Raw genomic sequence first — 60,948 nt, forward strand, 5'->3', positions numbered from 1 at the left:
CTTTCCTCTCGAGGAGTTCCTCCATGTACAGCTTCCAGTTCTTGTATGATTCCCAAGCCCGCTTCGCCCTCTTCACTGGCGCGATTTCTACGACTGTCAGTTATAACTACTCCGATGGACATGGGTCACTTACTCAAAAGCCACCTCGGCGTCAACATTAGAATGAATATGTCATCCAGAACAGTAGATAGTGCCTTCTCAAAGCTCATCGTATGCTCCCCCAAAGGCTTATCACCCATATGAATTAGCCCCGAGTCCTTGTCTCCGGTGCTGAATGCATCTCCCGGCCACAGCAACCTAACACCAAACCCCATAGCGCTGATAATGTGCAACGCCACGCGCATACAATCAGCCGGGATATCGTTCAGCGTACGACTACTCTTTTCGTTGCCGTCCATCCATTTCCTGATCATGCCCTGTGCCTGCGCCACCGACTCCGTGAAGACAAGCGAGTTGTTCTTTTCGTTGAACCCGGGCGCCGTGGCCTTGCGGTGCATGCGCCACTCTGGGCCCTCGGTGGTGACGACGTTGCGGCCGTAGATGTCAAGGACCTTATAGCTCTTGATGGGCTTGGGGAAGGCGGCCTGGCGTGTAGTTATCTGGTGGATGACATCGGAATCGGCGGACCAGAGCATGTTGTTGACGGGCGAGACAGTGATGAAGGTGTCCGCGCCCAGCTCACGAGGGTCCTCGTACAGTTCATTCCACGACCAGTCTGGGGAAAGGAATCTACGCCGGTGGTCAGCTACCGAGAGCGTTTCTCATAACGTGGGCAGTAGCATACTTGGACCAGCTCTTGTGCCACTTGTCTGGCCATGTCTTGTTGATCAGTTTTAACCATAATTTACCACTTATTATCCAAAACAGAGTGATAGGGTAGATGGCTGGACCGCACCATTGTCAGCTTGGCTCAGTTGGTGAGAAGGGACTAGACATACGTTGAATGACATATGGCAGACCGGTGCTCTTTGCGTCCTTCAGATTACGGCAGAAGCGTGTGAATTTTGAGAAGGCCCAGTAAAGGGGCAGCGCAGCTAGCATCACCAGGAGGGAGACCATGGCGGCGTTCTTCGGCCACACAGCCGTTTGTTCAGTCTGATCTGGAGGCACGGGTCCTGGCGGGACTGGTGAGCTTTAGTTGTAGTCGCTCGGGAAGTGGGGCGCGCCGTTCAGTCGGTGAGTGTGGATCAAAGTAAATTCCCCGAGATTCTTAGGAGGGGATTTATGCAGAGAGACTCGGACGGAGAGGGAAAGGGGATGATAGATAGTCAAGATGAAGATGAAACCTCTGCGTCCACTATGGATCGAGGAATTGGGAATGTGAGCTTGGACAGCGCATAATGACGGGGGCATATCTCTCCATTTCCATTGATCAAGAATAGCTAGACACGGGATCTAGGGCCGGGAGGTAGGGTAGTAAGCAGGGTGAGAGGGGAGTTGGTCGAGGTGCGTTCGCACTAGGAGTTGGGTATCCCACACCGCATCGGCAACAGGTCGTTCCGAAGCAATTTTTGGTGGAAGCGAGGCGCGAGGTCTCATTGTGGCTGGGGGGTTGTTGGCCATAAAAGAAGAACGAAAAAACGGAGTAAGTCATGGGTACCATGAAACGTGTCGATCTCAACATGGTTTTTGAATGTTCTGTATGTACCTAGTACCTGTGTTAGCATGTTTTAACAGAGATCGTTGACTTCTAAGATTACTGCGTAGAGTAGAAGAGTAACAAGTACTCTAAGATGCTCCTAGCCCGTCCGCAATATTGTATGTCTGGAGCATCTACTGCTGTAGTCGTATGCAGCATCCCTACAGGTTCCCCCCCCAATGCCTCAAAGAGTTCCTTCCTTGCCAGCGATTTCTGATATATACATCCTAAATCGTCAACTAATAACTCTGTGTTATAGTCAGCATTTGTAGGTCGACATAGGCTTAAATCCTTCGTATGTCAGGGCAAACGCCCATATTCTTCTGCCGCTGATGCCAAGACACATATACCATGCCTTATATGTAAGGTATAATACTCCAATGCACGTGATCACAATAAATTACAAATTACATTACTCACACTATCGCTTGACCCGATCTCGTTAGACCCGATATTAGCTAATCCCACACAAATCGACAATTCGCGATATTCCTCGTCGAAATTGCTCACAGCGACGGCACGATACTCAGCAACTTCACGACAACCTTGAAATCGCCAAGATGGTACGTGATAAATTTGCCCTGCTCATACCGGTGTATCTCTCCTCTGGATGCTCTGTCCGACGGCTCTGATGGCTTCGATACGCATGTTGCGCGGGACGAGAGAAATGGTACTGGTTCGAGACGAATTGACTAGATGAACCACACGACGCCCACGGGCATTCGGCTTGCATGACAGAGAAACAAGGACACTGCGAATCCTTCACCAGACTCTCGTTCCCTCCATCCCCGAAGCCCTCGAGCCACGACGACTGCGAGCATCTAGAGCACGAGATACAACGAGCGAGAAATCCCCGCCGACCACAAACTAACATTCCCTCCCAGGTCAACATCCCAAAGACCAGACGCACCTACTGCAAGGGTAAGGAGTGCAAGAAGCACACCCAGCACAAGGTTACCCAATACAAGGCAGGAAAGGTAATTCACGACCCCATCCATCCCGCACCTGCGGCGAAAACCTCCCACCACTAACACCCCATTCTCCCAGGCCTCGCTCTTCGCACAGGGAAAGCGTCGTTACGACAGGAAGCAGTCCGGTTACGGAGGACAGACCAAGCCCGTTTTCCACAAGAAGGCTAAGACCACTAAGAAGGTTGTGCTTCGTCTCGAGTGCACGAGCTGCAAGACCAAGGCGCAATTGTCGTTGAAGCGCTGCAAGCACTTCGAGCTGGGGTACGGCTCCCTCCCCCCGTTGATGGCGACGAACAATGCTGACAATACGATAGTGGTGACAAGAAGACTAAGGGCCAGGCTTTGGTGTTCTAAATGCTTATTGCTTTTGTGGGCATGGAAGCGTGTCAGTGTTCTTGCATAGGCGGGCGATGGGACAACTGGACGGAAATGTCGCAAGCTGGGTCGGACCGCGGCACTTTGAGGCATTGCAAAATCTACTGATTCGCTAATGACTGATGATGATGCTGATGCGATTGTGTGATGTCTCTGGACGTGTGTGCATGCATGGCTCTGTGAGGCGTGATGAGGGGTGGAAGGCCCAGGATGGCCGGTTCGAAATATCAGCAACAGTCATGTTTTCGGATCTTAACACCTGTGTCGACATGTCATATATATACCACTATCCGAATTTGCGAAAAGGTATTTTTACAAGTCTCAATATCTCTCTCTCTCTGCCCTTCTCTACTCAATCTTCATCTTCCCGATCACCTCCCCACATACCCTTCCCAAGATTTCAGATGATGAACAAATTGGTCCGTGTTACTGAGAGGCCTCAAGAACCTCGTTATGGCGACAACACCAGCACTTCGTGCACCTCTGATTGAAATCACCCCTCTCCCATTTTTCTCCCGTCAACCTCATATCTCATTTCACTCGATCTTCTCTCTCCACCATCTCACTCTCCTCACCCACCTTCCCAGTACGAACCCGCCGATCCAAAAACCTCGCATGAACACTCAATTCCTCCTACCCAAACACAACCCATCCTCCTCATACACCTCCACCGGCTCCGGCGTCCTCTCGCGGCTCTTCTCCATACAATTCATCCAGCGGGACGATGTAATGAGTTCGCCAGCAGCACTTTTTCTCTCCGACTCATCCATTATACCGAGGAATTCGCAGAATGACGCAGAGTGGATGAGTTGGCGAGCTCAATGACGACAGTCGGCCAGCATGTGCCTATATACATGAACTGGGAGTCGGGGTTGTGATGGATGACCACGCGTTCATAGCTTGGGGGTTCGATGAGTAAATTCGCAGATCCACAGGCGGCTATGTCTTGGACAAACAGCCTCGATTGAGCATCTCTGTCCGCTATGGCGTCTAATCTGTCTTTTATCCAGGAGTCTACCCGGATTTTGAATGCTTGATGCACAGTTACGGGCCTCCGTAGGACGAAGGTGCTTGTTCTGGAATCGTAGCTGAATCTAAGATAGTAAGTAAGCATGTGAACCACTGATGACAGCGTCACCAGTGCCATATACGAACGTCAACTTGTCATACACCCATCCCCAAAGAGTTTCATTTTTCTCAATACGGACAATCAGATCGTCGTACTCGTGAAGCTGCAGTGGCAGTACGATCTAGGGATCATCCAAGTTGTGTCGGCGTCGTTGAAGACTTCGGAGGAGGAGTAGGATCCTCGCCACGTTGGCCGTTAGTGGTAGTGTCTTGGTCTCCATGGTGGATTTGGAAGGCGGGGTAGTTGGGGGAAGCCGGGGATGGCGAGGGGTCGGAGGGGGTGGTTGTGGACATGATGTGGGGTTGGATGGGGATTGGAAATGCCTTGAGGGTATGGGAGGCTGATTTGGGATGATGGTTCTGTGTTGTTCGCTATGGCCGGGGGGTCAGTCAGTGTTGCCAATAGTGCGTCTTGGCAATATATTGGAATGAATTCCCATATTGTATTACAATCATATGGCAGAAGACCATATTGCATTACAATCATATAACGCTAATAAAGCTTGGCAATATCATATATTGCAGTCATATATTGAAGAAAAACAATATAAATCAAGTGATTAGTTCCATATATAATATCACATGTTATTGTACTGTATTCTTAAAGCAGGAGATAATAGTACCATATGTGATAGCCCAACTGACATATTGAAATGACAGTACTACTCGTCGCTCCATGGAATGTTTGTAACATGAAGCCATGACTTCGAACACTCTAAATACTCAATAGTATCAACTCCTAATCGATTCCTTCGATCTGTGATTGAATCTTTGCCCCTAAGAATAGAAGTTCAGGCTCAGCACTCATTGCAGGTATCGATAACATGTTGAGTGCCATCCTTTGAAGATTTGGATATGCTGTCCGCTAAGCTCCTTCCATCCACCAATCCCGAGCGTTACACTCTAGGGTAATTGCTGCTTGGTAATACTTCATATACTCATCTTGAATTAGGGGTTGGTGTAATGGTGGGTGCATGTAATGGTGGGTGCATGTAATGGTGGGTGCATGTAATGGTGGGTGCATGTAATGGTGGGTGCATGTAATGGTGGGTGCATGTAATGGTGGGTGCATGTAATGGTGGGTGCATGTAATGGTGGGTGCATGTAATGGTGGGTGCATGTAATGGTGGGTGCATGTAATGGTGGGTGCATGTAATGGTGGGTGCATGTAATGGTGGGTGCATGTAATGGTGGGTGCACCAGATATGAGAATCTAGCCACCCAAGGAAGGGATGAATTTACTAAGACAACACACTGTCTTAGGAAACAGAGCCAAAGGGTTGTAGCTTAGACTATTCCACAACGCAGCAATCAGGTGTATGATGTGGTGAAGTGGTTTAGACAAGTTGCAACAAATGTTGAGTCTGAGAACTCAGGGGTAAGTCAGAGGTTAGCACCTCACTGACTTTTCAAAAACAGAGAATAACAAGATCAATGCTTGGAAGCTTGTAAAAGACGTGGAAGTATGTGCTAGTCGATTTACTGTATTGCCTGCTTGCCCTTTCTTAAGGAAAGGGCAATCCTATTTATGCCAAAGGAGTGTAGTTCTCTCATTTTCCATGACTTTCCATGACTAACCAGGCTTGGTAAATGTATTAGAAATCAAGTGCGACCCACAACTAGCTTGCTAATCATGTAGTGAACGTAAGAGAATCCCATAGAACCATCTCTTGGGTTCCTAGCCTATAGGAAGTGAAAAGGAGGTCCAAGGTCAGAGTACCTATAGACAAATTATGTCATAACTTAACCAATCTTGTGGGTAACTAAGGAGCGATGACGTGTAATGAATCATAGAGGGTTGTAGAAGCTTCTAGAGCTATCGTTCATGTTCCTAGGCCTCTAGTTGGTAGATATATGCCATGTGGTAGTATTGGCCCACCCCCTTAAGGAGGAGATTTTCTTAATAACTTGTTCAATGAGTGTTCAAATGATATGCCGTGATGTATGTAGCATAAACAGATGTAGTAGAAGAGTTTGCAGCAATCGTTGAGTAGTATTGCTTCTGTTGTTGGTGTGATAAGCCAAGATATGTATGGTGACTTGTAGGTTTGAGGAGGAGATTTCTAAGTTTGCTCTTGAGTTTGATAGCAAACTGAGTGCAACGAATGTCAGTATGACACTTGGAGGGTGGAAGCTTGACGATGAAGTCCAAAGCTATTGATTTCCACGCTCCTTTTGGTACTGGTGTCGACTTGAGTTGTCCGTATGGCAGATGCCTATTGGATTTTGACTTGCTGCAAATGTCGCACTCTCTTACCACTGTCTCTACCTGCTTCCTCATACCTGGGAAGTAGTAGTGTCGGGTGATTCGTTCGAAGGTTCGTGTTACTCCCTGATGACCGTGTGCTGGTAACGAGTGTTGTTCTTGCACCAGCGGGCGTCTCATTTGACTTGGGACATACACTAACCCTTTGTATCGAATCAATCCTTGTTCGTCGATGGCGAAGTCGCCTTCGACTTTGGACAAGACTCGCTTGGCGCATTCATCTGTTGCGTAAGCTTTCTTGAGTCTTTCCTCGAGTTCTGTATCTTCGATGACTGAGATCGTCGCTAGTAACTCGTTGTACTGTATTCCTGCATCTGTTTTCTTCAGAATTGCTCTAGGTCTTTCTTCCTTTGGGCCGGCGTAGTCGGTCCGTCTGCTGAGAGCGTCTGCTCTTGCATTCTCGGAGCCCTTGCGATAGGTTATCGTGAAGTTGTAGGCTGCGAGGGTTTCTGCCCAGCGGACTTGTCTGCGGTTTAAAACCTTGGTCGTGGTGAAATATATGAGGTTCTTGTGATCCGTCCATACCTGCACAGGGTAGGTGGATCCCTCAAGATATACTCGCCACTGCTCAAAGGCAACGACAATAGCCAGTAGCTCTTTGTCGTGGATGTCGTAATTAAGTTCCGCGGGTGACAGTTTCCTAGAGTAGTACGCAATTGGTTTGAACTTACCGTTCTCGTCTGGTTGATTCAGACATGCTCCAATTGCGAAGTCAGAAGAGTCCGTTTCGAGGATGATCTTCTTTGCAGGGTCAAATGTAGCAAGGATAGGTGCTTCCGTGAACTTCGTCTTAAGTTCCTGGAAAGCAGCCTCTGCCTTGTCCGTCCATTTGAATTCGAGATCCTTTCTGGTAAGCTCCGTGAGTGGTTGAGCTACCTTGGAATATCCCGAGATGAATCTTCGGTAGAAGTTGGCGAAGCCTAGGAAGGCTTGCACTTCCTTGACCATGGTCGGTGTTGGCCATTCCAACACTGCCGTTACTTTTGCTTGGTCCATCTTGATGCCGTGCGTTCCAATAATGTAACCCAAGAATTCGACTTGGTTTTTATGGAACTCGCACTTCTCTGGTTTGAGGAGTAAGCTGTACTCCTTTAGTTTCTTCAGGACGAGTTTGACATGCTTGACATGCTCCTCCTTGGTTGCTGAATACACCAGGACGTCATCTAGGTAGACAATGGTAAAGATGTCTAAGTATTCATGCAAAGCATCATTCATCAGTCGTTGCATGGATGCGGGTGCGTTTGTTAGCCCAAAGGGCATGACTTGATACTCGAATAGGCCATAGCGGGTGCGGAATGTTGTTTTCCACTCTTCCCCAGCCTTGATTCGGATCAGGTTGTATGCTCCTCGCAGATCTAGCTTACTGAAGATCTTTGCTCCTTGAAATCTATCGTGTAGTTCATTGATTAACGGCAGGGCATACCTGTCCTTGATTGTGATGTTGTTCAACGCTCGATAGTCCACACATAACCATAGGGAGCCGTCTTTCTTTGGTACGAAAAGCACCGGACTTCCTGCTGGTGATGTGGATGGTCTGATGAATCCTTTCGCTAGGTTATCATCGATGTACTCCTTAAGTACCTTCAGCTCCTTTTCCGATAGCTGATATATTGGTCCGAACGGTGGACTCTTGTCTTTCTCCAAAGGTATCTCGTGATCCCATGGTTGGTGCTTAGGAAGCGCCTCGTTCTTAGGGCCTTCCTGGAATAATTGCTCGTATTCCTTGTACTCCACCGGTATACTCGTCGGTGAGGATGCCTGGGCTAGGTCATCGAGCTCGGAGGTTGCACATAACTCCTTCCGGCCCTGGGAGGGTTTCTCCCGTTGTCGCGTGTCCGTCCGTTGTTCACACGCGCACTGGCTCATCACAACTTTCTCGTTCCACCAGTCGATCTGGGGGTTGTGTTTCTTGAGCCATGGCACACCAAGGATGCACGCATGGTTGTCCATGTGCACGATGTCAAACTGAATCGTTTCCTTGTGCCCGTGTAGCATGACCATTTCCAATGGGACCGTTTCGTGGGTCACCATTCCTTCATTAGTCGAGATGGGCTCTCCATCTACGACCATTAACGGGTATGGTTCGGTTTTCAATTGCGTCTTGAAACCTTGCGTGTCTGCTACTTTCTTTGTCATAAAGTTGCCCGTCGCTCCGGAGTCAATCATTGCTCGGAGGTGTCGCTGTTGTATTTTAGCGACCACATATAGTTGCATGCTGCCCGTCGTGGCGCATAGCTGGTCTGTACTAGGCCTCTTCGTGTCGCTCGCCGGTGGCCTACCGTCGAGGACTCCTAGTTTTTTGACTCGTCCGAGGAAGGATAGTATTCATCCGCTTCCAATGGTGGTCCTTGGGGAGATCGTTTCCCTCGCTCTTCTGCTTCATCTAGCAGATGTGGGTATTTCTCGTATACCTGTTCACTTTTGATAGGCAAGTCCCCTTCAGACTGGCTTCGCCTGAGGGCGTGAACTTGCTCTGCGTCTCTGAAGTGTATCCTGGGCGAGGATCGGGGAAACAACTGATTCTGGTGTTTCTTTTTCCAGTGGAGCTTGCAGTCATCTTCGCTGCAATACTCCCAGTAGACATACGCGTGCCAGGGATGATCAGTCTCTGTTGCGTCTGTCGTTGATAGTTCCCGCTGTCCTCTCACCCATGCACTATCTTCCCTCGGAGGCGTGGAGAACGTGTCTAGTTGCTCCATGGCTCTCCTTTCGATGCGTGGAGTGGGTCTCGCATTTTCCCGTCGGAGCATATCTCTGGCTTTCTCGTCGTACTTCTTCAGGGCTCTCCTGCGGTCCTGGTAGTAAAGTTTGACGCTTTTCATATACTTCAGTTTAGCCATATGCTCGACATCCTTCTCCAGTTCTTCCGCTTCTTGGGCTTCCAACTTAGCTACGTCTTGGGACGTGCCAAGCAGCCTGCGGGTATTCGTTAGTTGGTCGTAGTATCTCCAGAGGTCATCCTTGCAGTCGTCCACCTTGCACTTTAACGGAAGTTCCTGTAACAGGTTCCCGTAGAGGTCTTTAAGCATGGGGATTCTCCTCTGGCCATTGGGCTTGTCTCGTTCGGCCCTAATCTTCGCGTGGGCGTGTTTTGCCATGCGTCTTACTACGTTCTTGCACCGTGGACTCATTGGTTCCGTAGGTGCGAGTTCATCGAAGGTCTCCTGTTCCGAGACGGTAAACGATTCCGCCTCCGACCCTTCATCTGAGCTCTCGTCTTCTGGGGTGCTTTCGCCGTTTATTCCCCAGTCCTGTTTGCTCACAAACGTTGCGTTCAACTGTCCTGTCCAGGTGGCATTGAGTTGTTTGCCGACTTTGCGTCCGCCGTTCCCTTTCTTTGGCTGTCTGCAGTCTCGGGCCATGTGGCCTGGCTTGTCGCAGTTAAAACAGAGTCGTTCCTTGAATTGTCTGTCTTTCTTAGGGTCACGGGGTCGTCCAGGTTTGAACGTGGCATCGAGTTCCATTGGGTCCGACCAACGGTTGTCTCGCGGGTGTTGATCCCGTCGTCTGCCCTCGTTTCCCCGGTAGGGGTAACTTTTCTTGGGCTTGTCATAGGTCCGACGTTCCTTCTGGAATTCGTATAGTCGATTGTCGATTCGGACCGTATGTTCGATTAGCGCTACCATGTCCGTTGGTTGTTGTTCCAAACGGGCAAGTTCCATACGTATATGGCTCTTCAGCCCACGTCGGTAGTGGCTGATGAGTGCGCTGGCGTCCCATCCTGTCTGATTGCCGTATCTCTGGAATTCTGTGGAGTATGTGAGGGCGCTGCCAGTCTGCTTAAGTGCAAACAGATGGTCTTCTGCGGTCTTAATCTCATCGATGTCTCCGAACATGCGTCGGATTTCCTTACAGAATCCATTCCAGCTGCCAAACATAGTCTGCGTAGTTGTCATGCTTCCATTGGTACTTTCATATTTGAAATAGTCCTTGAGGAATGGTTCGATCCATCGCAGGGCTTCCCCCCTAAGGTAGGACGCAGTCCACAGGGCATAGCTCTCCTGGGTGGGAAACTTCTCATCATTGAAGTGCTGGTACAGTTCGACCTGTAGCAAAAACACCTCAAGTTCCTTTCGGTTGCCGGAGTAAGTGTCGGGCAACTTGACGCGTAGAGTTTCCTTGAGTTCGTTGACGGTGGGTGCATCGGGCATCTCTTCATTCTCAGGCTTAGACCTCTGAGACGAAGTTGGCGTGGTGGGGGTTTTCCCCTTCGAACTGACGACAGACATGTTGCTTTGTGTGTAAGCCGGTACCTCGTAGAAGTGGTGCTCAAAGTGTAACGCTGACTTCTAAACGATAGAAGACACAGAGGTTCTCTTGCGTAAAGGTTTACTTATCAGAGGAGGCAGGGGATCAGACACAAAGGCTTCAAGTAACACGTTACTAGTATATAACAAATACTGTATTGAGTTGAGCACGAAGCTCCTATCTAAGGAAATACTATCTACTTATATAGTGGCGTCGTGCCTAGTGGACTCTTGGGAACTCACTCGAGTCCTCGGAGTCCTGGACTCTTAGGACTCTTCTCATCATCCTGCGAGTCCATCACGTGCCTAGTGGACTCCTGGGAACTCACTCGAGTCCTCGGAGTCCTGGACTCTTAGGACTCTTCTCATCATCCTGCGAGTCCGTCACGTGATACTTTCAGAACTACTATTCCCCGCTGCCCCTCCAGGTACCAGGGCCGGTCTCATGCGACCTCCCTCCTTCCTGTCCTGTAGTTGGCCAGCCTTCTTGTTCCGTCGTAACACACCCCCTTTTGGGATAGAAGGAGGCAACTTGACTATAAAGTCAATGGATATGGAGTCCCATGGGCGTTCTGGTATAGGTAGAGGCTGCAAGAGGCCATAGGGCTTTTGCCGTGTAGGTTTGTTCAAGTTGCAAGTAGTGCAAGAAGATATATAGTCTTGAAGAGTAGTCCTTAGACTAGGCCAGTAGAACTTTCTTGTTAGAAGTTCATAAGTTTTTGCAAAGCCAAAGTGCCCTGCAGCTGGAGCATCATGGAACTGCTGTAGGAGGTGTAGCTGTAATCGTTTATCCCTTGGGACATAGATATAGTTCTTGAATAAGAGAAGTCCATGCTGATTTTTTGAGAAATTCTGTAGTCCAACTTTCTCAAGAGAGGAACCTTTCTTCTGGAGGTATTCCAAAGTTCTTTTCGCAAAGGGATCATGGTTGTAAGCATCTTTGAATGCTTTAAGAAGTGTTGCTGAGGGTGTATAGTCTTTAAAGGTCTCTGGTTTCTGAGAAGAGGTAATGGGGGCAACTTGGTTTTGAGGGGATAAGTTTCCCTCTAAGTCCTCTGTAGTGCGAGGGTTGCTTAAAGATGCTGCTATAAGCTTTGTAGAGTCTAGCAGGGCCTTTGTATTGCTTGTTTTAGCAGAATCTTGGTAGTCATGTCTTCTTGAGAGGAGATCTGCTCTTTGATTCTTGGCCCCTGAGACATGTTTTATAACAAAGTCAAAACCTCCTAGTTGTTCAGACCACCTTGCTTGTCGTCGATTGAGCTGTTTAGTGGTTGTAAAGGTCAAGAGATTTGAATGGTCACTGTAAATAGTGATAGGATAGTTTGCCCCTTCAAGGTAGCATCTCCAATGCTTTAGAGAACATACTATGGCAAGCAGTTCCTTGTCTGTAATGGGATAGTTTTGTTCAGCTGCTGATAGCTTTCTTGAGTAAAATGCCACAGGCTGTAGCTCTTCTTGTTTGTCTTTTGGAGCTTGGTATAAGATTCCAGAAATGGCAAAATCTGAGGCATCTGTCTCAAGAGTGGCAGGTTTCAAGGGGTTAAAGTGTAGTAACATTTTCCCTTCTTTAAATTCTCCTTTAAGAGCATCGAAAGCATCTTGCTGTGTCTTATCCCAGTGATACAAAGTGTCCTTGTGAAGTAATTGAGTAAGGGGTAAAGCCAAGGATGTATATCTTGGTATAAACCTCCTGTAATAGTTGGCAAACCCAAGGAAAGACTGAACCTCTTTAATGCTGGAAGGAATAGGCCACGTTTGTACTGCTTTTGTCTTTTCAGGGTCCATCTGAATGCCTTCTGTTGAAATTCTATGTCCTAAGAAATCAACTTGAGACATATGGAAAAGACATTTCTCAAGTTTGCAAAAGAGTTGTGCTTGAGATAGCTTCTCTAAGACTTGTCTAACATGTAGAACATGCTCTTGAGTGTCTAAAGAGTATATAAGAATGTCGTCTAAGTAGACAACAACAAAGATATCCAAGTAAGGTCTTAGAATATCATTCATGAGAGCTTGGAAAGAAGCAGGTGCATTGGCAAGCCCAAAAGGCATTACCTGGTATTCAAAATGACCATAGCGTGTTCTGAATGCTGTCTTCCACTCATCACCTTCCTTGATGCGTATCAGGTTATAAGCTCCCCTGAGATCTAACTTGGTAAAGATCCTTGCTGAAGAGAGCCTATCTATGAGCTCAGGGATAAGGGGTAAAGCATATCTGTTTTTAACAGTGACTGCATTAAGGCCCCTATAATCAACACAGAGACGCAAGGAGCCATCTTTCTTCTTGACAAAGAGAATGGGAGCTCCTGCTGGTGAGGAAGAAGGTCTGATAAAGCCAGAACTAAGGTTCTCATCTAGGTATTCTCTGAGAGTTTTCAGCTCTAATTCAGATAGAGAGTAGATAGGGCCGTAGGGAGGCATTGAGCCTTCTGCGAGTGGTATCTCATGGTCATAAGGCTGGTGCTTTGGCAGAATTGATGCCTTTGCCTTGTCAAAAAGATGTTGGTAGTCTTGGTATGCTAAAGGCAAAATGACCTCCTGAGATGATTTCTCCAAATATGAAGTAGCTGCTATCTCCAGGACAGGTTGGAAAGGTTTAACCCATATCAGAGATGATATATCGTCCATAGTTTGGTCAAAATCCTTGATCTGGGACAAGTCTGAGTCTTGGACCTGAATAGGGGTAACTGAGGCTTGAAGGGTTTTTTCAGTATTGAGCTCAGGATTTGAGCTAAACCCAAGCGATAAATGCTTCCAATTGATAGTTGGATCATGCCTTTGAAGCCATGGAAGACCTAGGATGACTGGGTACTTCATTGGTATAACATCTAAAGAGATGGTGTCTGAAAATGTTGATTTTCCTAGGGGAATCTCAAGTTTGAGTACTGGGGTGTTGCAGGTAATGGAACCTGAACTGATAGGAGTTCCATCAATGACTCGGAGCAACTCTGGAGTGCGTTTGGGAATTGTAGGTAACTGGTGTGTCAAGATGAGGTCTTGAGATATAAAGTTGCCTGTTGCCCCTGAGTCTATCATAGCCCTTGTAGATAACACCTGTTGTTTGAAATGGAGTTGAATAGGGATTAACAGGTGTGTGAAACTCTGAGAAAGCACCATCGACACATCTTTGTTGTCTAGGGGAGAAGTTGTAGTCTTAGTTGAAGTTGTGCCTGGTGGGGATTTTTCAAGTTTTTCAGGAATAGCAGCTGTGACTGTGTCTGAGGCTGCTATATGTTTTGAATCAGCACTCCCCCGTGCTGAATAGCACTCCTGAATTCTGTGCCCCCCTTTGCCACAGTATAAACAAAGGTTGTTGTCCATTCTGTGTTTTCTTTCTTGAGGAGTAAGTTTACCCCTTTTCAGTTTTTGAGGGCTTCTTGTAGGCTGAGGTGCTGGATTTGCTGTAGATCTCTTTATAGAGGCGTCTAAGTCCATAGGTTCAGGTGCTGAGTCCTTAGCAGTTGGTGTAGAGGTGTAATTGTTGACATTTCTTGTTGGATGCCAGTCTTGGTTCTTCTCCTTTCTTCTTTCAAAAAGCCTATCATCAAGTCTGACAGCTTTCTCTATAAGCGTTTGAAGTGTTGTAGGGCGTTCTTCTTTGCTGAGTTCATCCTTAATAGAGCTCTTGAGCCCTTGGTAGTAAGTGAAGACTAAGGCTTCTTCATTCCAAGTCAAGTGAGAAGTGATTCTCCTAAATTCTGTTGTATACTGAGCAGCAGAGGTCTTTTGACATAGCTTCTGTAGCTCTCTTTCTGCTGTAGCAGTTTCGTTGATGTCTCCAAAGGTCCTGGTAAGTTCCTCTTGAAACTGGTCATAAGAGGTAATCAAAGGTGTAGTGGTATTTTGGTTGTTGCCACTAAGTCTTCTAAGATATGGCTCAAAGAAGTTGAATGCAGATCCACGGAGGTAGCTGGCGGCAAAATAGATCTTCTGAATGTCTGAGGTGAACTGATGAGGCCTGAGGGTGAAGTAGATGTCCAGTTGCATAAGAAATCCCTTCAACTTCCTCCTGTCTCCATGGTATAAATCTGGTGTTTGCACTTTAGGAAGTGCACCTGGGGTACCCGACATAGCCAGAGGAGCTGTGGGAAGCTCTGTATGATGTGTCTGAGTTGAGGATTGTGTTGCTGAAGTGTTGGCTTGAAAGGTGTTTTCCAAATTCTCAAGTTTGTTTGCTATATTTTGTATAAAGGCAAACAGTTGTTGCATCTGCTGTTCAGCAGTAGTTGTAGGAGCTTGGTCGTCCTCCATTGTAGTATCGAAGTGCTGCTATAGAAATAGTTGAAGCTTGGAAGCAGACAAGGTGTAATGGTGGGTGCACCAGATGTGAGAATCTAGCCACCCAAGGAAGGGATGAATTTACTAAGACAACACACTGTCTTAGAAAACAGAGCCAAAGGGTCGTAGCTTAGACTATTCCACAACACAGCAATCAGGTGTGTGATGTAGTGAAGTGGTTCAGACAAGTTGCAACAAATGTTGAGTCTGGGAACTCAGTGTTACCACGGAACAAGAAGGCTGGCCAACTACAGGACAGGAAGGAGGGAGGTCGCATGAGACCGGCCCTGGTACCTGGAGGGGCAGCGGGGAATAGTAGTTCTGAAAGTATCACGTGACGGACTCGCAGGATGATGAGAAGAGTCCTAAGAGTCCAGGACTCCGAGGACTCGAGTGAGTTCCCAGGAGTCCACTAGGCACGTGATGGACTCGCAGGATGATGAGAAGAGTCCTAAGAGTCCAGGACTCCGAGGACTCGAGTGAGTTCCCAAGAGTCCACTAGGCACGACGCCACTATATAAGTAGATAGTATTTCCTTAGATAGGAGCTTCGTGCTCAACTCAATACAGTATTTGTTATATACTAGTAACGTGTTACTTGAAGCCTTTGTGTCTGATCCCCTGCCTCCTCTGATAAGTAAACCTTTACGCAAGAGAACCTCTGTGTCTTCTATCGTTTAGAAGTCAGCGTTACACTTTGAGCACCACTTCTACGAGGTACCGGCTTACACACAAAGCAACATGTCTGTCGTCAGTTCGAAGGGGAAAACCCCCACCACGCCAACTTCGTCTCAGAGGTCTAAGCCTGAGAATGAAGAGATGCCCGATGCACCCACCGTCAACGAACTCAAGGAAACTCTACGCGTCAAGTTGCCCGACACTTACTCCGGCAACCGAAAGGAACTTGAGGTGTTTTTGCTACAGGTCGAACTGTACCAGCACTTCAATGATGAGAAGTTTCCCACCCAGGAGAGCTATGCCCTGTGGACTGCGTCCTACCTTAGGGGGGAAGCCCTGCGATGGATCGAACCATTCCTCAAGGACTATTTCAAATATGAAAGTACCAATGGAAGCATGACAACTACGCAGACTATGTTTGGCAGCTGGAATGGATTCTGTAAGGAAATCCGACGCATGTTCGGAGACATCGATGAGATTAAGACCGCAGAAGACCATCTGTTTGCACTTAAGCAGACTGGCAGCGCCCTCACATACTCCACAGAATTCCAGAGATACGGCAATCAGACAGGATGGGACGCCAGCGCACTCATCAGCCACTACCGACGTGGGCTGAAGAGCCATATACGTATGGAACTTGCCCGTTTGGAACAACAACCAACGGACATGGTAGCGCTAATCGAACATACGGTCCGAATCGACAATCGACTATACGAATTCCAGAAGGAACGTCGGACCTATGACAAGCCCAAGAAAAGTTACCCCTACCGGGGAAACGAGGGCAGACGACGGGATCAACACCCGCGAGACAACCGTTGGTCGGACCCAATGGAACTCGATGCCACGTTCAAACCTGGACGACCCCGTGACCCTAAGAAAGACAGACAATTCAAGGAACGACTCTGTTTTAACTGCGACAAGCCAGGCCACATGGCCCGAGACTGCAGACAGCCAAAGAAAGGGAACGGCGGACGCAAAGTCGGCAAACAACTCAATGCCACCTGGACAGGACAGTTGAACGCAACGTTTGTGAGCAAACAGGACTGGGGAATAAACGGCGAAAGCACCCCAGAAGACGAGAGCTCAGATGAAGGGTCGGAGGCGGAATCGTTTACCGTCTCGGAACAGGAGACCTTCGATGAACTCGCACCTACGGAACCAATGAGTCCACGGTGCAAGAACGTAGTAAGACGCATGGCAAAACACGCCCACGCGAAGATTAGGGCCGAACGAGACAAGCCCAATGGCCAGAGGAGAATCCCCATGCTTAAAGACCTCTACGGGAACCTGTTACAGGAACTTCCGTTAAAGTGCAAGGTGGACGACTGCAAGGATGACCTCTGGAGATACTACGACCAACTAACGAATACCCGCAGGCTGCTTGGCACGTCCCAAGACGTAGCTAAGTTGGAAGCCCAAGAAGCGGAAGAACTGGAGAAGGATGTCGAGCATATGGCTAAACTGAAGTATATGAAAAGCGTCAAACTTTACTACCAGGACCGCAGGAGAGCCCTGAAGAAGTACGACGAGAAAGCCAGAGATATGCTCCGACGGGAAAATGCGAGACCCACTCCACGCATCGAAAGGAGAGCCATGGAGCAACTAGACACGTTCTCCACGCCTCCGAGGGAAGATAGTGCATGGGTGAGAGGACAGCGGGAACTATCAACGACAGACGCAACAGAGACTGATCATCCCTGGCACGCGTATGTCTACTGGGAGTATTGCAGCGAAGATGACTGCAAGCTCCACTGGAAAAAGAAACACCAGAATCAGTTGTTTCCCCGATCCTCGCCCAGGATACACTTCAGAGACGCAGAGCAAGTTCACGCCCTCAGGCGAAGCCAGTCTGAAGGGGACTTGCCTATCAAAAGTGAACAGGTATACGAGAAATACCCACATCTGCTAGATGAAGCAGAAGAGCGAGGGAAACGATCTCCCCAAGGACCACCATTGGAAGCGGATGAATACTATCCTTCCTCGGACGAGTCAAAAAACTAGGAGTCCTCGACGGTAGGCCACCGGCGAGCGACACGAAGAGGCCTAGTACAGACCAGCTATGCGCCACGACGGGCAGCATGCAACTATATGTGGTCGCTAAAATACAACAGCGACACCTCCGAGCAATGATTGACTCCGGAGTGACGGGCAACTTTATGACAAAGAAAGTAGCAGACACGCAAGGTTTCAAGACGCAATTGAAAACCGAACCATACCCGTTAATGGTCGTAGATGGAGAGCCCATCTCGACTAATGAAGGAATGGTGACCCACGAAACGGTCCCATTGGAAATGGTCATGCTACACGGGCACAAGGAAACGATTCAGTTTGACATCGTGCACATGGACAACCATGCGTGCATCCTTGGTGTGCCATGGCTCAAGAAACACAACCCCCAGATCGACTGGTGGAACGAGAAAGTTGTGATGAGCCAGTGCGCGTGTGAACAACGGACGGACACGCGACAACTGTAAGGATGCCTCCTTACTCGGGGTAGTTACGGCCGTCACGTGGCGTCATCGAGACTCGGGGCCGTTACGGGTCAGTCGCGACTGACAGCCTTAGGCACATAACGTAAGGAAGCCTTAGGCAAACAGGGAGCTAGCTGAGTCGGAGCGGTTTCAGGTATTTTAAGGGAACAGTCATACAGGGTTACACCTTCATCTTTTTTGTATCCTTCGTAGTAGACCTATAGGATTGCACCGACTCATATCCGACTCGCACTCCCATATGCCACTTCTCGTGATACGGTGCCCTGCGTCCTTACATTATACAAAAAAGATCACGCCTGCCGGGGACGGCCGTACTCAAAGAATATCCCACACTGGAACGACTCAGGAGAACTACCGTTACACCACCGACCGCGACTCGGAAACTGCGACGGAGCTGAGACCTGACGACTTCAAATAGCCGTGACCCCAGAGAACTCACGGACGACCAGTGGATCAGGGTTTGATCCTGCAGAGCAAGCTGGTAAAGTCGTCGACGCGTTGGCGCCGAATAGGATACGAGATCCTTAAGAACCCCCTCAAGCACAGAGGTAATTGTGAACAAGAGTGTTGATAGCTACGAGCTACCGGAAGTCAAACTCTTTCGTATCGACACCGATACACCCCCGAACCAACATGAGGAAAATGACCTCAAACATTCCCCAAGACAATGATTGTCAACCGTCACGAATGTCAACGAGACAAACCACTGCTGCAGCTGGGACTGCTGCACCCACCGAAGACATACCGGATCGAATGGCAAACCTCGAGATCCAGATGCAGGAGATCAAGGAAATGATAGCCAACCTAGCGGCAACCCAGACCAGGATCCCGTCCACGCCACCGGTGGACACCGTCGAAGTTGAGAAGCGACGAACTTCCCCTATGCGAAACACCCCCGAGACAGTTCAGTTGCCGCCTCTTCGAAACACTCGTTCTCCATCGATTCCGAGGATGTATTCCGAAGACCCTCCGAATCGCTACAAGAAATCCACCATCTCTGAGAAGATTACGCCGCTCAGCGATGGGATAGAACATACCTTTATGCAATGGAGCGCGTCCATTCGGGACCGCCTCGTAGTCAATGAGGATCACTACCCTACCGACGTCTCGAGAAGAGCGTTGATATGGGGGACTACGACTGGCCTGGCAAAGAAATACCTCGAACCCCAATACCTATCCGCGACACACGGGTTTCGGAGTGCCGACGAGATGATGGACCTGTTGGGTTCATATTACCTCACTGGCAACGAAACGGAACAGGCCCGGAACCTCTTCGACGACCTCCAAATGGGAGAGAAAGGACATACAAATGAGACTTTCTCAGAGTTCAAAGCTCGCTTCCAAAGTGCAGCTATTACAGGACAGGTCACCGAGTCAGAATGGTTTCGGTACATGTGGAACAAGTTGACCCCTCAATTCCGTAGCCGCGTGGCGGTTATCAAAAGTCAATGGAAGGGAGACTACCACACCATGGTCCGAGAACTCACCGCCTTCGATCAGGAGCGGCGCCGGAACAACGAGTTGAGCTTCCCGTCCAAGAGCGGCGAGTCGAGCTCCCGAGGACCCGCCCGCCTGAGCTCATCCAGGTTCACGCCCGTGGACCCCGGAAAGGCCCAGCCACCGAGGCAGACAAGAAGCCCTCTGGTTTTCTTCCAGAGGACTCCTTTCACAGCCACCGCCCCCAAGCCGGACATTACAGGCCGCGTGCGGACCGCCGTGCCGGCTACGTCCGGAAACTGTTTCAAGTGCGGCAAGCCGGGCCATTTCCAAGACAAATGCCCGCTCAACCCCACCGTCAAGGAGATTGACCGCGAAGCCCCTGAGGACGAAGATAATTGGGAGGAAGCAGTCGCCCACCAGTCGGATGCGTCCCTGGAGGAAAACGACGAGGCCTAGGGAAAGGCTCCTTCCTAGGTCTACGCAAATGTGATCTGCAAAGACTGGATTTACGAGAGCTCTTGGGAGGCTCCCAATTTCTCGTTGATACAACCCTGAGTATGAACGGACTCGGGGTGCAAACGAAGTCACTCGCAGACACAGGAGCAAATGGCTACCTCGTCATTAATAAGCCTTTCGCGCAACGGTTGTCGAAAGCGCTTCAGAGCCCTATACGGAAACTGCCCTACTCTGTACCCATACGTGGATTTCAGCGAAATATCCAAAGCTACGTATCGGAGTATATTCGGTTACACTTGACAGTCGAAGGACGCCGAATATATAACTGCCCCTTTGTGCTCCTAAATCTCGGAGCGCAAGATGTGATAATTGGGAAGAAGCTTTTTAGCCGCTTCCGAATCCTACTCGACTCTGCAAAGAGCCGGCTAGTATGGCCAAAGGAGTACCCGCCTACTCCTAGCTGGAGCAAAGAGATCACCTTGCCCTACCACTCGCGTGAACTGTCTATACGTCACCCCGCCCATCAATCGGATGCGAACCGGCGGGACGATGCCATCGACCATGACGACAGACGACGTGAGGGCGGACGCTCGATACCAATGAAAGTGATAACGGCCCATCGTGACGCTATTATGATCACCCCACCGAGCTCGGTGCGAGACACTGGAACGACCCACCCGCACCCCAAAACCCCAAGGACACGAGCCTCGCCCGTGGAAACCTATAAAGACAGACCCTTAGGGCAAGTGGAGGCGAAACCTCCAAGAAATGGACCATCCGCATATGAGAGAAAGAATCATGGGAGGAGCGGAGTCTTCTCTCTTTCCCGACGCCAGACCCTGGTACGCAGCTTCACGCCGGTCCAAATTTGCGAGATTGGCGCAAACGCTTTCCACTATGAGATGATGCGAAGCGACTCCGAGTTCTTTACGACAAGCATCTACGAGATCGACCAGATCATCCGAGAGAGGGAAGCGGCCGAGGACGAGGAAACGCTCCGCCTCATTCGGGACAAGCTTCCGCATATGCACCGCAACTATTCCGATGTCTTCTCGAAGTCGGAATCTGATCAGCTTCCCCCGCATCGCATATACGATCACAAGATACAACTAGAAGCCCCTTTACCAAATGCCTTTTCGCCACTATACCGACAAAGCACCGAAGAGCTTAAGGCGACTAAGCAATACCTATTAGAGAACCTCGAGAAGGGCTTTATAGTCAATAGCAATAGCCCGTTTGCCTCCCCTATACTGTTCGTGAAGAAGGCAGATGGCAAACTGAGATTTTGTATCGACTACCGGAAGTTGAACGGACTTACCCGTAACGACCCCTACCCTATCCCGCGTATCGACGAACTACTAGGACGGGTGTCGAAAGCAAAAATCTTCACGAAGCTAGACATTAGGCAAGCCTTCCATCGTATACGAATGGACCCCGACTCCGAGGAGTACACGACCTTCCGGACTCGGTATGGATCCTACAAATGCAAAGTGCTGCCGTTTGGCCTAATGAACGGCCCCGCAACCTATCAGAGGTATATGAACGACGTTCTTATGCAATACTTGGACGACTTCTGTACTGCCTACCTAGACGACATCCTAATCTACTCCGAGGACCCCGCGGAACACATGGACCACGTACATAAGGTCCTCCAACGGCTTCGAGAAGCAGGACTACAAGCCGACATTAAGAAATGCGAGTTCAACGTAACCCGGACAAAGTATTTAGGCTATATCCTGACTACTACCGGTGTCGAAGCGGATCCCGAGAAGATCGAACCCCTCCGGAATTGGATCCGGCCAACAACTGTCACAGGCGTGAAGTCTTACCTTGGATTCTGCGGCTTCTACCGCCAATTTATCAGAAATTTCGGGAAAATAGCCAAGCCTCTCACCACTATCACCAGCCCCTCAGAACCGTTCCTGTGGACTGACGAATGTGAGAACGCTTTTGAAGAAATGCGCCGACAGCTTTTAGCCGTGCAGGCGCTCCACCACTTCAACCCCGAATTGCCTACGAAGCTGGAAACAGACTCTTCTGATGGAGTCGTAGCCGGTGTCCTTTCTCAGGAACACCCCGACAAGCGATGGTATCCTGTAAGCTTCTACAGTCACATCCTATCTGGGCATGAGATCAATTGGGAGATCCACGACAAGGAACTGTTCGCCATCGTCAAAGCGTTCGCAAAATGGAGGCCAGAATTAGCATCGGTACGCCACCGAATCGACGTCTATACAGATCACCGATCGCTGGAATACTTCATGTCAACGAAGGTTCTCACGGCGAAGCAGGTTCGGTGGATGGAGCTACTCTCCGACTTCAATTTTTCTATTGCGTATACTGCTGGCAAGAACAATCAGAAGGCAGATATACTGAGCCGAAGAGAGCAAGACCTGATTACGCAACAGAAGGTCAAACTCGACAGCCGTGCGAGGGTGCTGTTAGGCCCAGCCCGACTACACTCCCGAATCAGTGCCGAATTAGCACAAACGTACGTGGCCTCGATCAATGCGATGGACGCCCCGAACACCCAGGTCCCCTTTGACCTGATAGAAGCGCTCTGCACGGATAATAGGAGGTCGTTCACCGACACTCGCGCGAAAGACCCCCTACCTAACGGGTTTACAATGAAGGACCAACTCTTGCTATACAAAGGTCGACTGTGCGTAAACCGGCACACCGAGTTATGTACGAAACTCATACGGGAAGCACACGATCAAGTATCAGTAGCCCACCCTAGTGGCAGGAAAACTTATCAGTTACTCGCCCCGAAGTATCATTGGGTCGGAATGGAAGCGGATTGCCTCCGATATGTGCGCAACTGCATGACGTGCCGACTTTCTCACACTAGCGTGACGAAGCAGCAAGGCTTCTTACACCCCCTACCGGTACCCGAATACCCCATGCAACACCTAACGATGGACTTTAAGGAATTCCCAAAGGATAAACACGGATTCGACAGCATCCTTGTGTTCATGGACCGACTCGGTAAGGGTTCGGTGTCCATACCGTGTCATAAGACCACCGATGCCCGCCAAATGGCGCAGCTATTCATCGAATGGATATATCGATTCGGACACACCCCGGAGTCGATCATTAGTGATCGCGGACCCCAATTCATATCAGCTTTCTGGCGAGAGTTCTGCCGAATCATAGGGGTCAAGATTAAGCTGTCGACAGCCTATCACAAGCAGACCGACGGGCAGACGGAAATCATGAATCGGTATATCGATCAGAGACTGAGGCCCTTCGTATCACATTACCAGGATAACTGGAGCGAGCTCATTCCCATCATGGATCGGGTGCAAATGACCCTTCCCCATGCCTCGATCGGAATGACCCCCTACCGACTCAAGTACGGAACTGATCCGCGCACCAGTTGGGACTGGGAAACCCCGAAAGCCACGACCCCTAGGGAAGTCATGAACCAGAAGGAAGCCAAAGCAGTAGCAAACCGCATGCACTCCGCATGGATTTACGCAAAGGAGAACATGGCCAAAGCACAAGAGGATATGTCTAAATACGCGAATCGACGCCGACGAGCCATTGACTGGGACGTAGGAGACAAGGTTTACCTATCGACCAAGAATTTGAAAAATCACCGCCCTAGCCGTAAGCTGGGGCAACAATGGGTCGGACCCTATACGGTACTGGAACAAATCGGACACGCCTTCCGACTAGACCTACCGAAGGGTTCCCAAATACACAATGTCTTCTCTCCAGACGTACTCATCAAGGCTCCGAATAACCCGCTGCCCGGTCAAGCAGCGCCTGAGCCAAGCAGCAAAGTCGTAGACGGCCTAGAGGAGTGGGAGGTCGAAAAGATCCTCGCCGTAAGGATCCGGCGAAAACAACTTCAATACCAGGTATCCTGGGTCGGATACGATCCGGACCCGGAATGGTACCCCGCCTCAAACTTTAAGAACTCCCCCTACAAAATCCGGGAGTTCCACGCGGAGTACCCAAACCTGCCAGGACCGCCGCAGGACCTACCCGGCTGGATCACGGAATGGGAGACAGGCAAACCAAGCTACGATCACGAGAGGCACGGCAAAGCAGAGGAAAACAGCGTCGTTGCTACCTACGACACTAAACTAAACACCCTCTAAGCCAGGGCACCCTCAGAGCCGTAGCCCTTGCGGAAGCCACCCTTCCCAAACGTCTCACCGGCGTCGCAACAAGCGGCTACCACCATGAGAGACGAAGGGTCGAAGTGACCCCACGCGAAAGACCACGCCCGAGTTCCCTCCGACACAGGGCCTATCACCCAAGGTCGACGGTCACCCCCTCCTCCGCCACCTCCTCCGCCCCCCTCTTCCTCTTCTTCCCCCCACCACTGCCCACCTTCGCCGCCGCGGCGAGGACGTCGGGGATCCTCTCCACCAACTCCCCCACCGCATCCACCGCAGAAGCCACCCCATCAAGGGCAGCGATCTCCTTCTCCTGGTTCACCAGGATCAGGGCCGATTTCTGGCCCACGACGGCCACGGCCTGGCGGACCCGCTACGGTCGTCAGCGCGAGAACCAAAAACACACAAGGGAAACGGAAAACTTACCTCCAGGCCGTCCTCGACGGCGGCGCGGAGGGCGCAACTCTCCATATAGGCCGAAAGCTCGGCCGGGGAGCGGAACTTCGGCATATTGGCGGTGGCCAATGTGACCACACGCCCAATCTCCGCCGCAGCGGCCTTGATGGCGGCGGGGACGGGAGGGGTTGCTGCCTCGGCAGCCAGGAGCTTCTGGTACTCCGGGCCAGCAAACCAGGAGATCTATCTCCAGAGGTCAGCGACGGGCAGACAGACAAACCACAAAACCGAAAACCAAACGAGAACCCACCGGAACACACGTTGCGTGTTGGGCCACGCAGCGCTCACACTTGGAGCTTTCCAAGCTCCACACACACGAGACGGCGGGATCTCCGTCCTTCTTGCGCCCTTTGGCACGCACGCAGCGCATACACTGCTGGCGGAAAGCCACAGTGAGGGCGCCAGGAGGAGGGGGAACCGGCAACTTCAAATTGGAAATCTGCGATTTCCCGTCAGCCCAACCCAAGTTATCACCACCGCGCCAGCGCGGTTCCGTCACCTACCAAATCGTTCGTTGTGTTTTTGTATCTAAAAACAACCTGTTAGCATCCAGCTGTACCATCGGAAGGGCCACTTACCTGTCTCGGGAGGGGGTCAGCGTCGTTGTTGTGAAGAAAACAACAAGTTGTGGGCGAAGCTCGAATTCATATTCTGGCTTATAACAAAGCCGTCCGAATCGGGTTAGCGCGAAATTTCCCCCTTACATCGAAATTCTATGTCGACACATACCGCGCGGACCCTATTCGATACCAATACGGACCCTCGCAACACTAATCGCCGCGTACACAACAAGGACGCGACTTTGCGCAAACGGATTCAGACCACTTCTAGTGCCTATACGGCCGCCTACCATCAGCCTTCTGGACAAACAAAGGGCATTCTAGTCTTGGCGCCCGCACCTCACCCACCAACCCAAACAAGGGCTCGTCGCGGCAGCTACTCAGCTTGCGTGCTTTGAGGACAAAGCACCTTCTCAAGGCGGGGGGTAGTGTAAGGATGCCTCCTTACTCGGGGTAGTTACGGCCGTCACGTGGCGTCATCGAGACTCGGGGCCGTTACGGGTCAGTCGCGACTGACAGCCTTAGGCACATAACGTAAGGAAGCCTTAGGCAAACAGGGAGCTAGCTGAGTCGGAGCGGTTTCGGGTATTTTAAGGGAACAGTCATACAGGGTTACACCTTCATCTTTTTTGTATCCTTCGTAGTAGACCTATAGGATTGCACCGACTCATATCCGACTCGCACTCCCATATGCCACTTCTCGTGATACGGTGCCCTGCGTCCTTACAACAACGGGAGAAACCCTCCCAGGGCCGGAAGGAGTTATGTGCAACCTCCGAGCTCGATGACCTAGCCCAGGCATCCTCACCGACGAGTATACCGGTGGAGTACAAGGAATATGAGCAATTATTCCAGGAAGGCCCTAAGAACGAGGCGCTTCCTAAGCACCAACCATGGGATCACGAGATACCTTTGGAGAAAGACAAGAGTCCACCGTTCGGACCAATATATCAGCTATCGGAAAAGGAGCTGAAGGTACTTAAGGAGTACATCGATGATAACCTAGCGAAAGGATTCATCAGACCATCCACATCACCAGCAGGAAGTCCGGTGCTTTTCGTACCAAAGAAAGACGGCTCCCTACGGTTATGTGTGGACTATCGAGCGTTGAACAACATCACAATCAAGGACAGGTATGCCCTGCCGTTAATCAACGAACTACACGATAGATTTCAAGGAGCAAAGATCTTCAGTAAGCTAGATCTGCGAGGAGCATACAACCTGATCCGAATCAAGGCTGGGGAAGAGTGGAAAACAGCATTCCGCACCCGCTATGGCCTATTCGAGTATCAAGTCATGCCCTTTGGGCTAACAAACGCACCCGCATCCATGCAACGACTGATGAATGATGCTTTGCACGAATACTTAGACATCTTTACCATTGTCTACCTAGACGACGTCCTGGTGTATTCAGCAACCAAGGAGGAGCATGTCAAGCATGTCAAACTCGTCCTGAAGAAACTAAAGGAGTACAGCTTACTCCTCAAACCAGAAAAGTGCGAGTTCCATAAAAACCAAGTCGAATTCTTGGGTTACATTATTGGAACGCACGGCATCAAGATGGACCAAGCAAAAGTAACGGCAGTGTTGGAATGGCCAACACCGACCACGGTCAAGGAAGTGCAAGCCTTCCTAGGCTTCGCCAACTTCTACCGAAGATTCATCTCGGGATATTCCAAGGTAGCTCAACCACTCACGGAGCTTACCAGAAAGGATCTCGAATTCAAATGGACGGACAAGGCAGAGGCTGCTTTCCAGGAACTTAAGACGAAGTTCACGGAAGCACCTATCCTTGCTACATTTGACCCTGCAAAGAAGATCATCCTCGAAACGGACTCTTCTGACTTCGCAATTGGAGCATGTCTGAATCAACCAGACGAGAACGGTAAGTTCAAACCAATCGCATACTACTCTAGGAAACTGTCACCCGCGGAACTCAATTACGACATCCACGACAAGGAGCTACTGGCTATTGTCGTTGCCTTTGAGCAGTGGCGAGTATATCTTGAGGGATCCACCTACCCTGTGCAGGTATGGACGGATCACAAGAACCTCATATACTTCACCACGACCAAGGTTTTAAACCGCAGACAAGTCCGCTGGGCAGAAACCCTCGCAGCCTACAACTTCACGATAACCTATCGCAAGGGCTCCGAGAATGCAAGAGCAGACGCTCTCAGCAGACGGACCGACTACGCCGGCCCAAAGGAAGAAAGACCTAGAGCAATTCTGAAGAAAACAGATGCAGGAATACAGTACAACGAGTTACTAGCGACGATCTCAGTCATCGAAGATACAGAACTCGAGGAAAGACTCAAGAAAGCTTACGCAACAGATGAATGCGCCAAGCGAGTCTTGTCCAAAGTCGAAGGCGACTTCGCCATCGACGAACAAGGATTGATTCGATACAAAGGGTTAGTGTATGTCCCAAGTCAAATGAGACGCCCGCTGGTGCAAGAACAACACTCGTTACCAGCACACGGTCATCAGGGAGTAACACGAACCTTCGAACGAATCACCCGACACTACTACTTCCCAGGTATGAGGAAGCAGGTAGAGACAGTGGTAAGAGAGTGCGACATTTGCAGCAAGTCAAAATCCAATAGGCATCTGCCATACGGACAACTCAAGTCGACACCAGTACCAAAAGGAGCGTGGAAATCAATAGCTTTGGACTTCATCGTCAAGCTTCCACCCTCCAAGGACCCGTTAACAGGAATAGAATATGACTCTATCCTCGTCATCACGGAAAGACTCACGAAATATGGGAAGTTTATACCATATCTAGAAGCTAGCGACGCCGAGGCGCTCGCATATACCTTCATTCGAGTCATATTAGCCGATCATGGGATGCCAGAAGAAATCATCTCAGATAGAGACAAGCTCTTTACTTCGAAATTCTGGAAATCATTGATGGCGCTACTGGGAACAAATCATAAGCTATCAACAGCTTTTCATCCCCAGACAGACGGCCAAACAGAAAGATTAAATCAGACCCTTGAACAGTACCTGCGAAGCTATGTCAATCATCAACAGGATAACTGGGTTCAGATCTTACCCATCGCACAGTTTGCATATAACAGCGCGATGACAGAAGCAACGAAAGTCTCACCGTTCTTTGCCAATTATGGCTACCAGCCAGAAGCATATAGGCAACCAAGACCGGATGAATCACGAGCTGAACAAGCCCTGATCGTGGTGGAACAACTGAAATCGTTCCACGAACAACTTGCGACGGACATCCAATTCTTAAATGAACGATCCGCCGCATACGCAAACAAGAAGCGCAGTATGGAACCTGCCTTCAAGGAGGGGGATAAAGTATACCTACTCCGGAAACATATCAAAACGAAACGACCAAGCACAAAGTTGGACTTCAAGAAATTGGGACCATTCAAAATATTGAACAAAGTCAGCTCAGTTAATTACAGACTGCAGCTACCCAGGAAGTCTAGACTACACCCGGTATTTCATGTCTCACTACTGGAACCAGCAAGAGGAAATACCCCAATTGCGACTGACACTGAACTCCAACCCGAGAATGAGATAATCGAATATGAGGTCGAAGCGATCCTAGACAGAAGGTTAGTAGGACGTCGAGAAGAGTTTTTGATAAAATGGGAAAATTACGAACCTACGGATAATTCGTGGGAACCAACAAGGAACATCAGCAAAGAACTGCTGGAGGAATATCGACGCCGCCATCCGCCAGCCATTGATCCCAAGATGCAGGGGAGTAGGCCAGTGGATCGGAGGAAGCGGGGGTCCCGGTCACAGACGAGGAGGCAGCGCTAACTGCCTGTTCCTCGACCTCAACAGCGTCACGCTTCTCAGCAGCCACACGTTCGGCCTCCTCTGCCGCATCAAGCTCGTCGAGGGTTTTCAAACCTCGCCGGAGCATATCTTTACCACGGGTTCGGATGAGGCGTTTCTGCTTCCGCAGACGAAGTAACTTCGAAAGGGTTTCTTCCTCTTCGCGATCCAGGCGATCCTCCTCCCGTTCGAGCTTCACCCAGTCGGGATGCTCAGGACCCATACAGTCACATTTTTCTTTCAAGTTGCGACGAACGCACTCGGCGCACCGCCGTGAATCATTTGGAGACGACACGCAAGTAACGTTTCGCCTCACGCAGTTCGAGCAAGAATCCATTTCGGGTAGTTCGTATCCGTGGTTCTTTATTCGACGGACAAGATCGTTGCGTTCCTGGAGTTTGCGGGCAGTGTCAGTAGGCATGTTGCATGTTGAAGGACTCGCTGAGGAGCAGCAGAGTCCCGGGGACATGGACGTACTTATAGGATTCGAGACGAATGCCCAGGGGAAGGGAGCGAGTGTTACGACGGAACAAGAAGGCTGGCCAACTACAGGACAGGAAGGAGGGAGGTCGCATGAGACCGGCCCTGGTACCTGGAGGGGCAGCGGGGAATAGTAGTTCTGAAAGTATCACGTGACGGACTCGCAGGATGATGAGAAGAGTCCTAAGAGTCCAGGACTCCGAGGACTCGAGTGAGTTCCCAGGAGTCCACTAGGCACGTGATGGACTCGCAGGATGATGAGAAGAGTCCTAAGAGTCCAGGACTCCGAGGACTCGAGTGAGTTCCCAAGAGTCCACTAGGCACGACGCCACTATATAAGTAGATAGTATTTCCTTAGATAGGAGCTTCGTGCTCAACTCAATACAGTATTTGTTATATACTAGTAACGTGTTACTTGAAGCCTTTGTGTCTGATCCCCTGCCTCCTCTGATAAGTAAACCTTTACGCAAGAGAACCTCTGTGTCTTCTATCGTTTAGAAGTCAGCGTTACACTCAGGGGTAAGTCAGAGGTCAACACCTCACTGACTTTTCAGAAACAAGGAGTAACAAGATGAATGCTTGGAAGCTTGGAAAAGACGTGGAAGTATGTGATAGTCGATTTACTGTATTGTCTGCTTGCCCTTTCTTAAGGAAAGGGCAATCCTATTTATGCTAAAGGAGTGTAGTTCTCTCATTTTCCAAGACTTTCCATGACTTACCAGGCTTGGTAACTGTAGTCGACGTAAGAGAATCCCATAGAACCATCTCTTAGGTTCGTAGCCTATAGGAAGTAAAAGGAGGTCCAAGGTCAGAGTACCCCTATAGACAAATTATGTCATAGACAAATTATGTCATAGACAAATTATGTCATAGACAAATTATGTCATAACTTAACCAATCTTGTGGGTAACTAAAGAGCGATGACATGTAATGAATCATAGAGGTTCGTAGGAGCTTTTAGAGCTATCGTTCATGCTCCTAGGCCTCTAGTTGGTAGAGATATGTCATGTGGTAGTATGAGTGATGTCATGTAATGAATCATAGAGGGTTGTAGAGATATGCTATGTGGTAATATCGGCCCAGTAACTAAGGAGCGATGACGTGTAATGAAGCAATCGTTGAGTAGTATTGCTCTTGTTGTTGGTGTGATAAGCCAAAATATGTATAGTGACTTGTAGGTTTGAGGAGGAGATTTCTAAGTTTGCTCTTGAGTTTGATAGCAAACTGAGTGCAACGAATGTCAGTATGACAGACGATTTAAAGAACGACATAATATCAAAGTACGAATTCAACACGGAGAAGCAGGCTCAGTTCCAGAGTCTGCAGAAGATGAAATGAAGGCATTACGAACAATTGCAGGGGAATACTCGGAGGAAAATATCTATAATATGGATGAATCAGGACTCTTTTGGAAGATGATGCCATCTCGAGGACTTGCTACTCAATCTCAGGCTGGATTAAAGAAGGATAAGACTCGGATCAGTCTTGTATTTTGTGTCAACGCTTCTGGAACAGATAGACTTCCAGTCTGGATCATTGGAAAGGCAAAAACACCGCGAGCTTTACGAAATGTTAGCGTTTCAACAATGGGTGGTATATGGAGATGGAATAAGAAGGCTTGGATGAATACAACTATTATGGGCGAATGGCTTGAGGCGTTCTATCGACATATTGGCACTCGAGAAGTTCTCTTTACAATGGATAACTTTACAGCACATGCTGCTGCTCTTGAGCTTTACCCCCCTCCTTCAAATATTCATATTTGTTGGCTACCAGCTAACAGTACCAGTTGATATCAGCCTCATGATCAAGGTATCATTCAATATTTCAAAGCTTATTATCGACGACAATGGCTTTCATATATGCTTGAAGCCTTTGACAACAATCAAAATCCTATGGATACAATGAATCTACACTTAGCTATTCGATGGATTGTACGAAGCTGGAACAACTTGGTTACAAACACAACAATCTACAACTGCTTTCGAAAATCAACACTTATTTCAATGCCAATCCCTCTTCCTACAACTATTACCCCTCTTGGAATCGGAGAGCTTTATGACAAGGTAATTAGAGCTGGGAACATACAAGATGTCATGGCAATATCAAACTTTCTAAACCCGGAGGAAGAGAAGGATATACAAGATGGGATGGAGGAATTGGGACCAGAAGAGGTTTTAAATGAGGTTTTAGAGGAGCATCTAGGCCAAGGCAGTACCCAAGATGATGACGAAGAGGAGGAGCAGCTAGAGCAGCCTGTATTTACTATACAGAGTGCTCGTCAAGCTCTACAAGTTCTGATTGGGTTTGCTGAAGGTCAAGATGCTCTCAAGGCAGAGCATTTACGAGGGTTGGAGCGTCTAGAGTCTATTCTTGATGCTTTAGATCGGGATAGCAGGATACAGTCACGGCTAGATGGGTGGATTATGCAAAATTCAGTATAGCGATATATCCTATAGTACGATATGATTTGTTGGCACCGAATACATCGTCTTAGCGGCATTTGACTGTAGCGATATTATCATTATAACGATATATTCTGCTGGCAGCAAATGCATCGTTTTATCGGTGCTTTACTGTAACGTCTTCCTCTCACTAGCATCAACCTAACGGTGTAAGGCGGCATGGCATGTAGGGACGGCAAGACGGCACATAGGTCCCCAACCACAGACTAGGAGTTGGGGCATACGTATGTACATGTAGTTGAACCGTTCCCGTAACGGAACGGAGCACTTCATCGAATCAACAGCCGTCGTACCCCCAACTCCGTCCAGCCAACCCCTCCCGGCCGATCCCCGAGACCGAGTCCGCCAACGCCGACCCAGGCCCCCCCTTGGCGTCAATCTAGCGCCACGACACAGGGTGGTAGGCTCTATTTCGAAGAATTTCTGGCGACCGTTCCCTCCCTTCGGCTCCACACCACCAAGGCGGTGCCGAGGTGGTGTGGATGCGGCAGGCGCATGTGAGCTCATAGCTACTGCGGGGGCGGCCAGTTGGAGGAAGGGGATTACGAGATGTAACGAGGCATAACGAGGTATAACGAGGCATAACGAGGAACGAGGTATAACGAGGCATAACGAGAGGAGGAGTGACGTATATTGAATCCCGCCGGAGTCTAGAGTGGGCGTACCCTCCGAGGCACCGCTTCAAGTACCATTAGGAATCCTTTATAATGTACCACCGACAGTAGACATACCGAGTACCGGCATGTTGTATGGTTTGCTCGGAGATGCTGTAGTATGCAGGATTAGAGCAAGGGGCGGAAAGTACGTTGCTGGGTGCCACAGCCCTCAGAACTCAAAACGACGGTAGCTTGCTTGGTTTTGACCCTCAAAACTAGTCCACGACTTGTAACTCGGCCCCGCGTTCTTAAAGGTAGACAGGCGCCTACCTCGTAGTTTTCCTTTTCGACGTGCTTTACTCTACCTGCTATACTCTACATCCTCTTGCCACTTGCTGCATTCTTTTGTTGAAGCTATACGTTTCTATATATTATTGGTGTATATATAAGTCCGCACGCCTACTAGGCGCCTCCTCTGATATTCACCCCTCACCGTCACCACCACCACCCCTCCAACCGCCACGATGGCTCTCCCCCTCGCCTTCCTCGGCATCGTCTACCTCCTCGTCTCCTACGTTGGCTACCGCGCCCTCCAATCCGTCCTCACCAAGCGCCACAATACCCGCCGCGCGCGCGAGCTCAAGTGCCTCGACCCGCCCGCCCTGCCGTCCACGCGCATCCTCGGTATCGACCATCTGAAGACTGCCCTAGCAGCCGACAAGAACAAGGAGTTCCCCCTCGAGTTGGCACGGCGTCGGGACCAGGTTGGCGCAGAGACGTTCACGTATTCGACAATGGGGTCGACGATGGTTTTCACCTCTGGTGAGCAACCCTCCGCTACCTCCCCCACATCTACCCCTCATCCCCAACCGGAACCAGGCTAACGCATATCCCAGACGAGAAGAACATCCAAGCCATCCTCGCGACACAGTTCAAGGACTTCGTCATCGGCCACAAGCGCCGCCGCAACTTCTTTCCCCTCCTCGGCAATGGCATCTTCACACAGGACGGCGCAAGCTGGGAGCACTCTCGCACGATGATGCGCCCCCAGTTCGTCCGAGACCAAGTCTCCGATCTCGATCTCGAGGAACAGCACGTACAGAACCTTATGCGCGCCATCGTGCCCAACGCCAGCGGATGGACCGACACGCTCGACCTACAAGTCCTCTTCTTCCGCCTTACACTCGACTCCGCGACGGAGTTCCTCTTCGGCGAGTCGGTGGACAGCCAGCTCGTTGGACTACCGGGATACGTAAAGGACAGCTCGCGCGACGAGAGCCAGAATGAGGAAATCTTCGCCGCTGCCTTCGACAGGGGACAGAGCGTGCTTGCTACGCGCTCGCGCATGCAGGGACTCTACTGGCTATACAGCCCCAAGGACTTCAAGAAGTCCTGCACAGACTGCCACGCCTTCATCGACCATTTCGTGCGCCTCGCCCTATCCAAGGATCTCCCCGGCGCCGCTGAGAAGACCGCCCCCGCCGACGCCGAGAAGGGGAAGAAGGAGAAATACGTCTTCCTCGAGGCTCTCGCCGCCGAGACCCGCGACCCGATCGAGCTGCGCTCGCAGATGCTGAATATCCTCCTCGCCGGCCGCGACACCACCGCCTCGCTGACCGGATGGGTGTTCTACTCTCTCGCGCGCGACCCCGAGCGCTACGCTAAGCTGCGCAACATCATCCTCGAGGAGTTCGGGACCTACAGCCAGCCGCGCGACATCACCTTTGCGCGCCTCAAGTCGTGCCAGTACCTGCAGCACGTGAATAATGAGGCGCTCCGTCTCTACCCCGTCGTGCCGGTCAACTCGCGCACGGCGAACAAGGATACTACGCTTCCGCGCGGAGGGGGGCCGGATGGGAAGAGCCCGATCTTCATCCCGAAGGGCAGGGCGTGCGATTACAGCGTGTTTGTGATGCATAGGCGTAAGGATCTCTGGGGCGCGGACGCGGATGAGTTCGTGCCTGAGCGGTGGGAGAACAGGAGGGTTGGGTGGGATTTCTTGCCGGTGAGTTTTATATTTTTCCTATTAACTTACCCTACCCTACCCCATAAGCACTTTATCATCCCCCTCCCGCATTGGAGCCTCCTTAGCTAACGATTTCCCAGTTCAACGGCGGCCCACGCATCTGCATCGGACAGCAGTTCGCGCTCACCGAGGCGTCGTACGTGATCGTGCGTCTGCTGCAGCGCTTCGACGCGATGGAGAACCGGGACTTCAGCGGGAAGGCGCTGCATAACCTGACGCTGACGAGCTGTAGCGGGACGGGGGTGGTGGTTAAGCTGCATGCTGCGGCGGAGTAGGTGGTGAATAGGGATGGATGATACGGGTTTGGGTAATAGGGTGGGATTAGGGTGGGGTGTATGAATATTACTAGGTTTGGGATAGGTATCCGTTACATGAATTGAAATGACTTACATGCTTGCTTGCATCACGCACTGCTGTCCGTCGTGAAGGTCTCATCGCTCCCTCTGCGGGACTCTGTCGCCCCATCACTCATCACACAGTGCCTTGCTGTGCTGTGCAGTTGGTTCCAGCACAAGCACGGTAAAACGACTGTCGTCGGCCCTTCCCCGCACACTCCGCAATAAGGAGCCTCGGCGTGGCGCTGAGAGGCGTTTACTTGCATGCATTGGGATGGGGAGATGCGATTCGGTGTCGGGTGCCTGTAGGTACGCTAGAAGGTCTCACTTCACTGACAGGTGATGGCCATGAAACTGCTGGGCGAGATCAGCGATGGTGAGCTGTCCTTCGTGCATGTCTACTCCGTAACTTACTGTACGCGCATACGGACATTCATACGGTTCTAACATGGCCCGTACAGTACGCACATACGGACATTCATACGGACATTCATACGGTTATAACATGGCGGCTGCTCCACGGCTACAAGTACGGTGTTAGATAGGGGACAAATTCGAGTTTGCAAATCGCCGGTTCAGTCCATGAGCTCATCCAGATCAATCCCCCACCAACATATTGTATCTCTACCTTTGCGCTAACCCGTCACTTAATCCTCTCTACTGCGGGGGTGGCTTGGTCTAATCTCGTGTGCCCCCGATCCTTATAAACTGTCCCGTCCGTCTCACTCCTTCTGCACACTCCAAAGCTCTCGTTGTACAGACTCCAGACATTGTAATATCACATCAATTGCACAAGCTTCATCACCGTCTCACCAAATCCAAACCATCAAAATGCAGTTCTCCCACGCCCTCATCCTGGCCTTCGTCGCCTCCGTCGCTGCCCAGACCGGCACCATCGAAGGCGACGTCGCTGCCCTCCCCGACTGCGCGAAGAAGTGCATCGACAAGGCCACGCTCGATGCGGGCTGCAAGTCCATCACCGGTTCGTTCCGTTCCTCCCGAGTCACCTCGCTCCAGAAATGAGGGGCACGAACACAGCAGACGCGCAGCATACTGATGCGCCACAAAACAGACTACACCTGCCAGTGCGGTAGCGCCCACAACACGATCAACAACGCGGCCGCGCCCTGTGTTGCCTCGACCTGTGCGGCCACTGATCTTACCAGTACGTCCTCCGTCACATTCCCCAACTTCCATTCCCTCCGACTCAAGCAAGAGCACGCCCGCTAACCCCCCATCTAGAGGTCCTGAGCCTCACCGCTGAGATCTGCAAGCTCGTCAACGCCGGCGGCGCCAGCAGCGGCAGCGGCTCCTCCGCCGCTGAGCCCTCCTCTGCCGCGCCTACCTCCGCTGCAGCCTCGACTGAGATGTCCTCCGACACCGCCAAGCCGACTGGTACCTATGTGCCCTCCTCCACCGGCGGCGCCGTGGCCCCGAGCAGCACTGGTGCTGCTGCGCCTACCTCGAGCAAGGGAGCTGCGGCCACTGGGTCGTGGAACTTCGCGGCTGTGGCTGCTGGTGCCGGTGCTGTGGCTGCCGGCCTCATGTAGATTGAGGTTGTGTGATAATGTGGGGGATGGGGAAAAGTTGGGGGGGGTAATTTGGGGTGCGAGGATGTAATGGACTGAGTGTTCACTCAGTTGGTGTAGGCTTTGGTTGATTGATGGATCGAGAGATTGTATATGTGCTTCTTGAGCTCCTTGGATTCTATCATGTTTTGGTATCATGGTCGGCCAATATTATGACCAGTGAAAAGATTGTGACTATTAAACAGCATCCTCACTTGTCGTACTTGCCTCCATTAACATCACGACCACGACAGCTCCTTCCGCGCTCAAATCTTGCCATTGAGTCTTCATATTCAGTATAGGGGCAGCTAGGTATATATATACTATTTATGCATCCCGCACTTTGCCATCCCGTCTCTCCTTCATCTCCCTCCGCCTCCCCAACGCGATATACTGCCCAACCTCTCTCCACTACTGCCACCCAACCCCAATCTCCAATCCCCAGCTCCAAATTACCAATCTCGACCCAAATCCACAATCCCTCACTGCGCCCTCTCCACTATCCCGCAATTCGCCAACCAGTCATGCCAGACAAACCTGCCAAATCCCTTATTCCCGGGCCATCCTAGTCGCGGGAATAACGCGGAAGTGACGGCCTGCCGAGGCGCATTTCTAGGCCCCATCTTCGGTCAACAACCAACAAGGAAAATTGTCGTTCGTATTGGGGAATGCGGTGAGGATGGCGACGAGGAGGAGGAGGGAAGAAAGAGAATAGGATGAAGATCATAATGAGATGGGTATGTTAGAGACCTGAAGATGGGGAATCTTCCGCTTATAAAAGGCACCATTGTTTGTGGTGGTGGGAGTAAGTTAAGTGCCGGACGGTGGGTTAGCTTCCAGAATCATTTCTCCACACTCCATCCCCCCCTGAACCACTTCCAGCCCATCCCAATACTTATCGCGGCCTTGGCCCGATGTTCGGCCCCAGGGGTTACGGCTGTGGGTTTATGGTATGGGTAATGTAATGCATGGGGAAGGTAGCTAAGAGTGATTTCTTTGCTTAATATCTCCCTGTGCCGCTCTCCTCCTCTTGTTTCCTGCGTTTTATCATTACCTAGCAGGCATCTTGCTATAGTTGCGACGGAAATAGTGCCTGCTAGCTGCGCCTATTCTCAGTCGATCGCCACACCACAATCTCTGCTCTCGGTGCAGATATTTTTCTTCAAGACGCGCAGATTTAATGACAAGGAGACTGCACAGAACGTCCTGTCTCTCGCTCTACTACATACCATGAACCCCAACCCAACTATCACCATATAGCACACGCCCATACAATGTCGACGACAACGCCCGTCCCCCCGCTCCCCAAGAGCTCCCAAGACTCCTCCTCCACAGACTCCCCAGCCAGCAAGCGCCCTCATACCCCAGAATCCGGGCCTCATCGGCCATCCACATCCAGCTCCGCCCCCACCATCCGGACCACCGCTGGCCCCGCTGGCCCCGCTGCTCCCGCCTTAGCAACATGCCTCTCTCACTCGCATGACGCTCCCCTCGCCGCGTACATCTCGCATCCCGCCATCGATGATGCTATCTATGACAGGCTTACCCCTTACCGGAAGCACATCATCGTGGCGCTGGTCTCGTACTGCAGCTTCCTGTCACCGATGGGGAGCACGACGATCCTGTCTGCTATCCCTGAGGTGGCGTCTGAGTATAACACGACAGGGACTGTGATTAATATCAGTAGTGCACTGTATATGCTGTTTATGGGGATTTCGCCTTGCGTTTGGGGACCTGCAAGTCAGATTTTTGGAAGGAGATGGGTAGGTTTTGTTTTTCTACCCTGGGTTGGGCTTTGGATGAAGGAAGGTCAAGGGTTGCCGAGAATAACAATTGTTTATCGGAACCCATTCGTCAAGTGACTGTAGGACCGTAGGCAACCTTTGGACCTACGCCTATCCGTTCCCCTTATCCATCAACAACCCATCGAAACAAATACTAACAACCCCAGGTCTGCATTTCTACCGCGTTCCTCTTCGCTTGTTGCTCCCTAGGCACCGCGCTCTCCCCCAACCTCGCCTCCTTCTTCGTCTTCCGTATCCTCACCGCCTTCGAAGGAACCTCTTTCCTCATCGTTGGCGCCGCCGTCCTCGGCGATATCTACCGCCCCACTGAGCGCGCCACTGCCATGGGCTGGTTTCTGTCCGGTACCCTCATCGGCCCCGCCCTCGGCCCCTTCATCGGCGGCATCATCGTAACTTACACCTCTTGGCGCGTGATTTTCTACCTCCAAACCGGACTCGCAGCCCTCGGCACAGTCCTCGCCTATTTCCTCCTCCCCGAGACCATTCACCAGACCAAAACACACCTCCTCGCCGGCCTCCCGCTACGCAAGCAAGCTTCTGTGCTCGCGCGCCTCACGAACCCATGGCGTGTCCTCGCGCTGTTCAAGTACCCACCCCTCACTCTCATCTCGCTCTGCAGTAGCAGTCTTGTGTGGAACATGTACAGTCTTCTCACGCCAATCCGCTACGTGCTAAACCCCCGCTTTGGACTCACAAGTCCTATGCAAGCTGGGTTGTTTTACCTAGCACCTGGTGCGGGGTACCTCGCTGGCACGTTCGTCGGCGGGCGCTGGGCTGATCACACGACGAAGAAGTGGATTAAGATTCGTGGGGAGCGCGTTCCTGAGGACCGCCTGCGGAGTGGGATACCGTTTCTCGGCATTGCGATCCCCGCCTCGGTGCTGATATACGGGTGGAGCGTTGACCAGTCCGTCGGCGGGATCCCCGTGCCAGTGATCTGCCTCTTCGTACAGGGCGTGGCGCAACTCTTCTGTTTCCCGAGTCTGAACACGTACTGCCTTGACGTCTTGCCAGAGTTGGGTGCGGAGGTGATTGCGGGGAATTATATGGTTAGGTACCTGTTTGGGGCGATGGGGACGGCGGTTGTGTTGCCGGCTGTGGAGAGTATTGGGGTTGGCTGGTTTTCGACTATTACTGCGGGTTTTATGGTTGTTGCTGCGCTGGCGGCTGCGGCGACTGTGAAGTGGGGGAGGGGGTGGAGGGATGCGGTTGATGAGAAGAGGAGGACGGCGAGGAGGGAGAAGGCGGAAGCGGAAGTGGAGGTGTAGGGGGAGGGAAGAGGGGAGGTAGGGGTGTGAGAGGCACAGCGGCGGAGGGTGATGAGAAGGTGTGAGGTGTGAGTCAGTTGTGGGCAGTTTTTTTTGGATTTATTGGCTCACAGCATAGACTGGAGTTCGGGATACCACAAGTTAGATGGTGTTGCTGTGATCATATATAGACTGCATATCTAATATAATATAGGAAGAAGTGTAATGGAATATCTACATACAGGTCGACTGGTCTACCTCAGAAAACTCAGGACCGTTATACCGAGGTAAACCTCTAAACGCGAGCCACGCCAGAGGGTGCAACCCAAGATGGGACGGCGCCAGATGGAGGAGCACCACCAGTCGAGTTTCCATCCGGTCCACCACCACCACCCATACCCTAATTCGCGTTCGCTACGCCACCATTCTCCGTCGGCGTCGAGGCAGGCGAAACGGTGAACTGCTGGGTAAGATCCACCCCAAACGAAACCCAACCAAAGATACCATCCGCAATGTGTCACCAATCAACGAGTACTCCACCACGGGATCCGACGTCGCCGCCTCCTCCGAAAAGATAGAGTCCTCAGCATTGGTAGTCAGCGGCTGCGTGTTCTCGCCATACGCCGCCACCGTGTCGACCTGGGAGATTAAGTCCTGGTCGAAGAAGATCTGGCCGATGTGCGAGGCGGTGTCGCCGCCGTAGGTGCTGTTGCTGAGGATGGAGCCGCTGAAGTGGGCCAGGACGTGGATGTGTGGGGCGCGGCCGGTGTAGTGGCCGGGGAAGACGGTGGTGCCTCCTTCGTCGAGATGGACAATCCCTGGCTTATATTATGGAGGAGTTGAAGAAAGTGCCCCAGGAATTGAGTAAAGTTTACGAGCATATTCTCAGCGAAGTTATAGAGCTTCGAAATCGGCCGAGAACCTTGCTTCTGATGCAATGGATCTGCCTAGCAGAGTCCCCTCTCACTGTGGCAGATATACGGTTTTCTATGGCGTCAGATGACGCTTATATCGATGAGCGACGGCAATCTTGCAGCGATTTGAAAGATTTCGTGGGGAGTGATGAGCGCATGCAGAGATTGATCACCAGCATATCCGGCGGCTTAGTGGAGACTATACGTCACAAGCACAATGGTTTTGTTTGCGTTCAGCACATTGATCAACCCGTCAACGATGGTTCTATTGTACAGTTTATTCATCAATCTATTAAAGATTTTCTCTTGTCAGGAGGACTGAAGTTTCTCGCCCAATATCAATATACCACGGCTCGGATGACAACGAGATCTCATCGTCGGCAATCATTGGCCAAAGCCACGATCGGTTATACATCGTGTATCAACTACCTGAAACTTGAAGATGTTTCCATTATATATGATAGTTCTTTCCGCTATCGAATACGGGGCCCCTCTCAACCGTTTGTCCGATATGCCACGCAGTACTGGCTGGTGCATGCAGAAGAGGCTGAACAGTGTGTAAGATAGTATAAGTTACGGCCCGTATACTGCCAGGAAATGCACATGCCAGCATAAAGCACGCGCGTGATAGTTGCTCTACCAACATGATAATAACCTCAGTAACACAATGTTTATTTATCTCAAAATTTCCTATTTGGGACCCACTCAGACTCTATGATGTCAGGAAAAGTGCTTGGCACTATACGGGTTCATACTATTTAACACACTGAGGCTGAAAGCTATGGGGTTTCGCAAAAATACCTTATTCAGCGCCTAGGACTCCGTCCAGATCAAGTTTTCTTTGATTGGGAACCTACCTATCGAAGGATCGGGCCCCAATGGGGCGTTTAGGCCATCGTTACTAAACATTGCATCTATTGCAAATATTCGAAGTGTTGCCATCCAAATTCTTGAAGCCGATTCGTTGAGGATAAATGATCGAGATTTCTATTGGAACGTACCATTATACTATGCCAGAATTTATGGTCATTGGGAGTTAGTTAAGGTACTCCTAGATGCCGAAGATCCTACAGGGGTCATTTCTAAGGACAGAGCCACAAAAGCTCTTATTGCTGCAGTTGAACAAGGGCACGAACAGGTTGTAATGCAACTATTAGGACGTGGCGCAGACGTCCGTGTGAACACCGTGATGGCTGGCAGCGCACTCGTAGCAGCTGTAAAAGCCACGACTCAGACTTTACCTGCGGATAGGGATAACATTAGGCATATTGGTACGAGGAAATATGCCAAGAAAGCAAGGCCCATGGAGGATATCTATTGTTATCAAATTATTGCTCGATCATGGGCCCGACGGAAACTCACGGGGGGATGATAACCTCACAGCCATACAAGAAGCGTCGTGAACACTGCAGCTGTTGCTATGTTGCTAGAGAGGGGTGCAGATGCGAATGCTAGTTGCGCTTTTTACGTTCACGAAAGAAATTTCAATGGAATGGTATCCCCGCACCCATGAGTTGCTATCCAAGGAAATGAATTACAGCGTAGTACATGCTGCTGTAGCCTTAGAAAATAAGGATACTGCAGCCGCAGTCACAAAATTACTGTTGGAAAAAGACGTGAGTGTCAACGAAGCCAATATGGATAGCCTCAATGAAAGGAAACATTCCTGTGGTAGAGTTGCTGCTCAAATATGGAGCAGACGTTCACGAGTTGGGAGGCTCTCTTCTCACCCTACTGCAACTGGCTTCAGCACAAGGACACTCAGCACTCGTTAAATTTCTACTTGAGAAGGGGACATCCGTCAACTTGCAGCAGCACGGCTCGACTACAATTAGCCGCATAGCGGTCGGATACAAATCTGGTAGGGTCGCTGTTCAGGGAGGGAGTCTGTCACAGAATTGCAGACACTGTCGGCAAATTGGATGCGGTGGGTGAGTGATCAGCTCATGCCATAGTTGCTCGAGAGTTCAATGAAGCCCAAATAGCAGCAGCGCAGCTTCAATGAAGAGCTTGGAGAGAGCGTAGAAGCCGCGAAGTTGGAACTGAGCGTGGAAACCGCGAATCTGCTTCTTGATGATGCTAATGCGGATATTGCTTGGCCTTTCCATCTTTTCCCAGTGATATGAACAGCCTCAATAGCAGGTAATACTAGAGTCGTTGAGCTGCCCAGCAAGCGTGGGGCTAATAATGCCGAGTTTGGGCTACAAATCTGGAGTGTGTGCGGCGGGGATTAGGAGCGGAAAGCAGCAATGCGACGGTGACGCGGTGATATAACATCCCCAGAGATAAATGGAAAAACTAAATGGAGTTGGTAGGCAGACCGTTAGGGGGAAGGAGCTTCCCTCTTATTTTATAACTTTCATATGAAGCGAAGCTCCCCCCAATTGGCAGACAATTGGCCCGTGCACGCGCATTGGCCGACCGGGCGGGGCGGAGCGGGGCGGCGTACAAATACTCGAGTACATATGTTTTGTAGACAACACGCATCACTTAATCTGTGTAAACAACGTCCAATCCACTTCCCAACATGTCGGACAAAGCACCAAGTGGCGGCAGCCATCTGACGAGCGACATCGACTTCATCAAGACGCCCAAGGCCGCCCCCGGATCCTTTGACACCGGAGAGGATTGTGGCGTGAAAACCACGGATGTATGTTGTGTGCCAGCTAACCCGGCTCTTTCGCGATGCCCTCAGCTAATTCAATTGTTTGCAGTCGCCCGCTATCCATAACCCTCCGCTTCCAGCAGACGGCGCCGGAAATGAGCAATTCAGCAACATCATCTTCGCCAGTGTGCTCCTTGGAGTGCCCACATACTTGGCATGGAAGGTTGGTGGTGGGCTGAAGACAACCATCTTCTTCGCCCTCATCACCTTTGTCCCTTTGCTTCTGGCATTCTGGACGGTCATGTCCACCTACAGCCCGCGAATCAATGAGAAGGTCAAGCTTCCAGGGCGCCCAGTGGAGCACTACCTCACATTCAAGAAGGAGGCCGACCGTGCCCGATTCAGCGGCAGCAGCAAGGTGCCTATGCAGACTTTCTTCGAGTTGTACTTCAGCGGCGACGTTGACTTCAACGGTGACTGCCTTGATATCATGGAGTACCGCCACGACTGGGCAACGTTCAACTTCACCTGGGACCTGTTCCGCTACATCCTCTTCACCTTCGCACCGGATGTCATTCTGCACAACCGCTCCCAGGACGACGAGCAGGTGCGCCCCAACTATGACCGTGGCAATGACCACTACGCCTGGTTCCTGGGACCACGCATGATCTACACGTCTGGTGTTATCTCGGACATCACCCGTGAGGAGACTCTCGAGGAGATGCAGGACAACAAGATGGCCATTGTGTGCGAGAAGATCGGCCTCAAGGAGGGCGAGACCATGCTCGACATTGGCTGTGGCTGGGGAACGCTCGCTAGGTTCGCAAGTGTCAACTACGGCGCAAAGGTCACTGGTGTCACTATAGCTGGCAACCAGACCGAGTGGGGTAACGACGCGCTCAAGCAGGCTGGTGTCCCTGAGGAGCAGAGCCGTATCCTTTGCAGCGATTACCGCGACATTGTCAGCTCCAAGTTCGACAAGATCACGCAGCTCGAGATGGCTGAGCACGTCGGCGTTCGTCGCCTTACCACCTTCTTCCGCCAGTGCTATGGCATGCTCGAGGATGACGGATCCATGTACGTCCAGCTCTCTGGCCTGAGAAAGTCGTGGCAGTACGAGGACTTCATCTGGGGCTTGTTCCTTAACAAGTACATCTTCCCCGGTGCGGATGCCTCGACGCCACTCAGCTTCTACATCGGTTGCCTTGAGAGCGCCGGCTTCGAAGTCAAGAGGTAAGCAATCCGCCCAACTAACTAGGTGACGACAGACACTAACTCGGACGCTACAGTGTTGATACCGTTGGTGTCCATTACTCGGGCACTCTCTGGAGGTGGTACCGAAACTGGCTCGGAAACGCCGAGAAGGTCAAGGATACCTACGGCGAGAAGTGGTTCAGAGTAAGTCGCGCATGCGTCTGTTCTTCGCCAATACAGAGACTAACACACTTTAGATCTGGGAGTTATTCCTGGCCTACTCGACCATTGCTTCGCGCCAGGGTTCCGCAACCTGCTTCCAGATGGTTGTTGTCAAGAACCTCAACTCGAGCCACCGCATTGACGGCGTTCACTCCCAAGACGGCCTCAGTGGCGCGCTCGCCAGAAGCAAGGCGGCTGGCAAGGCTACTTTGGCTAAGTAGGTGTCCAGACAGGCGCAGGGAAGGCAAACCTGGCCAGAAGCAACGCGGCTGGCCAAGAAGCTCGCCTGGCAAATTGGATATCCGGACATGTATAGAGAGGGGTAAACCGGCCAGTCTTATTGCCCTCGGATGTATAGCTTAAATGTTTGAACACGCGTATTCTAACTAGTTTATTACGATAACTGCTATACTTGGCTTTCTAATATTCAGCAACCAAGAGCTCTGGGCCCCCAACTCTATCTAGATAATAGTGTACGCCCATTCTCATCTATACAACCCGGCCAATTGGCCAACTATTTGTGTCATCCAGTCTTCTATCCCCGCATACCAAAAAACCCGCGTAGAAAACAGAAAATCCCAGACTACCCTCTAAAAGAGATCAGTATAGTATCCCAGCGCGGGCTGTTTGTTTCCCGTAAACGTCTCCGACAGGCTATCAAGCGCAGCATGGTGCTTCGCATACTCCATCCCCCTCGCATTCTCCGCCTCCACCATCTTCCAATCCCACCCCGTCACCGCCGCCGCCTCCTTCGCAGCGCCATTAGCAGCACCATTAGTATGACCATTCGCACTCCCATTCCCCAACACCTCCTCCTTCCAATTCGGTATCCCCAAAAGCGACAACACGCTCTCCTCCCCCCCCATCTCCTCCAACCCCTCCCTCTCCTCCACAACCTCCTCCTTTTTTCCATCCATCGTGTTCCACCCCCCCGGCTTCGGCGGCAACAAGTCACACATATCCAGCACAGCCTCAGGATGCACCGTCAACCGGCCAACTTTCATGACGTACTTGCTAATCGCGCTCGCGAAGATGGCGCCCTCCGGCACATCCGGCGGCGGCGCAGCAACCCTCGCTTTCCTCGCCCGGCGCTTCGTGCGTAGGAAGCGGGGGACAAAATTCCAGTCCGCGGGATCATCTAGCGTCCACCCCGCCGGGCGCGCCGTGCCCGCCTTCACAAAATGCGTAGCAACGTAGAGCCACTTCCTGTCCCAGGCGAGCATACGCGACCACATCTCGTACTTCTCATACGGGCGAATCTCGCGCTTAAAACTGCAGTGTGCGCCACCTAGCATGATTCCCCATGCGCCCTTGGCGGGCTTGCCGTCGGGGCCGATGATGAGGGAGGGTTTGCGGTGGAATTCGCGGATGGCGACGTGCATGAGTGCGGCGATGAGGTGGGAGCGGGTGACGTCGAGGTCGGAAAAGTAGGTGCTGTTTGATTTGTGGAGGTTGTAGTCGCATTCTGAGGCGGGGGATTGGGCGGGGGTGATGCAGGGTTGGAAGAGGGCGGGGAGGTGGTGCGGGGAGGAGAGACCGGAGGTGGAGGCGTCGAAAGGGGGGGCTTGCATGTGGCTTAGGATGCCGTGCCAGACGCGTATCTGGAGGGGGGGGTTAGTGAGTTGCGTAGGGGGAAATTGGGGGGGGGGGACACGAACATGCCACACGAAGGGGAAGTTTTTGTAGTTTGCGAGCACGACGGCTAGGGCGAGGATGCGGGAGTAGTTCCCTGGCCCGGTGAGAAACCTTGTGACGAAGGGTCTACTCTTCCATGCGCCGACGGAGAGAGCGGCTGCCAGGACGGCGGTGATGCTTCTCAGCGGGAGGCGGGAGGCCGACATCCTGCGCTGTGGTTGGGGCGACGCGTCGGAGGACGAGGGTGGTGAGCGCGCCGGCGATGGCGGTGATGAAGACATAGATCCAGAGGGGGAGATGGCGGAGGGAACACAGGAGGGTTGTGCCGCAGATTGGCATCCGTAGGCGGTGCTGACTGGGGGGCGATATGGGGATTATATTGTGCGGTGGTGGTATGGATATTTTTGTGTCAGCCCAGTTCGGGTACCTCGGGCTTTACGCGGTCAGTTACAAGGGTATGTGATATTCACATGCGTTGCGGTTTCTGGGGTCGCGTCGCCGTGCAAGCGCGTTTCTGTTGGGACAGTATGGGGATGATAAACCTATAGAAACTAAAACTCAACGGTTTATAGTTGATGATGTTTATGATGTCTTAATGCTGGATTGGGGGTGGGATTGGGTGAGAAAAGTCAACAAAAGATTTTGCAGTCCACGGGCTAACCATCAACAGCAAGATATCTCGAACTAGTTCTGCATCTGGTATATCTTTGACCTCGGCAAAATAAGATAACGTGACCCTTTAGGACACTATGCGTCGCTTCATAATCGATCGCAAGTTGTTAGCATCAAGTTGGTGGACAATACTACGCGCTCGAAGTTGCTCTAACGCAAGCCAGCACCACGGTACGCTTAATGTTCTGATGATTGCATACATCAAGCCGCGCCTGTATGTACGCCTTCATCCATTCATACTTCTATATGCGTGCAAGTTGCGCTTAGTTGAGTAGGGAGAGCGCTGCCGTTAGACGCTTTATTATCACCTCTTGTGCGGCTCTCAATTAAGGTTTCACGTCCAGCAATACCCAGATGTTCGCGACGATCCATTGTTGAGTTATTTACAATTATCTGAAGTTGGTAGGGTAAAACCACCACGTTACCTAGGGCCCCGCATTACACCGTCACGTCACGTACGCTACTCTAAAACACAAGCCCCGTCCTGCTCTTCAACCTATGCCATTCTCACATGGCATCCCTCGACAGCTCACGCCGCGCGCCGAGCAGTCGTGCTCATCAACGTAATCTTCTTGCCTTTCTTCTTCTTTCCTCCTCCTCCATTCCCTGCCTTAGGCGCGCCTCCACTCCCCTCACCAACCTCATCCGCCAAGCTCGCCGCCTCAACCTGCCGTATCATCGCCTCATTCTCCTCATGCAGCTCCTTCTCCCAGTCCTGGAGCCATCCATCATTGCCACTCTCCTCATGTGGCACTTCATTCCCATCCGTAGGTGCGAACACCGTAGTTCCCCACACCGTACGCTTCTGTGGCGGGCTCGTTCCCGGAGAATGATTTGCCAGGCTCTCAAATCCCGGGCGATGGTGTGTAGCATATGGCGGGCTATTCCCAGCTGTTCCGTCCGCATTCGCCTGTTTGACAAGCGGGAGGAAATCCGCAGCGCCAAACCGCTCCTCCGCAACGGGTGTGGAGAATTCCTGGCGCTTCTTTCGGACGTTTGCCCAGCGCTCTTCGTCCTCGAGCTTCTCGGCTCGGACGCGCGCTTTCTCCTCTCGATTCTCCTTCTCGCGGTTCTTTTCGCGGCGACGCGAGATATCCTGGGCGAAGTTGGCGAGGACAGAGTCGGGGACTACGTCGGTCCAGTTACATTCCAGGAATGAGACTTCGCAGCCGTATGGGAGGTGGGCGAGGTATTTTGTGCGCTTGCGTAGTTCGTCGTCGATGATGTGGCCCGTGGAGATGTGCTCGACACGAGGGAGAAGGGTTGAAGGGAAAGATGAGAAATTGCCAAAGGCAGCTTTAAGTATGCGAATATCGAGGGGCGCAAGATAATAATGCTGGAGACCCTGGTAGAAGTAATATGGTGCATGAGGCTGTGCTGGCAGATTGTGAGCTTGAGCGCTGTGAGCTGGAGCGTTGTGGGCTTGCGCCTTGTGAACCGAATTGTTGTGTGTAACTCCCGACTCGTTCAAAGAAAGGTGATTGAAAGCATCGGCTACGGGGTTCAGGCGATGTTGGCCGGCAGTATTTGATAGTTTTGATGGTGCTTCCTCCGTGGTGTTCCCAGAAGGGGTGGAAACAGGAGCAGCTTCACCATCATGAAGTCGGATCCATGTCGTTGCCGATTTCTCATCTTCGGTTTTGGGTTCCTGAGCCTCCTGAATCTCGTGCTCCTTTGCGTGCCTGGCTGGCTGCTTCGATATAGCCGGAGCATTTCCCATGCCCTTAATGTGCTCTTTCGCCTCGATCACGCTCCTAACGGCCTTCTTGGCCCAAATTGTCTCATCGCCAAACATCAGCTCGTCTTCCTTCTCTTGCCGTTTCAAGTCGTCAATCTCCTTGTCAAATTGCTCAGTCATATATTCCTCCGTGCCTTTCATAACGCGAGAATAATCCGTGACTTCAGCAGCAAAGTACCATGGGATGTCTTCCAGCCTCCCCATAGATTCCGCCTCGTCCCTTGGTAGGGTCAAGGTGCTACCCGGTTGACGCATAACCAATCGAAGGATGACATCCTCTCCCTCCTTCGGCGCCGGGTTTTCCTGGCCAGTAAACCACCTTACTGGTCTAGTATCAGACATATATATGGAGTCCCAACAAAGAGGGCATTTCTTCCATCTGGTCTTTTTCTCGGGAGCTTCATCGTCGGTAGAATGCATATACCGAATCAAACATGGTAAACAGAATATATGGCCACATTTCGCCATCCGAGGCGCTACAGGATGTGATAGACATATCGGACAAAATGAAAGTTGGGATTCTGCAGACACGAGGATCTGCAGTACGCTGTCCCAGTCGAGTGGTGTATCAGCGTCAATGGCTTGTGCTCGGTAGTGACCGGAAGGGTGTACGATAAAGCGGTAGTTGGCATGGATATATCTGCGCCTAAAGTCAGCTTTTCCTATGATAGCGGCAACAACAGGGTTGCATACCTCGCCTTGTCAGAAGCATGATAGCCAGATCCTAACCCCGACCTTGTATATCCATATTCCCTACCACTAGACCTTGGATACACCTCTGCGCTTGGTCGAGGTGGTAGCGCAAAGTTCATCAAATGCGTGATGGAGGTCTGGCCTCGTCGGCTGGTTGAGTTCCTCATTGCAGACTGGGTCCGTTAGCTGGGCCCTTCTGTCTATTCCATTGTATAACTCACATTTTCAGCATAAGCATCATCCCCAAGCAGCCCCCCTGGTCGTCTATGCTTCTTATGGTTCTTCTTCGAAGACTGGTTGTTCCGAGCAGGACCGTGGGTCGTATTCGAATGAGCACTGCTGGAGCGTCTGGTGCTGGATTCGAAGCTGGGGGACGACGGGCCCTGCTGTTGCTGTTGGGGAGTGGTTGTCTGTGCGGAGGAATGATTGAGTTTTCCTCCAAGTGACGCTCCAGGTTGCGTGGAATTCATTCTCGTTACAGGTGCATAGGAGCAGACAGGCACAGTTTCTCTTGGACGTGGGTATGTTTGTCTTGGGCGGAGGTCTCCAGCAGAAGGACAGAGGGGCACGGCTTGTCTCTAGCGGAAGATCTTGTCTTGAGCGGCAGTTGCTTTACGCAACCGAGATATTGACTCGGGAAGCAGAGAGTAAATCGTAGGTATCAGAGGAAGAGAGTGGCGGCCTCCAAAGTCAACATGACGCATGGAACCTGCACTACTCAGTGGACACAGGTTTATTGAGTTAATGAAGCTGCAGTGACAGTCTCCGTCGCGCTCAGCCCTATCCCTTCCGTATCCCCTCAGTCCCTATTTCCCTCTGTTGTTTGTGTTTTGTTGATATGGACAGGACCCCAGAGAGCGCTGGTTGTTTTGTCGAGTCACCGCCGTCAGCGGGGCAGATGTCGGGACGGCGAGCAATCCGACGCCTGTTTATCGCCAGTGAGCAGCAGGTGATCTGTGTGCAACAAACAGCAAATAAATTAATTCAGTAAAATTCACACAAATTTAGTTAAATTGCTTAAATTATAATTTATCTACCGCATCAGCACAAACAATCATCCTATATTCATAGTCATGTTGATTAGTCATGTTGATTAGTCATATTGGGTGTAGCTCAGCCTTTCTACGGTGAGGAAACCATCCAATAATGCACAAATCATAGAGTGCGGCACAGGAAATAATCCCCAGCTTCACGTCGACGACACTTCATCTCCCAACTATCACCAACCAACACGCCGACCGACGCCGTGTCTGCCAACATTATTTGCTGTCTTCCTTTGTTCAAATATTATCTGTGCTGTCATTCCACAGCAAGATAATTAACGGCTGAGTCGCTGCCAGTTCTTCAAAGTTCCACCACCAAAACCCACTTCGATCTTCTAGTCGCGCCTATTGCTTGGAAATTTACAAACATCCAGGCCGCCTCGACAGTCCGAGACGGTTTGGACGAGACCTCTCACGCCGGCATGATGAACAGTCGTCATCTGCCGGCAGGGCAGGGGATGCATCATGACAACAGACGCCGACAATACAACCAGCACGGCCAGCACAACCAGCATTATCAACAACATCAGCAGCCGCCACAGCAAATGTATAATGCATACTACAATCAACCATACTATCCACAACAGCCTCCGCCGCCGCAGTACTACAACGCCGGGATGCCTCCGAACCAGTACAACCCATATGTAGTATATCGAGGGTCGCCATCCATGCCGTACCAACAATACCAGATCCCACCTGTCATGTCGACCCCCCCATATCCACACCCACTTCAACCGCCTGCGGTAGTCACAACACCATACCAACCTCATGTGCCTACAACACCTTCATCTACGCGTTCCTCATATATAGCTCCTGCGACAATCCCAGCTCCAGCCGCGCCTCCGCCAGTGGCTGAAGTTATCGCCCCTGCCCAACTACCTCCAACTTTTATTCCGCAGCTCGGCGCACCTCTGACTCCTCCCGTCCAAGAAGCTCCTCAGTTCCCCACAGAAACATCAGACGAAGAATCATCTGAGACTAGGATCCCATACTGGCCACAAGTAAGTAACCCATATCTGACTCACAGAGACAAGTTCTGACTTTACTAGCTCCCGTGGCACTCTAGACCCGACTTGCCATGGCCAGCCAGGTTAGCGAAACAAAAGAAACGAAAGACTGCGCCCAAGCAATCAACGGTGGTTGAGCAAAAGGATGTCCAACAATCGGGCCAAAGTGACTCGACGGTTTCAAACACCGTTGACACTACTGAAGCTTCCGTGCCTCGCTCCGAGACTCCATCCACAACACAAGCTCCCTCCGAACACGCTCCATCGACAAATCCCACGACGCCATCTTCTTCCCAGGCAACTCTACAACCTGCGGTCAGCTCTGCAAAATCTGCTCATCGCCACGTGCCTCCTCCAATCATGCCAGCACTCCCAAGAGTTCAAGCCAAACAATCACCAATTTCTGCCGAAGCTAAGTCGGATTCGCCCAAGGGGCCACCCCAAGATAAAAAGCCAGATTCAGATGCAGTTGCCAATGGACCAGACGTTCAAGCGCCGCAGGCTGATGCTGAGGCTGCCACGGCTGAGCCAACTCCAGCACCATCAGGGCCGAAATCCTGGGCCAACCTTTTCAAGGGACCTACCCAAGCCACACGCCTTGATACTGGCGTGTCAGGTTCTTCTACGACTGCTGCAGGCTTTGCGAAGTCGAACAACGAGTCATTGGCTGACGCCCTCGTTTCTTTCAATGCCAATATTCACAGCGGCAAAATCTCATTCCTCGAGCCGAGAGGCCTTGTTAATACCGGCAATATGTGTTATATGAACTCTGTAAGATTTAACTGCTGTACAAAAATCATTCCCCTCTAACAGCTACCAGGTACTTCAAGTTTTAGTCTTCTGTGTGCCTTTTTACGAACTTCTTGATCAAGTTGGCAAACGGGCGGCGCATAGTTTTAAAAGCGATACCCCATTAATCGACGCTATGTAAGTTTCCATTCCCATACTCATTAGACGATGTCTAACATTCTACAGGATTATGTTCATGCGCGAATTCCCTATTATCGATTCAGCTGTGTCTGTGGAGAAACTTAGAATGAGGTTGAAAGATAATGAGTTGGAAAAGTATGGGGATGCATTTACACCAGATTTTGTTTACGAGGTTATCAGAACCTTACCAAGATTTGCATCAATGAGGGTATGTACACTTTTCCATGAATCCGTACTTCCCTAACTAACTCTACTACAGCGCGGGCATCAGCAGGACACAGAGGAGTTTTTGGGGTTTTTGCTTGAAGGTCTTCACGATGAATGCGTACAGGTTATGCAGTCTACCAGTTCCGTCGATGGATCACCAATTGTGCCTTCATCGCCCGCTGTGAGCCAGGCTGGCTCGGTTTTTGGAGAAGGCGCAAACGGATGGCTGGAGGTTGGCCCAAAGCAAAAGGCTGCCATCACAAGATCCTCCGGCACAAGACTGGACTCACCAATCACAAAGATATTCGGTGGCACCCTTCGCTCGGTGCTCCGTGTTCCCGGACTTAAGGATTCCGTCACGATGGAGCCATACCAACCCCTCCAACTCGATATCCACCTCCCATCCGTGCACAACATCATTGACGCCTTGAAGGGTCTAACGAAGCCAGAGACCATCACCGGCGACTTCAAGTCCCCCCGCGGATCCAACGTCACGGCCACAAAGCAAGTCTCGATCGAAACGCTCCCGCCAATGCTCATCCTGCACCTCAAGCGCTTCCAATACGACAACAGCGGCGGCACGCAGAAGATCTGGAAGAAGGTTGGCTACCCCCTCGAGCTCGAGATTCCCAAGGAGGTCTTCGCGCGACAGAAGCAAGGTGGTATCCTCAACCACGGCGGCCTGCCTCGTTACCGTCTGACGGCCGTTGTGTACCACCACGGCAAGAACGCGAGCGGAGGCCACTACACGGTTGATGTGAGGCGCCAGGACGGGCGCGAGTGGGTGCGTCTCGATGATACGGTGATCCGTCGCGTTAAGTCTGAGGATGTGGCTGAGGGTGGTAGCGAGGAGGACCCCAAGGTCCTGGCTGCGGCGCTGGAGGCGCACAACAGGGATACGATCCCCATGGCGAACATCTTCGCGGGGATGAAGATGGATGATGAGGACGAGGAGGCGAGCGAGTGGAAGCAGGTTAATGGGGAGAAGGTGAATGGAGCGGGGAAGAAGTGGGCGAGTGTTGCGAATGGGGTTGCGGCGCCGGCGGGGAAGAAAACCGCGGCGGAGAAGTTTGGGATTAAGGATAATAAGGTGGCGTATCTGTTGTTTTACCAGAAAATCGAATGAGAGAGTGCGATTTAGGTGAGCGAGCGGAGTGGCTTAGGAACGGATGCGGGTGCGAGAGGGAGAGGATGCGACCAGGAGAGATGCGACTAGGAGAGATGCGACCAGGAGAGATGCGACCAGGAGAGATGCGACCAGGAGAGATGCGACCAGGAGGGATGCGACCAGGAGGGATGCGACCAGGAGACATGCGAGGATTTAGCGGATGCGAGGATTTGGATGTACTGTAAGCGGAGGCAGCGAGAAGTTCCTCGTTTGGGAGAGTGAGGTGGAGTGGTGCAGGTGGAGAGGAGAGGCGAAGTCGCGCGTGTGGTGGTGGTTGGGCGGCTTCAATGTATACTACTATACTGGTGTTTTTAGTCGTGTCAAAAGTGTGCGGCATAATCGAAGATCAAGCGCCCGCGCGAATATTACCAGACAGATCTATCCTCATCAAGCAGCGTGATAGTGTGAAGACGGGTCCAAACTGATGTGAGAGTATCACCTGCATGGGTACAGAATGAGAAGTTCTTGGCATCCATATACACAATTTCAAACCCAACATAATGGACACTTGCATACAGCCTATATACCCAACCAACGTGAGGCTCCTTCCCATTAACAGTCCCCATAACATACACGCCCTCAAGCAATGTATCAACCCCACTCCCTATCCGCGGCGACTACATCCAACTCTCCCTCCGCACAATCACCATCCTCCTCAGCACCACCACCCTCACCATCCTCCTCCACATCCATCTTTCCCTCCACCGCACCTTCAGCCTCGGTATCAGCGCGATGCGTACCCTCCCCTCCCCTACGAGCGCTGAGTATTTAATATAACTAAACTAACACCCCCAGGCGGCCTACGCCCTCTGCCTCGACAATTCATCCTCCTCCTCTTCACCTCTCGCTACCGCCCTGCACTCCGCCAGGTGATTAAATGGCTATGGTTCTTCGAGCTAACCGCCGTCGTTCTCCTCGCCATCGGTTTTGCGTGGCTGCTACTCGCAGATTTTGGGAGGGAGGCGCGGTCGGGTGGGTTGAGTGTAAATTATGTGTATCGCGATGCGGAGGATCTGGGGTGGAGGATGAGGGGGCCGTGGGTGTGGGGGTGATGTGAGTGGGCCCTCTCCTTGACTTGGATCGGTGGGTTGAAGGGGTGGAGAACGCTTGACTTTGGAGTAGGGTTTTGCATTTTGGATTTATGGTTTTGGGGTGTGTGGATGCGTGTATGGAGGAGAGGAGGGGGCGTTTAAGGGGTAGCGACTGCTCTCGGGCATACCAACCAGCAAGACATAAACATACACATCACATCACAGCAGGATACGGCACAATTCGAACATTAAAGCCCCTCCATTTTAGGTTTGACTCTCCATTGTTAGTTGTTTAGAAAACGCGTTTTGAAGTTAGTAGGTAGTAAGGTGGGGAAAGTGATCGACTTAGTGATATAATCAACTTAGTGATAAACCACGTTATATGTTTCGTTACGCCCCCTAGGAAGCAGTTCGAGTTTATCTTTCACGTTAGACATAAGCGGTTCCTTCTTAAGGTTGGCAATCATAAGGGACACCTATAAAAAAGTGACTTCTGCTTCCTTCTTTAGAACGGTTGTAACCATTTCTTTGACTCTATGTGTATATTTCTTTCGTTAGCAAGTCGATCAACCCAGTGTGTTAAATAGTATGAACCCGTATACTGCCAAGGAATGCACATGCCAGCATAAAGCACGTGCGTGATAGTTGCTCTACCAACATGATAATAACCTCAGTAACACAATGTTTATTTATCCTAAATTTTCCTATTTGGGACCCGCTCAGACTCTATGATGTCAGGAAAAGTGCTTGGCAGTATACGGGTTCATACTATTTAACACACTGGATAAACTCAAAATCGATATACTTAGAAAAGTCGTCGTTAATGTTAGTAGAGTTCATGAATAGACAAGTGCCTACGTTTGGCTTAGTAACCATACATCGTTACAAGAATATTCTAGCTCGACGGTTAATGGGTTTTTTCTAGCTAGCTCGCTTTGCTAAGCGAGCAGTGTAGTTAAGAAATGTAGTTCCTTACCTAGCTAACAGGGCAACCTTAGGTGTAATGGTGGGTGCACCAGATGTGAGAATCTAGCCACCCAGGGGAAGGGATGATTGTAATGGTGGGTGCACCAGATGTGAGAATCTAGCCACCCAAGGAAGGGATGAATTTACTAAGACAACACACTGTCTTAGAAAACAGAGCCAAAGGGTCGTAGCTTAGACTATTCCACAACGCAGCAATCAGGTGTATGATGTAGTGAAGTGGTTCAGACAAGTTGCAACAAATGTTGAGTCTGGGAACTCAGGGGTAAGTCAGGGGTTAACACCTCACTGACTTTTCAGAAACAAGGAGTAACAAGATCAATGCTTGGAAGCTTGGAAAAGACGTGGAAGTATGTGATAGTCGATTTACTGTATTGTCTGCTTGCCCTTTCTTAAGGAAAGGGCAATCCTATTTATGCTAAAGGAATGTAGTTCTCTCATTTTCCAAGACTTTCCATGACTTACCAGGCTTGGTAACTGTAGTCGACGTAAGAGAATCCCATAGAACCATCTCTTAGGTTCGTAGCCTATAGGAAGTAAAAGGAGGTCCAAGGTCAGAGTACCCCTATAGACAAATTATGTCATAGACAAATTATGTCACAGACAAATTATGTCATAACTTAACCAATCTTGTGGGTAACTAAAGAGCGATGACATGTAATGAATCATAGAGGTTTGTAGGAGCTTTTAGAGCTATCGCTCATGCTCCTAGGCCTCTAGTTGGTAGAGATATGTCATGTGGTAGTATGAGTTTTGTCATGTAATGAATCATAGAGGGTTGTAGAGATATGCTATGTGGTAATATCGGCCCAGTAACTAAGGAGCGATGACGTGTAATGAATCATAGATGGTTGTAGCAATCGTTGAGTAGTATTGCTCTTGTTGTTGGTGTGATAAGCCAAAATATGTATAGTGACTTGTAGGTTTGAGGAGGAGATTTCCAAGTTTGCTCTTGAGTTTGATAGCAAACTGAGTGCAACGAATGTCAGTATGACATGATCCCCCTTTTAAGGACGTTTGTTGGCTGTCTGCTTGCCCTTTAGCCAGGTGGCTTTCTTAGAAAGAAATTCTAGAATGAGCTTAGATGCATTTTTTAGATTTCTCTTAGGCTCCCAAGTGTTGTCACTTGTAGGATAGCCTTTCCACTTAACGAGGAAGTAGTCCTGACCTCTAAGTGTCATTTTGTCAAGGATAGACTCTACTTCATATTCTGGTTGATCCAAGATCAGAACAGGAGGTGGAGGAGACTGAAGTGGTCTTAAGGAACTTTCTTGTGCCTTAGACAAGAGAGATGCATGGAAGACATTATGGATAGTCCAAGTAGGTGGTAATGCAAGCTCGAAAGCATTCTTGCCAATAGTCCTTGTGATCTTAAAGGGTCCAAGTCTTTTAGTATCAAGTTTGTCTGATGGTCTAGTAGTTGTGATATGTCTTCTAGACAAAAAGACTTGATCACCAACTTTGAATTGTGGTGCAACCACCCCCCTGTTAAAGGCCTGAGCCTGCTCGTCTTGTGCACGCTGTATTTGGACCTTGAGATAGTCCTGGAGGCCCTTAAGGTAGATGATTCTTTCAGTAGCAGAAGGGTTTTTGAGATTTTCAGGACAATTCAGTTCTGCCACTTCAAACCTAGGGTGATAACCATAGTTTGCATAGAAAGGTGTCTCTTTTGTGGTGTTAGAGACCGTGTTGTTGTAAGCAAATTCTGCAAGATGGAGAAGATCTGCCCAGTTGTCTTGAGCATAGTTTGTATAAATTCTTAGATATTGTTCAAGTACAGAGTTGACTCTCTCTGTCTGGCCATCTGTTTGAGGGTGATAAGCTGTAGAAAAGCGTTGTTCCATGTTTAAGAGTTTAGAGAACTCCTTAAAAAAGTTTGAAGTGAAAACTGCTCCCCTATCTGAGATCCAGTGTCCAGGAATTCCATGATATTTAAAGACCACCTTGAGGAATAGCCACGCAAGTTCAGAAGCTGTGATAGTCTCATTGCAAGGCTCAAAGTGTGCCATTTTTGTGAGCCTTTCTACCACCACAAGGATAGAGTCATAAGGGGTAGCACCCCCTTTTGGGATAGAAGGAGGCAACTTGACTATAAAGTCAATGGATATGGAGTCCCATGGGCGTTCTGGTATAGGTAGAGGCTGCAAGAGGCCATAGGGCTTTTGCCGTGTAGGTTTGTTCAAGTTGCAAGTAGTGCAAGAAGATATATAGTCTTGAAGAGTAGTCCTTAGACTAGGCCAGTAGAACTTTCTTGTTAGAAGTTCATAAGTTTTTGCAAAGCCAAAGTGCCCTGCAGCTGGAGCATCATGGAACTGCTGTAGGAGGTGTAGCTGTAATCGTTTATCCCTTGGGACATAGATATAGCTCTTGAATAAGAGAAGTCCTTGCTGATTTTTTGAGAAATTTTGTAGTCCAACTTTCTCAAGAGAGGAGCCTTTCTTCTGGAGGTATTCCAAAGTTCTTTTGGCAAAGGGATCGTGGTTGTAAGCATCTTTGAATGCTTTAAGAAGTGTTGCTGAGGGTGTATAGTCTTTAAAGGTCTCTGGTTTCTGAGAAGAGGTAATGGGGGCAACTTGGTTTTGAGGGGATAAGTTTCCCTCTAAGTCCTCTGTAGTGCGAGGGTTGCTTAAAGATGCTGCTATAAGCTTTGTAGAGTCTAGCAGGGCCTTTGTATTGCTTGTTTTAGCAGAATCTTGGTAGTCATGTCTTCTTGAGAGGAGATCTGCTCTTTGATTCTTGGCCCCTGAGACATGTTTTATAACAAAGTCAAAACCTCCTAGTTGTTCAGACCACCTTGCTTGTCGTCGATTGAGCTGTTTAGTGGTTGTAAAGGTCAAGAGATTTGAATGGTCACTGTAAATAGTGATAGGATAGTTTGCCCCTTCAAGGTAGCATCTCCAATGCTTTAGAGAACATACTATGGCAAGCAGTTCCTTGTCTGTAATGGGATAGTTTTGTTCAGCTGCTGATAGCTTTCTTGAGTAAAATGCCACAGGCTGTAGCTCTTCTTGTTTGTCTTTTGGAGCTTGGTATAAGATTCCAGAAATGGCAAAATCTGAGGCATCTGTCTCAAGAGTGGCAGGTTTCAAGGGGTTAAAGTGTAGTAACATTTTCCCTTCTTTAAATTCTCCTTTAAGAGCATCGAAAGCATCTTGCTGTGTCTTATCCCAGTGATACAAAGTGTCCTTGTGAAGTAATTGAGTAAGGGGTAAAGCCAAGGATGTATATCTTGGTATAAACCTCCTGTAATAGTTGGCAAACCCAAGGAAAGACTGAACCTCTTTAATGCTGGAAGGAATAGGCCACGTTTGTACTGCTTTTGTCTTTTCAGGGTCCATCTGAATGCCTTCTGTTGAAATTCTATGTCCTAAGAAATCAACTTGAGACATATGGAAAAGACATTTCTCAAGTTTGTGTCATACTGACATTCGTTGCACTCAGTTTGCTATCAAACTCAAGAGCAAACTTAGAAATCTCCTCCTCAAACCCACAAGTCACCATACATATCTTGGCTTATCACACCAACAACAGAAGCAATACTACTCAACGATTACTGCAAACTCTTCTACTACATCTGTTTATGCTACATACATCACGGCATATCATTTGGACACTCATTGAACAAGTTATTAAGAAAATCTCCTCCTTAAGGGGGTGGGCCAATACTACCACATGGCATATCTCTACCAACTAGAGGCCTAGGAACATGAACGATAGCTCTATAAGCTTCTACAACCCTCTATGATTCATTACACGTCATCGCTCCTTAGTTACCCACAATATTGGTTAAGTTATGACATAATTTGTCTATAGGTACTCTGACCTTGGACCTCCTTTTCACTTCCTATAGGCTAGGAACCCAAGAGATGGTTCTATGGGATTCTCTTACGTTCACTACATGATTAGCAAGCTAGTTGTGGGTCGCACTTGATTTCTAATACATTTACCAAGCCTGGTTAGTCATGGAAAGTCATGGAAAATGAGAGAACTACACTCCTTTGGCATAAATAGGATTGCCCTTTCCTTAAGAAAGGGCAAGCAGGCAATACAGTAAATCGACTAGCACATACTTCTACGTCTTTTCCAAGCTTCCAAGCATTGATCTTGTTATTCTCTGTTTTTGAAAAGTCAGTGAGGTGCTAACCTCTGACTTACCCCTGAGTTCTCAGACTCAACATTTGTTGCAACTTGTCTAAACCACTTCACCACATCATACACCTGATTGCTGCGTTGTGGAATAGTCTAAGCTACAACCCTTTGGCTCTGTTTCCTAAGACAGTGTGTTGTCTTAGTAAATTCATCCCTTCCTTGGGTGGCTAGATTCTCATATCTGGTGCACCCACCATTACATCGTCGAAGCCAGCCTACACTGAAGTCTGGGCAGACTGTGCTATCGTTATGTGGAAGGCGTTCCCAGATTTGTCACGCCTTTTGTTGAAGTAGATCACCAGTTGTAAACCCTCCATTCGACTCAATTCGAAGTTGCCAAGTAAGAAGAAGCTTTTCGACTTCAGGCCAGTTTCCAGTTCGTAATCGTGCTCTGTTGGTATTAGGAGCTTCGTCAAGGCTGTCAAAGTGATGGCTGAGAGACTCAGAGACTGTCGACTGGCTAAGTTTGTGGTTATATTGCTGGAGGAACCATTCGATACACTGCTTTTGAGTTGGCTTTTGATGTTGTTTCTGAGCCCAGGCACGAAGGGCACGGCGTTGTTCGAGTAGAATAGGCTGCTTTTGAGGCATTCTGAAGGTCAAGAAACACACATTGGTTGATGGATAATACGATAATTGGAGGCAGAATGATGATTATCTTGAATATCGGACAATATATGGTGTTTTGATTTGGTGCGAGAAAATATATCGCACAATTGAATATATCTGCTAACCGAACATCATCTTAGCGGCATTTGACTGTATATTGATTTTTATGTAATCCAACTCTGCACCTGTGACTCTTGACCCAATTGTTACGACGGAACAAGAAGGCTGGCCAACTACAGGACAGGAAGGAGGGAGGTCACATGAGACCGGCCCTGGTACCTGGAGGGGCAGCGGGGAATAGTAGTTCCGAAAGTATCACGTGACGGACTCGCAGGATGATGAGAAGAGTCCTAAGAGTCCAGGACTCCGAGGACTCGAGTGAGTTCCCAGGAGTCCACTAGGCACGTGATGGACTCGCAGGATGATGAGAAGAGTCCTAAGAGTCCAGGACTCCGAGGACTCGAGTGAGTTCCCAGGAGTCCACTAGGCACGACGCCACTATATAAGTAGATAGTATTTCCTTAGATAGGAGCTTCGTGCTCAACTCAATACAGTATTTGTTATATACTAGTAACGTGTTACTTGAAGCCTTTGTGTCTGATCCCCTGCCTCCTCTGATAAGTAAACCTTTACGCAAGAGAACCTCTGTGTCTTCTATCGTTTAGAAGTCAGCGTTACACCAATGCCTCGAGAGCGAATT

At 50.3% G+C, this 60,948-nt stretch overlaps 11 protein-coding genes across 11 annotated transcripts in view; 8 read left to right on the forward strand and 3 right to left on the reverse strand.

Annotated features, from left to right (window-relative positions):
* Positions 1-1,916, reverse strand: part of VC83_08311 (uncharacterized protein) — a 3,044-nt gene extending 1,128 nt beyond the window's left edge. The window contains exons 1-5 of the mRNA XM_024471866.1: positions 1,701-1,916; positions 939-1,648; positions 785-884; positions 134-729; positions 1-87 (exon numbers count right to left, since the gene is read on the reverse strand). The exon at positions 1-87 is cut by the window's left edge and continues 1,128 nt beyond it. Coding sequence (XP_024320676.1) covers positions 1-87; positions 134-729; positions 785-884; positions 939-1,059 — 904 coding nt within the window. The 5' untranslated portion in view covers positions 1,060-1,648; positions 1,701-1,916. The remainder of the gene's footprint in view (positions 88-133; positions 730-784; positions 885-938; positions 1,649-1,700) is intronic.
* Positions 1,917-2,213: 297 nt separating this feature from the next.
* On the forward strand, positions 2,214-2,964 carry RPL44 (40s ribosomal protein L44e; the record flags this gene model as incomplete). Its single annotated transcript, XM_024471867.1, has 3 exons — positions 2,214-2,616; positions 2,687-2,871; positions 2,925-2,964. The coding sequence occupies exons 1-3, from the start codon at positions 2,371-2,373 to the stop codon at positions 2,962-2,964; spliced, it is 471 nt and encodes a 156-aa protein (XP_024320700.1). The 5' UTR covers positions 2,214-2,370.
* Positions 2,965-32,622: 29,658 nt separating this feature from the next.
* Positions 32,623-34,798, forward strand: VC83_08313 (uncharacterized protein). The gene is made up of 3 exons (XM_024471868.1): positions 32,623-33,288; positions 33,363-34,471; positions 34,573-34,798. Exons 1-3 carry the CDS (start codon positions 32,991-32,993, stop codon positions 34,765-34,767), a joined length of 1,602 nt encoding a protein of 533 aa, XP_024320678.1. The 5' UTR covers positions 32,623-32,990; the 3' UTR covers positions 34,768-34,798.
* Positions 34,799-35,192: 394 nt separating this feature from the next.
* VC83_08314 (uncharacterized protein) lies at positions 35,193-36,464 on the forward strand. The gene is made up of 3 exons (XM_024471869.1): positions 35,193-35,809; positions 35,900-35,992; positions 36,070-36,464. Exons 1-3 carry the CDS (start codon positions 35,659-35,661, stop codon positions 36,375-36,377), a joined length of 552 nt encoding a protein of 183 aa, XP_024320661.1. The 5' UTR covers positions 35,193-35,658; the 3' UTR covers positions 36,378-36,464.
* Positions 36,465-38,523: 2,059 nt separating this feature from the next.
* Positions 38,524-39,468, forward strand: VC83_08315 (uncharacterized protein; the record flags this gene model as incomplete). Its single annotated transcript, XM_024471870.1, has 1 exon — positions 38,524-39,468. One exon carries the CDS (start codon positions 38,524-38,526, stop codon positions 39,466-39,468), a length of 945 nt encoding a protein of 314 aa, XP_024320679.1.
* A 199-nt stretch (positions 39,469-39,667) lies between these two features.
* Positions 39,668-40,928, forward strand: VC83_08316 (uncharacterized protein; the record flags this gene model as incomplete). Its single annotated transcript, XM_024471871.1, has 1 exon — positions 39,668-40,928. Exon 1 carries the CDS (start codon positions 40,278-40,280, stop codon positions 40,926-40,928), a length of 651 nt encoding a protein of 216 aa, XP_024320663.1. The 5' UTR covers positions 39,668-40,277.
* Positions 40,929-42,850: 1,922 nt separating this feature from the next.
* Positions 42,851-45,276, forward strand: MT1 (Sphingolipid C9-methyltransferase 1). The gene is made up of 4 exons (XM_024471872.1): positions 42,851-43,011; positions 43,076-44,199; positions 44,256-44,364; positions 44,418-45,276. The coding sequence occupies exons 1-4, from the start codon at positions 42,889-42,891 to the stop codon at positions 44,601-44,603; spliced, it is 1,542 nt and encodes a 513-aa protein (XP_024320662.1). The 5' UTR covers positions 42,851-42,888; the 3' UTR covers positions 44,604-45,276.
* On the reverse strand, positions 44,973-46,793 carry VC83_08318 (uncharacterized protein; the record flags this gene model as incomplete). Its single annotated transcript, XM_024471873.1, has 2 exons — positions 46,041-46,793; positions 44,973-45,983 (listed from the first exon to the last, which is right to left on the reverse strand). Exons 1-2 carry the CDS (start codon positions 46,296-46,298, stop codon positions 44,973-44,975), a joined length of 1,269 nt encoding a protein of 422 aa, XP_024320690.1. The 5' UTR covers positions 46,299-46,793.
* Positions 46,794-47,048: 255 nt separating this feature from the next.
* On the reverse strand, positions 47,049-50,139 carry VC83_08319 (uncharacterized protein). The gene is made up of 3 exons (XM_024471874.1): positions 49,342-50,139; positions 49,121-49,293; positions 47,049-49,067 (listed from the first exon to the last, which is right to left on the reverse strand). Exons 1-3 carry the CDS (start codon positions 49,588-49,590, stop codon positions 47,219-47,221), a joined length of 2,271 nt encoding a protein of 756 aa, XP_024320664.1. The 5' UTR covers positions 49,591-50,139; the 3' UTR covers positions 47,049-47,218.
* Positions 50,140-50,304: 165 nt separating this feature from the next.
* Positions 50,305-53,619, forward strand: VC83_08320 (uncharacterized protein). The gene is made up of 5 exons (XM_024471875.1): positions 50,305-51,164; positions 51,213-51,941; positions 51,991-52,097; positions 52,146-52,308; positions 52,360-53,619. The coding sequence occupies exons 1-5, from the start codon at positions 50,586-50,588 to the stop codon at positions 53,431-53,433; spliced, it is 2,652 nt and encodes an 883-aa protein (XP_024320701.1). The 5' UTR covers positions 50,305-50,585; the 3' UTR covers positions 53,434-53,619.
* On the forward strand, positions 53,529-54,527 carry VC83_08321 (uncharacterized protein; the record flags this gene model as incomplete). Its single annotated transcript, XM_024471876.1, has 3 exons — positions 53,529-53,656; positions 54,060-54,211; positions 54,271-54,527. 3 exons carry the CDS (start codon positions 53,529-53,531, stop codon positions 54,525-54,527), a joined length of 537 nt encoding a protein of 178 aa, XP_024320708.1.
* Between the last annotated feature and the right edge of the window lie 6,421 nt (positions 54,528-60,948).

Source organism: Pseudogymnoascus destructans (genome assembly GCF_001641265.1).
Source record: "Pseudogymnoascus destructans isolate 20631-21 unplaced genomic scaffold scaffold_24, whole genome shotgun sequence".
Taxonomy (NCBI): Eukaryota; Fungi; Ascomycota; class Leotiomycetes; order Thelebolales; family Thelebolaceae; genus Pseudogymnoascus; species Pseudogymnoascus destructans.

Coding starts and splice junctions, on each gene's coding strand:
- VC83_08313 (XM_024471868.1), top strand. CDS start 32,991: ATGGCTCTCCCCCTCGCCTTCCTCGGCATCGTCTACCTCCTCGTCTCC. Junction 33,289..33,362: donor GACGATGGTTTTCACCTCTG/GTGAGCAACCCT, acceptor CGCATATCCCAG/ACGAGAAGAACATCCAAGCC. Junction 34,472..34,572: donor TTGGGTGGGATTTCTTGCCG/GTGAGTTTTATA, acceptor ACGATTTCCCAG/TTCAACGGCGGCCCACGCAT.
- VC83_08314 (XM_024471869.1), top strand. CDS start 35,659: ATGCAGTTCTCCCACGCCCTCATCCTGGCCTTCGTCGCCTCCGTCGCT. Junction 35,810..35,899: donor GGGCTGCAAGTCCATCACCG/GTTCGTTCCGTT, acceptor GCCACAAAACAG/ACTACACCTGCCAGTGCGGT. Junction 35,993..36,069: donor TGCGGCCACTGATCTTACCA/GTACGTCCTCCG, acceptor CCCCCCATCTAG/AGGTCCTGAGCCTCACCGCT.
- MT1 (XM_024471872.1), top strand. CDS start 42,889: ATGTCGGACAAAGCACCAAGTGGCGGCAGCCATCTGACGAGCGACATC. Junction 44,200..44,255: donor GCCGGCTTCGAAGTCAAGAG/GTAAGCAATCCG, acceptor CGGACGCTACAG/TGTTGATACCGTTGGTGTCC. Junction 44,365..44,417: donor ACGGCGAGAAGTGGTTCAGA/GTAAGTCGCGCA, acceptor AACACACTTTAG/ATCTGGGAGTTATTCCTGGC.
- VC83_08319 (XM_024471874.1), bottom strand. CDS start 49,590: ATGAATTCCACGCAACCTGGAGCGTCACTTGGAGGAAAACTCAATCAT. Junction 49,294..49,341: donor ATGATGCTTATGCTGAAAAT/GTGAGTTATACA, acceptor TAACGGACCCAG/TCTGCAATGAGGAACTCAAC. Junction 49,068..49,120: donor CATGCTTCTGACAAGGCGAG/GTATGCAACCCT, acceptor CTTTAGGCGCAG/ATATATCCATGCCAACTACC.
- VC83_08320 (XM_024471875.1), top strand. CDS start 50,586: ATGATGAACAGTCGTCATCTGCCGGCAGGGCAGGGGATGCATCATGAC. Junction 51,165..51,212: donor GGATCCCATACTGGCCACAA/GTAAGTAACCCA, acceptor TGACTTTACTAG/CTCCCGTGGCACTCTAGACC. Junction 52,098..52,145: donor ACCCCATTAATCGACGCTAT/GTAAGTTTCCAT, acceptor AACATTCTACAG/GATTATGTTCATGCGCGAAT.